Source organism: Lissotriton helveticus, chromosome 2_1, assembly GCF_964261635.1.
Source record: "Lissotriton helveticus chromosome 2_1, aLisHel1.1, whole genome shotgun sequence".
Lineage (NCBI taxonomy): Eukaryota > Metazoa > Chordata > Amphibia > Caudata > Salamandridae > Lissotriton > Lissotriton helveticus.
In genome coordinates, this window is record NC_136059.1 from 1,678,487,563 (window position 1) to 1,678,559,651 (window position 72,089).

Genomic DNA, 72,089 nt, shown 5'->3' on the forward strand with positions numbered 1-72,089 from the left:
CTTGCCTTATATGTCAAGATAGACTGTCCAGAGGGACCGAGAAAAAATACAGTTTCGGAAACTACACAATGCATCGCCATATGACTAGGTGGCATCCTAACAACTACAGTGCTGCACAGTTTCGGAACGACCTAGATAATCTCCCTATTATGGCCAGAAGATCTGTTGTACCGGAAGTAACGGGACCAGAGGGCAGGGAGATAGTGCCAAATATACAAATGAGATTTGGTGAAGTAAAACACGTCTGCGTACATTGCGATGGATTCATTTGCTACGGAGAAAGAAGCATCACTCTGATCAACAGAGCTATTGACTATCATATGCAAGTTTGTACGAAACGCCCAAAATAATAAATACTTTTTTTTTGTTTTGTTGCTCCTGTTGAGCCCTTTACAATGAATCGTTTTCATTGCCCCCTCCAAGAAAAACCCAAAAAAATATAAAACTGTTCAGAAAAATTCAAAAAAAGTAAAAAATGTTCAGAAAAATAATAAAAAAAATATAAAACAACAAAAACAATTAAAAAAAAAGTTCTTTTCAGAACTACCTCCCCGTTATTAAAAAATTGGTACAATATTTGGAACTGTGCCAACCTCTATTTCTCTTAGTTCGCTTCCCAGTTCGCTCCCCGGTACGCGAACCGGAAGCGAACCAAAAACAGTAAGTATAAGGGAAGGAAACAGACACTTATGTTAAAAGAAAGACAGCTATAGGGGAGTAAACTAGAGATACTATTACCCGTAATCCACTGCTGATGATGTCACATATTACATCATTCATGACATGCTCAGTGACATCATCAGCAGAGGATTGCGGGTTTTTTGGCAACGTGCCTTATCCACGGTTTAATAACGCTGCCTTTTGCTTTATATAAGTTTTCAAATTGTATGAAATATATACCAATAGGTCGTTATGAACCTTTAGGTAGTGCTTTTCTTCATGAGGTCTGGTCGCTTCCATACACATACAGATGTTTCAAAGATGATCAAGAAGTTTATCTGAATGGAGAGGAATGCACTGAGACGCCAGATCATTCACTAATGTGTAGGCACATACAGTTACACGGTTCATGCAACAAACACCGACCAAATATGGCTTGCGTGTTGCAAGGCACACCAGTTCCTGCTATCATCCCCACGTTCAAGTTGTTGGAAAATGGTAGTTATTTGATGCTCAATAATGAAGATTGTTCTGGGTTAATTAAAAGTATTCCTTTTATCGTAACAGTAAGTGAACGGGTTATTTGCTGCAGAAATGTTCTATTTCCTCCCACACATGAACATAGGGAGTTTTCAATCTCGCCACAAATACCAACCTTGGGAGCAGATTTCAACGGCATGGCAAGAATAAGAGCTCTTTTGTCTCAGAGAGAGGTGGCCTTGAGTTCGGCCCGTGAAACATTCGTGCTTCACATAGCGAACACCCGTACAGAGGTGCAGACCCTTTTAAATACTGATTCGCCTTTGCATTTCAGCGACATGGTTCGGACTATCTTTAACGCATCCTCCACAAAGGCCCTGGCGCACTTTTTTAAAGTTGTTACCAGTGGTCTCGTGACTTCATTTGAGAAAATCTTTGGAGTCATCCCTGCTTTCTTTCATTCTATTTTTTCCACTCTGCTTCGTGGATTGCCATTTTTACTTGCATTACCAGCGGACGCTCTTGTGCTTTTTTACATTTTTAAATATGGATGTCCCTCCTGTGCAACCTCCCGCCCTGCAGCTGCTGACACTGTTCCGCAATCGCATGCTAGAATATTATGGCACAATGCCGTTGGCGATATTAAGCACGGCATATGGATTATCTTTTCGATTCTCCTACTTCACCTGTGTCCAGCCTGTATTTCACTGCCTGACCTGTGATTTCGATTGGGCCATTGATTTGTGTCTCTGCGGACCGGTTTCTCCTGACGTCGACTTTAATCAGCTGATGACTCCTATCATTACTCACGAGTTAGTTTGTCCTGGCGAAAGGATTATGGCTGTGGCATTGATGCATGGACTAATTGGTCCCTGGAATTTACTGGCGGCAACACAGTCTTTCTTGGAACAGAGCTTTCTTGAAAACCCACCGAGCTGTCCTCTGATGGTGATAGAGGATCCGGTGCTGGGAGAGCACCTATGTTCTTTTCCGCTTTTAAATTGGATGGCTGAACTCTTTTCGGATGAAGACGGTGACTTCCTATTGGAGGCTGTTGCAGCTTATTTTGCATACACAGTTATGTCATAGACCTTTTTCATTTTTGATATGCTGAGTACTAGCATTTCATTGACAATTCATTGACTTATTTGTCAAGGTTTTATTATTTAGCTTGCCTATTGGCTTAAGACTCGATAAAGTACTTGGCTGTTTTATTTTTCTTTAGCATTAAATTTTCCTAGTTTTTAATATTTTACCTTGCGGACCGTCCACATATAAAGTTGCAATCTGCTCTCATGAGATGGCACTTCTATTATCTTATTCAGTTCGTTTCCGGATCATGGGGAGGTGTCATCTAGGTCCTGGATATCTTTACACCGTGTTAAGTTAGCATGGGCTCATTACCGGTTTAAACGCCATTTTTCCTTTTTTGCAACTTCTGCACATGACACTTAGTTGTTGCTTTAGCTTTCAACCTAATAGTTCATCGTGATTTACATGAGAATAATATGTTATTGCTCTACTATCTGCTTTACTTGTTAAACTATATCTGTACAGCGAGTGCTGAAGTTTCAAGAACAACACGATACAGAATTGTTATGAGGTCTGATCTCCACGACTTCATACTCATAACATAAGTGCAGCTTCTGCCAATTCTGGGCATGAGGCGGGTTTTATATTGCTTTGCCGAACACACATACACAACACTTGATGCGGTTCACATGAAGAGAGAGCTGGTGTATGCTGATGTGATTCCTTCAAATCTAAGACACTAAAGTATGGGCACGCCCTAAACCAACACAAAGAGACCTTCTTAGCAAATAATATAATATGTGTATTAGGGAGGGTGAGATATAAGCAGCCGCGGGCCGTGGAGGGAGTTACGATGGGGCAGGGAGGCGGGGAGGGGGAGGGGCAGGGTGGAGCCCTCTCCACCCTGCCCCTCCCCCTCCCCGCCTCCCTGCCCCACCGTAACTCCCTCCACGGCCCGTGGCTGCTTATAAGTGTTGATAACTCTTATTCATTTACAGCATGTTAACATACTGTCACCATTCGCTTTTTATGTACTAGTAACTATGCTGGTAATTTTGCTACTGATAATATGTGTACTTGTATTATCTAAGATACTACGCCTGAGAAGACGGCATTAGTAAATAAACATTTCAAATACACATGTGTTCTTCTTAACTCCATGTTCTGGTTTCTAAGAAATATATAACGACCAACTGTTCATGAGTTCCTCGTATCCTGAGGTACTATAAGTTCATATTCTGGATTGTCTAAACATTGAGAGTTTGTTATATCCAATGTGACACTGTACCTAGCTTGCTAAGGGGTTTTGATTACTAAGGTGAGTTTTGGGACACCCTAATTCGCCGAGGTTCCAATCCTCTGTCCACAGTTCTGTGTGAGAACAGAAACCCTGCGACAGAGGCACCCCCGACCCTTCCTGGAGCTTCATCACACTTGCGATACAACTCCAGCAATGCGCCACCTTTACGGCACAGTTACATCACGCATCTGTGCTGTTTTTGCCCCATGATGCGCCGCATTGTAAATGCAGCACACCATAGGTGACGGAACAGTGGCACAGAATGACTAACACATCCCTGGTGATGCGCCAGTCATCATAAATCTATCCCTATGCTTCTTATCTTGTTCGAGATGAACCGCCATATGTATCATCAAAGTTTTTTGCATTTCCTAAATAGCGAACTTTAAGGAATAAATAGCGATTCTTTACCATTCCTAGTTTGCGATTAGCTATTTGCTAATTACAAATTACCCATTCATTTCCTTCATTTCCATAGGGCGGTTGGACTCACTTTTAGCTCGAACGGCTGAATGGATTTCCACGAAACTTGGCAAAATTGTAGGGACTGGTAGCCCGATGTGCCTTTGCTATGTCTCAAGATATATGCTCCAGTGGTTTTTACGAAAATTAACTTTGAAAAATATATATTGGGCTACATTGGCCTATATATATGTTGGAGCCCAAATGTAGCCCAATGTAGCCCAATGAAGCCCAATGTAGCCCAATGTAGCCCAAAGATGGCCGCCAGAGACAAAAAAAACAAATGTAGACCAAATATCAGCCAGATGTAGCCCAACTATAGCCCAGTGACAGAATGACCAATCAGCTTCGCAAACCTCCGTTACACGAAGCGGAGCGCTGTTACAGATATATATCTTTTTTTGAACGTTAATTTCTCAAAATCCACTAGAGCACATATATTGAGACCTAGCAAAGGCACATCGGGCTACCAGTCCCTAATATTTTACCAAGTTTCGTGCAAATCCATTCAGCCGTTCGATTATTATTATTATTTTTTTTTTTTGCCCCGCGGGGCCCTTTTAAAACCTCCACATCAAACCTAGGGGGTCAGCGAGGATCTACTATTCCCCCTTATGGTCATTTGCCCCTTCGCTTTGGCCTCCTCTTGTCTCTCGATCCTACCGAGAGACAAGATGGCGGCCGCTACGGACTGTTTGGAATGTTGACAGACGCCGGAGAACCAATCAGCTTCGCTTCACAAAGCTCCGTTGCGCGAAAAGTACGCGTCCTGGAGCGCTGCCCGGTCCGCTGTTACAGATATATATCTTTTTTTAAACGTTAATTTCTCAAAATCCACTGTAGCACATATATTGAGACCTACAAAAGGCACATCGGGCTACCAGTCCCTACAATTTTGCCAAGTTTCGTGCAAATCCATTCAGCCGTTCGGGCTAAAAGTGAGGCCAACCGCCCTATGGAAAACTCAATGTTAAAAACACGTTTTGGGACCCCCCTTTTTTCTCGGCCCCCCCTTGACGAACCCCCCCCAAATTTTCAAGGGCTGCTCAGAAACAAAATGTGCCATTTTCCTGAAAATTTCAGCCAATTCCGTCCACAATCTCCAAAGTTATTAGACATAGAATTTTCAAAAATCCCATAGAGAAAAAATCCTAACTATATATACCTACTGGCGACCGCCAGTAGGTAATATATATATATATACATGCATACACACACACACACACGCGACCATGTGCTTTTTTAACCCAAATGTTGTGCTTTATTTTAAAGGAGAACCTTAATGTATGTCTTAATTATACAGGTAGTCCTTCATCCAAGTAAGATATTTAAAATCACAAATACATTAAGGAAGATCTAAAACAAAACAAAATCTAATACGACAGCAAATGTGTCTGATATTAGCATTTTTGGGATATTTCTTCCGAGTTGCTAAACTTGGCATGTTACTTCTCTGTAAAAATGTCACCAGGCTTTACTTGGCAAAAATTGTGTGTAAAAAAACCCACTAGAGTAAATTTGAGGCATGGCATAAAAAAACATATTTGCTTCTCATTCAACGTTATCAGTTCACTTCTAATGAACCGCCTCCCAAGAGTCCTCATTCCCACTTCACCACAAAGATTTCCAAACAGACAAGAGCACATGTTTCTCAGTGGACATCAGAAATAATTCAAATAATGAAGAATACAACATACATATAATGGCCCGGGTATTACTGGATCAAAGATTTCTGTGGCCCTAACTGTAGCAGTATATTTTCAGAACAAAACAGATACAAATATTTTTCCTGTTTTGTCTTTCCAATCACACAGTATGATTAAAAGTGTATTTCTGAAACAGAGGCTTTGAAATTCTAACGTGAAAGTCAGTAGACCACAGTACAAAACGTTCTAATTTTTTAACGAATCACAGCACAATCGCAGCAACACAAGGAGTGTGCCAATTAAGAAGACAAAACCGGGGCTCACTTTAGCAATGTTAAACATTTCAAAAATTGTTCACTAATTGACATGGCCCTAGAAAATGCTGAGCTCCCTGCGGTAGTCTCTTTCTGCGGCTGTACTCGCTAGGTAAGCAAACATCAGACATCTGCCATTTTGCCATAATATTTCCTAATACAGCACTGCCAAATGCATATTTTTTTGTGGTGGTGACATGGTTCCATAAAGTTGTCTGATTTAGGATCGGCCATATTAGACACGTGAGACCTTCGCCCCGGCTAACTAGAGTTGCAGCCTAAAAAACACAAGAATGTAGCTCAGTTTATGAAGGACTCCGAGCGATGTATCCTTTACAGAGTGCAAAATCACGATACAGTGCCAGCCAGGAAAGGATGAACAACTGCTTTATATAGGATATAAGGTATCCTCTAAACATAAATGCGTATTTGTGTATGATGATTGTAAGTTGACCATGCTTATGGTGCACCTGTAAAATCTCGCTGCAAGGGCATACAGCGCTTTTCTTTTGAAAGTCCCAGCCAATTCCTGCCTGCTATCCAGGCCTCCTCTGTGTCACACCTCAGGCTGCTTCTCTCTACTAAGGTGTGTACATAGGAATAGTGACCATACCCCAGCCAGGGACTAAGCAACTTCAAGGGCTTACAGAGCGCTGGTCTCCGGGAAGGCTAATGGCTCTTTTGTTTTGCGTGAATGCTCATTTGCACATATTTGACTGCCCATCCTGTACTGATGCCTTGAGGTTCTTTTCAATGCAGATAATATCAACATCACCAATCTGTAGATTCAAAGAAGACATTTTCTCCTTTACATGATGCAACAAAAACTTTAAAAAATAAAATACGATTTACACTGGGCGCATTCGGGAAGGATCCTTTTTTTCTTACGACATCATTTTTGCACTTTTCTTAAAGCGGACATTATTTCATAGGCATTTTCCACAAAGTAACTTAAACAGCAGCTGATTTGAGAGCAGTGAAATAATTTACCACAGCCTGGTCAATGAAATCAGATTAAAAAAACAATCCAACACGAGAATCTTCTATATTTAACGTCTAATATATTGATTTTTAGTCTATCAATAGTCACACCCATAGTATAAATTGAACAGCACTGTCCTGGAGGACTTTTTTATACACTATAGACATGCTTCCAGAGTCTCTGTAGGGCACACATGGTAAACCTGATGCTGAAAACAAGTGTTAAACCATAACTACGATGTGCAGAATACAAGCGGCACACCATTTACCACAAGCATGTACATTTATCTATTTATACCTTTGTTTTCTACTGAGTGCAACAAAACACTTGTTTTACATAACCTATTTTTTCTGGGTGGTAGAAAGGAGAACATTAATCAAATGGTATTCATGATATTTCATTCAAGAGAAAATAAATAACTTCTGTACTGCAATAATTGATTAAACTACAATCATTAATTGCTTTATGATGTGAAACAATAAATCTAAAGCATACTGCTAATGCAAGAAACAAATTAAATTGGTTACTAAAATACTTTAAAAACAGCTAAAATTAACATTATTAAATGCAGAAAATGTGAAGTCAGGACCTACCCTCTGTTAATAAACTGAGAAATGGTCACAAGGTCATTGTTTTGACCAAAATGTAACCTTTACAACGATTCTTCATTCTGCTGATAGAAAAAGTGTGTTTAATATGCTAAGTGTGTTTGAGGCTGCAGTACCACATCCTGTCTACAGGGGCAGAGCGAGCAAAAAAAATAAACACACATGATGAAACACAGGTCCCCACAAGGCAATTTTTAGGTCTCGTGACCTACAATGCGCGCAAGCGCATTGAGGGATCGAGAATTCAAGTGCTCGAAATCCTCGTCAAACTGCGGTTTTCTTAGAGTTCACGTGAATCATGTGAGCAAACAAGCACACGCATTCACGGCCAGCCCAGCACATCAAAGGGCTTACCTGGCGTGCGCAGTGTGCTGGCCTCCCTTCTCCTCCCCCCTAATTGCTTTTTTTTTTTCACGGGTGCCAGGCCGTGAACTACTTCAAAGGGTTCGGCTTCTCCGCTCCCCTGGTGTTTCTGGCTTTTCTTCTCGCTCGCTAATCACCACCCCCTCCCTCTCCATATGGTCGCTCGATGCCTCGGCTCCTTTCATGCCTCAGACTTGTCTTTTTAAACTGCGCAACCGGTTTGTTGAAACTTTAGTGAGACCTTTCATTACCCGAACTAACCTGGATTTTCACAAACAGAATTAAAAGCATCTGGAAGGCATACACATTACCAGGTGAGTCCACATCATTAGAGACACCATGTTCTGATAAAAAGTTTGTTTTTATTAACAGTGCATACTGGTAGTGGAGGTTACGTGCACCTCAACTGGATTAATTTGATTGACGTTTCAGATCACAACTGTGTTGTAAAAGGAAAAGTGGGTTGCAGGGAGTGCTCTGGTAATCCCACATAATTCATGTTTACAGAACTTGGCACTCGTGAGATTTTCAGGCCATATTACTCAAAACTCCTTATTTGAACCCTTTACGAATAATGAAAATTATAGTTCTTTTGCACCTGGTGACTTTCACTTTTGCAACCAAACCGAACGGCAGAATTCATATTGATTGGCAGCTGTGAACCTGCACAACTCACAGCATGCATGATTAATGTGGTAAAGTAATAATTGTGAAAAACAAAGCACACGGGATTCTGGACACAGCTCGTGTGACAAGGCTCCGACCTCGAGCACCAGCAGAGTTAGGAATATTAAATGATCACCCGCCAGCGGCCTCACTGTTCATGTGTAATGCTTCTCACTGCTCACCTCTCACTGCTCACCTCTCACTGCTCACCTCTCACTGCTCACTGCTCACCTCACTGCTCACGTGCAACACTGCTCACCTCACTGCTCACGTGCAACACCTCTCACTGCTCACCTCACTGCTCACGTGCAACACCTCTCACTGCTCACCTCACTGCTCACGTGCAACACCTCTCACTGCTCACCTCTCACTGCTCACCTCTCACTGCTCACCTCTCACTGCTCACTGCTCACCTCACTGCTCACGTGCAACACCTCTCACTGCTCACCTCACTGCTCACGTGCAACACCTCTCACTGCTCACCTCACTGCTCACGTGCAACACCTCTCACTGCTCACCTCACTGCTCACGGGTGACACCTCACGTAACACCGCTCACATGTAACACCGCTCACATGTAACACCGCTCACGTGTAACACCGCTCACGTGTAACACAGCTCACGTGTAACACCGCTCACGTGTAACACCGCTCACGTGTAACACCTCACACTGCTCTCGTGCAACACCTCACACTGCTCTCGTGCAACACCTCCCACTGCTCTCGTGCAACACCTCACACTGCTCTCGTGCAACACCTCACACTGCTCTCGTGCAACACCTCACACTGCTCACGTGCAACACCTCCCACTGCTCACGTGCAACACCGCTCACTGCTCACGTGCAACACCTCCCACTGCTCACGTGCAACACCTCCCACTGCTCACGTGCAACACCTCCCACTGCTCATGTGCAACACCTCCCACTGCTCACGTGCAACACCTCCCACTGCTCACGTGCAACACCTCCCACTGCTCACTTGCAACACCGCCCACTGCTCATGTGCAACACCTCCCACTGCTCACGTGCAACACCTCCCACTGCTCACGTGCAACACCTAACACCAACACCTCCCACTGCTCACGTGCAACACCTCCCACTGCTCACGTGCAACACCTCCCACTGCTCACGTGCAACACCTCCCACTGCTCACGTGCAACACCTCCCACTGCTCACGTGCAACACCTAACACCAACACCTCCCACTGCTCACGTGCAACACCTCCCACTGCTCACGTGCAACACCTCCCACTGCTCACGTGCAACACCTCCCACTGCTCACGTGCAACACCTCCCACTGCTCACATGCAACACCCATAATCACCCTTTTCAAACTCACTCACACTCACACTCTCTCACATTACACAAATGTCACAAAAAGACGTTAATATTTCACTTCTGTTCTTTTATTTTCCTCACAATAAAATACACTGAACATAATCTTCACAAAAGGTATTTACAACAGTTTAAGCTATTGCCATTATAAATTACAATAACTTTTATTTAAGTATTAATTATTTAAAAAACATTGTTATTTGTAATATCAATACTTCTAAGTCACGTAAATACAAAACATTTGCATTAGAAATACTATGAGTGTCACATTTGCAAAAGTTAAAAGTATTGGCATTGTAAATAACAAAACAATTAATTTCGCGATTTTCAAAACCAACACATAAATATAAAATGTGTCATTTACAAAACAAATGGCTCCAACTTTCCTACTGCGAGACCTATTGGCAACGCCAGTGCTTGTTTTAAATGTTGTAAAAATTGGCACAGATGTTTCTGAAGCCATTTCCAATAATTTAGAAGACATTACCTTGTGGGGACTTGGGTTCAGGTCCCCACAGTGCAATCAAGTCCCCACAGCGTGAGTGTGTTATCATACTCAAGTCCCCACAAGGATAGTAACACAAACCACGCGCACACACAAACACACACACGCACACGCACACGCACACACACACACACACACACACACACACACATAAATATATATCAAGGTATTTGGATCTGAAGTTAAGGATTTTAAATATATGTACTTACCTTACCTTTACAATATTTTTGTTCTCGTTATTTGCGTCATTTTTGAAGGACGATATTTTTGTCCTCGATATTCTGACATCTGACATTCAACCTGGAAGGACGACCATAAACAAAAAGCAGAGCTTAATATCGGCCACAGTACAACTCTGGAAATCACGAAGGAAGGATGGAACTTTTTGGAGATTCACGTTTTAGGTGGACAGCAAATTGCAAAAACCTAGCTCCACTCTTACATTCTTTTTCTTTACTTATTTATGTTACATCTCACCGAAGATGATTCTTTTGCCCATCAACGTCTATCTCGTTGAGGGTAAGGAGGCTCGAGGCAGACCTGCGCCATCCTTCAATTTTAACAAACTCTGAAAGCTGAGGAAGAGCTCAGCTCCCGCCAATTAGTCTCCACGGCCTCGACCCCGGCCCGACCTCGCATCAATTTAGCACAGCTGAAGACACCTTGCCTTCCACAGCGCGCATAATTTCTTTGGTGTTCGGGTGCGTCGTGTCCTTGGGGCCAACCTTGAAGCCTTTCTTTGTTTCAGTATTAAATATGAGGACAACATATTTGTCCTAAAGGATAAGTGCAATCACAGACCTCTGCTGTCTGAAGACGGTCATGAATGACCGTAACACTTATACAATAGTCTAAATAATTGCAAAATGACTTTTTTTTTTAAAATAAAAAAAGACAGGAACAGCTTTGTGCTATTATAAACTACAGAATACCCAATCAGTAATATGTCTTCTGTCCGTCCGGACAGGATTTAATAAATTCCAAATCAAAAAGATAAAATATTTTACGAAAAAAGAATGTCAAGTGGGCACAGCCGTGACCCTCAACATACAAGACAAAACAACAGAAAAGCAATGTAAACAAGGCAAGGGAATAAGTCTGCGTACTTGTACTTCAGTAAGGCAGGCATAAGTTACAGGAAAACACTCCATTGCATTTTGTAATTTTAGACACAGATAATATGCATATGTGGTTTAGAGGTCGACGACGTTTCGATGCCTATAAAAATAGAGGCATCATCATCAGGACAAGAATTGGCACTATTGTTGTCTTGAACACAAAGCAATATAAGGTGCCTTTCAATTACATTTATTGATACAAATGAAACCGCTCCCCGTTATATCAAATCAGACGATCTGGCGGAACTTAAGGGTTTGCTCGGCAGGTCTGATTACCCGGTCGGGCAATGCAGTATCCGTGGGAGTAAAATCAGACCAGATCACCACTCGTGCCATAGTGCCGCCGCACTCCTCAATTTTCAGATAGCTATCACGCTACGCCGCCATTGAAGCGCGAAAGTCCCGGTAATAATAATTTTACTCCCACGGATACTGCATTGCCCGACCGGGTAATCAGACCTGCCGAGCAAACCCTTAAGTTCCGCCAGATCGTCTGATTTGATATAACGGGGAGCGGTTTCATTTGTATCAATAAATGTAATTGAAAGGCACCTTATATTGCTTTGTGTTCAAGACAACAATAGTGCCAATTCTTGTCCTGATGATGATGCCTCTATTTTTATAGGCATCGAAACGTCGTCGACCTCTAAACCCCATATGCATATTATCTGTGTCTAAAATTACAAAATGCAATGGAGTGTTTTCCTGTAACTTATGCCTGCCTTACTGAAGTACAAGTACGCAGACTTATTCCCTTGCCTTGTTTACATTGCTTTTCTGTTGTTTTGTCTTGTATGTTGAGGGTCACGGCTGTGCCCACTTGACATTCTTTTTTCGTAAAATATTTTATCTTTTTGATTTGGAATTTATTAAATCCTGTCCGGACGGACAGAAGACATATTACTGATTGGGTATATGATTATTTTGGACTGTATATTTAATGCACATAGGGACCACTGTTCTTTGTAATATGTAATGCCCAAGGTCCCTACGCTATACCTTTAGGGTTCCCTTGTTTTTTGAAACATTATAAACTACAGGGCAGATTTACAAGCCCCTTGCGCCTCTTTTGCGTCACTTTTAACATGGGAAAAGTGACGCAAAAGTGGCGCAAGGGGCTTGTAAATCTGCCCCAACGTTTTAGAAATGTGTAACTTTCTTTGAAGAATTAGCGGCAGATTTGTCAAGAAATCATGCAGCGCAGCACAGTAAGCCTCCTTGCTGCGCTGTGCTGCGTGAGAGGGAAAGGGCAGAAATGTCACATATTCAATATTATATCGCTCATTCCTGTCTTTTGTTTGCGCTGGCGCACAATGTGCTGCAAAGTGTCACAGCAGGAACCCTTGCATCATGATACAGGGGTGTCTGTGCTGTAAGGAGGATTGTTTTTGTGCGGGAGCGAGCACCTTCCTGCACAAAAACAATCCTCTGAGGTATTTTCCTCGTTCTAGTGTGCTGCCTCTGCAGCTAACATTGAGAGAGGAAAAAGTGAGGCGAAATAAAGATATTTCTTCTTTTTACGCCTTCCCAGGTCTACAAGTAATGGAAAATCTGGAAATGCACCAAAATCCATGGGTGAATGCGTGGGCATACCCACGCTCCACCCACGGTTTGCCTTTCTGGGGTAGAGTAACGCAATGCAGCGAATTGCACTCTAGATCTAACGGGCCACACAGGGCCACGCAAGGTGGCCTTGCATGACTTGATTAATCTAAGTTAGTGGTTGTGTTACACTTGTGCCCCATTTCGTGGCGCAAGGCGACACAACTCTTTGATAAATATGCTCCTAATTTGTTTTATTTAATGTAACAGTTATCTCAAGCCTATTTTGGAAGTGTTAGTATGTACACATCTTTTTTCCCCAACAGGTTTGTGTATTGTCCTGCTGCTTTGTAAGCAAGGTAGCCCTCTGCTCAGAAATTCACTTTCGCAGGGCCTGTAAAAAAGTACTTTAAGGCAGATTCAGTACTTAGAGGCCTATTAGGATGGCGGACGGACCTGCGTCCGTCCGTCCGCCACCCCCGAGGTGGAGGGACCGTCCGCAGGGGCAGCAGCGGTCCCTCCGTTGCAATTAGGATGTGACCGCCACCCTGGCGGTCACATCCCGTATCTTTAACCTTGCGGCGGGTGCTGCATGAAACAGCACCCGCCGCAAGGTTAAAAAATGCATGCTTTGCATTTACATGCACAAAGCGGCAGGCACCGTGCGGTGCCTGCCGCTTTGTGCATGTAAATGCAGGGGGGTACCATAGGTACTCCCCATGTACACCCCCCAACACCCCTTCACCCTGGGGGCCCGCATGGGGCCCCCAGAAGCAAAGTTCGACATGCTTTTCCACAGCAGACACCACCACCAAATAGAGCTAAACACCCCGCAGATCAGCGGCGGACGGACCTGCCGTCCGCCGCTGTTCCCACCTCCATCCCACCGCCATCCTAATCTGGCGGTGGGTGTTTTCTGTGACCGTGGCGGTGAATCCGCATCCTCCGGGCCGGCGGTGGCTTCCACCGGCCCGGAGGATGCGGATTCACCGCCATCATAATCGACCCCTAAATGTGTAATAAAAACGAATAATGGCAGAGGCCAAATGTATTCTTGAGGGCACATCGCTGATGCTGTGGAAGGCCTATTTTGTTGAATACCAAGGATGTCTTGGCCTGTGCCACCTCATGCCTTTTTTCTCCACCCCTTTGCTTCTTTCCTCTGTGTACCGGTTTCCTTTGTAGCCGGGTCTGGTGGCTTAGTGGACTAATCCATCCACTGCCGAAGCCTGTGTTTGACCTCATGGTAACAGGTTAAAATACTGGCGGGTGCATTCAGCCTTTCATCCATCTTAGGTTGATAAAATGAGTACTATTGAGTTGGGTAATAATAAACATCTGGTATTCAGTGCCTTGAGACCTTTGGGTGAGAAGTGCACTTTACAAATACACGTGTTATGTGATCTCACAGTTGCACATGCTTTTTCGCTCCTTATTTCTTTCATTGCTATTGATTTCCAGGTTTTCTCTCCTTCCCTTTCCTCCATTATCTCCCTTCCTGCCTTTTTCTCTATTGGTCAGGATCAAAATCTCATGATGAAAATCTGGCCCCAAAAAACGAGTGTCAGCGCCCACCATAGGCAGCCACCTACCCAAATTAAGGACTGAACAGGTTCAGAAATGTACTGCTTGCTTGCAGGTATTTATTTTTATATAGTCATGTTCTTCCTCACCACATACTTTACTTTAGTGAGGGGCGTCTGCACTTTTCAGACTACTTGCTGGTTTTAAAAAAGAAACCCTCTGTCTTTTATGATTCCAGAAGTTCTAGGTAGAGGTGAGGTGTGCTCAATTCTTCTAATTTCTTTTGTTTAAGCACCTTTCCCCCTAGGACTCTGGTATACTGAATAGAGAGGGATGGATGACTGGACCTTGGACTCAGAGTAATAAAGATTTCAGGTAAGTAGTCAGACTATTATTTGTTCACCCCTCTTCCTGGTCACACTGCCTTCTTAAATGAGTTGATGCCAAAGCATTCACGAGGCACATAAATGCAGATCACTCTCAATCTTTTGTGGTTCAAATTCTCTGAACATTTTTCCACCTTGACCCTTCTCACTGCCTATCTCTTCCCCAAAATAATCAACGATTCAAAGTCACAATGTGTATAGCCGACTCCCCAAGAATGTAAAAATTCCCTTTTTGAACATGGATTCGCCTGGACAGCAGACCCAATATAATATCTAAGGATTTGGATTTACATTCAAATTCAAAAAAAGATTTATGTCTCCATATTATCGCCTCAATCTTGAAGATTCTCTATAAGCAACTATACGTGTGGGACGAACTAGATTTGGCATGCCAGATACATTTAACACCATAAAAATAAATGTGATTCTCCTCCTGGCATTTGTCGCCCAAACACTAAAACTAAAACTCCCTAAAACAACAAAAATCCAGAAACCAAATAAAATGGTGGCATTTGTATGGAAGAATAAATTCTCTGAAGTACATAAAGCATTTTCTTTCAATAGACAAAAAAAAGGAGGCCTACATTTGCCCAACATTGACCAATATTGGCTAGCCTCACCCAGCCTTAGATTGGCATACCTTCTTGCTGCTGGAAGCATGGGCCACTATGTAATGTGGCCACACTCCTGTATCACTTCAGTATTCATGGTGGCTGCACACACAAATAGACCACTGGGAAATAGCTTTCCAAATGCCACGAATAACCAATAAGATAATAGGCAGCTAAGAAAGAGAAATAGTAAAGTCACAACATTTGTACCTACCATGACTCCGTTAGTACACGATACAGACTTTGAACCAGACACATGACAGAGTGTTCAATAGTTAGAATCAAAACAACCCACCTAGAATAAATGATTTTTTTGAGAATGGCGAGCCGCTAAGCAAAGAGCCATTCGTAGATAAATGTCACCTTGCAATAAGAGACTACAACAGAAGAACTCAACTGCCACACCAGTTAAATACAAGAGAATTACGAGTAGTCACAAGCACACTTTTGACCCTAATAGAACAAATATTTTATAATAAACACCCAAAAAGTAACAATACTGCTTTACTAATCATTTCATAATATTAGACCCAAATGTAAACATATGCATATGGCTGTTTCTAAACTGGGGTGGCATGGTGAGCAAAAGAACGATGGATTTAACCCAGATCTTTTGACTGGGGGAGAATGTTTGCACTGTCAGCATTCCGTCCATCATTTGTTTGCTGTAACACTTTTCACCCTAAGTGGGATGGGTATGCCCAGATGTGGGTCCCTTGCTCACTTTGCCACTGGATGATTCAAGTTAGCCTGGATGAAGAAGGCTAACATACCCTGAAACCGGTCCCAGGATGCTTGTTTCCGGTCCAGGGAGGACCTGGCTTGGTAGTTCGGTCTAGACTGTTCCCATGAGGCACAGGGTCAAGACTGATTTGCATATGGCTCGGTCTAACCTGGGGTGGCATAGTGAGAAAAAGAACTGTGGATTTAACCCAGATATTTTGACTGGGGAGAATGTTTGCAACGTCAGCATTCCGTCCATCATTTGTTTGCTGTAACACTTTTCACCCTAAGTGGGATGGGTATGCCCAGATGTGGGTCCCTTGCTCACTGTACCACTGGATTCAAGCTAGCCTGGCTGAAGAAGGGGGACATACCCTGAAACCAGCCATAGGATGCTTGTTTCCAGTCCAGGGAGGACCTGGCTTGGCAGTTCGGTCTGGACTGTTCCCAGGAGGCACAGGGTCAAGACTGATTTGCATATGGCTGGATCGAAACTAGGGTGTCATGGTGAGCAAAAGAACAATGGATCTAACCCAGTTTGTTGTAATAAATGTAAGAGGGAATTTGATAGTGAAATCTCGGAAGAAGATTCATATAGCATATGGGTGCAAATTCACTATTTGCCTTGAACCAAAGGAAAATGCTTGCAAAATTGTGACCATGAGTTACCTCACTCATGTGAGGCGAAAGATATGTTTGGTGGCTCAGGTCAGTGTTGGCGGTGATGATTTTGTAACTATAATAAATGGATGGTGAACATGTGATCACATTTAGACTTACTAGAGGGAAATAGTGGTTAGATTAAAAAAGATAATATAGATGGAATTGTCACTAAAACCAATCATTATTCTATTTGGGGCACTAGGCAAGGAACACCAGGACCCGATGATCACAATGTTGGGCAAATTAATAACCCATGTACTAGTGGCAGCTAAATTAAATATAGCCTTCGTTCGGAAAGGCCAAACAGCACCACCACTCACCGAATGGTGGGTGAACATTTGCCACATTTACGCTATGGAGAGGCTCAGAGCCTTAGTATGTGATGGATCACACACACATTTGAAAGAGTTTGACAGCCATTGAAGACTTCTATGAAACTAGAAGAAGGACATATTGATGGAGCCAATTATATGCCGAAACTAGTCCATCTATCCTGTCTGTGGACCACATCATCATCATCATCAGAAGTACAATCAACACAAGTTCAAATAAAAAAAAACGGGGCAGGATTACAGCAAATAAAACAATCCAAGAAAAGTGTCAAAATAGCATATCTTTCCTAATCCTAATAGAAAGAATATACAACTAATAACTACATGACATACAAAAACAGAGTGTAGATGCTGCAATGGTTTTAGACTCTCGTTAGCAGGTCGGCAGTCATTGGAAGTACGATGGGTCATAAACAGGTCCTCCTAGGAGCAGAATAAAAACTACATGGAAACATTAAATGCAGACAGGATGGCTGGCTAGTGCCATTATACGGACAGCAGGGAAGGGATGTAAACCAGCTGCCCATTAAAGGGTAAGCAACCAAAAAATGAACACGATGAAATCCAAAAAGTGTTGAGTAAAAACGATGCTTTGCATTGGGTATCCAGTCTAGGTATAACTCAGAGTGGGCCAAGGCGACAATCTCCATGGGACAGCTCACTGTAGCCATCACAGAACATTTGTTTGACCGGATAAAATTACTTTTACACAATGAACACAAAGAAGGTGGGATATAACATTAAAGAAAACTATATAGTTGGTGAAAAAGGTTGGATTCCCAAATTCATTCGATGATATAGCACCACTATTACTGTATAATATTAGTCTTAGACTTGCTCACCTCTGAGGCGGAAGCCGGAGGCTTGTGCCGTGTTTTTAATTGTGTGCATTTGGGAAACTTTGGTTAAATTCAGTTATTTGACATTGTTTTTAAAACTTTACCTGCCTCACTGCCGATCGCTTCTCTTCTCCCAGCGCAGCAGACTACTTGCTGACGCTGTAGGAGAGTGGGCGGATAGCCACCATACTGGAAGGAGGAAAGGGTTGCGGTCCAGTTGATGGCCGCATCCGGCCCTCCTTAGGCATATAAACGCAGCTTAGCGCGAATCGCGCTGTCTTAGACTTGCTCACCTCTGAGGCGGAAGCCGGAGGCTTGTGTCGTGTTTTTAATTGTGTGCATTTGGGAAACTTTGGTTAAAATTCAGTTATTTGACATTGTTTTTAAAACTCTACCTGCCTCACTGCTGATCGCTTCTCTTCTCCCAGCGCAGCAGTCTACTTGCTGACGCTGTAGGAGAGTGGGCGGATAGCCGCCATACTGGAAGGAGGAAAGGGTTGCGGTCCAGTTGATGGCCACATCCCGCCCTCCTTAACACCGGATATAAGGATGATGTCATCTTGTCCACGCAGCGGGCGCGCCGGCGGCGCGCCGATGGCACGCCAAAGGCAAGCCCGTCTGCGCCCGTCCGCGCCAAGGTAGCGCCTTGCGCCAGTTACGCTGCCTGTTTCGGCCCTACTGATTTTGGTCAGCTACCATCTGGCCCTCCCTATTCGAGAGAGACGCTTTTACAACTTGGTAAGCACCATGCAGATAAAGGAACTGTTACACTGTTGCACACGGCCCTCCCTCGAGCCGACTTTCTGAGTGATGATCTCTTAAAATGTGGGCTTCTGAATGTAAGGTCCCTGCCTAAGCATAGTACAGAGATCCAGCTTCTGATTGAAACTCATGAATTAGACATTCTCTTCATGACGGAAACGTGGACTCGTCCCGATTGTTTGGTTGACCCAGGCTTTGCGTGTCCTCCTGGGTTTAAATTTCTACACACTACTAGGTCTAGGGGAAGAGGCGGGGGGGGTTGGAGTGATTTTGAATGCATTGTTTAGCATTAAGGTGTTCGTTCTAGACCCGACTGAGGGCATTGAGCTTCTAGGCTTATCAATCCAGGCCCACTCCGGGACTATTGTCACCGGGGTAGTTTGCTATCGCCCGCCGGGGGCGTTTAGCCTGCAGCAACAACAAGCGCTACTAGCCACCCTGACGAATATTGCATTTTCCCATCACAAGCTGATTATTCTTGGTGACTTTAATCTCTGGCGCAATGGTGCCCTTGACTCGGGTCTTTGCAATCTACTCCAATCCTGCGAAAGTTTCGGCTTTTCCCAGATGGTTATGGGGGCAACCCATAGGGCGGGACACCTTTTAGATCTGGTTTTTGCGGCTCCTTATTTGGTGGTTATGGGGGAAACCTTACCTATGGAGTGGACAGACCACTCACTTGTTAAATGTTTTATACACATAAATGGTGGCCACCACAAGGCTCCTGGGACGTCTAGGGAATTTAGGTGCAGAGACTGGAGGGCTCTTGCACGTTTGCATTCCCTTGGTGAGGTGTTCCATGTGGAGCAGCTCTTTAATGGGGAAAAGCAAGTGGAGGAAAATTATGCCTCACTATGCACTGGAATTATAGCTGTCCTTGATGCTCACACTCCTCTAAAAACACGCAGCTGCAAGGGTAATGACTCTGCGCCCTGGTTTATTGACACTCTAAAAAACCTGAAGCAGGGATGTAAACAAGCTGAGAGAAGGTGGAGACGTGACTATAAGGAAATCTTTAAAGAGGTGTGGAAAAATAAGCTTCTAGAATATAAGAACCTGATTAAGAAATCCAAGGCAGAATATTATTCATCCCTGATTTGTAACTCTACCAATAGTTCCAGGAGTATTTTTAATATTCTGAATAGTGTCAGTAACCCTGAGTTTTCTAAGAACGCTATTGTCCCGTCCCAAGAACTTTGCGAGAACCTTGCTGTATTTTTTAAGGAAAAAATGGAACACACCATTAGGGATTTGGAAGTCTCCTCGGAATTGGTTCCTCCCTCTGATCTAAGACCTGGGTCTCTAGTGGACCTGACGGCTGAGTCAGCCTTGGGTCCGAAAGAATTCCTACTTGACTTCCCACTTCTTACGTACGAGGCCTTTAGGAAGCTAGCCAGAGGGATTTCCTCTGGGTCTCCTTTAGACCCTGTGCCTCATAAAATTTGGAAGGAATATGAGGAAGATCTTCCCTCAAGCCACCCAATATGTAACCAATCGCTAGTGACCGGTACTGTCCCAGCTCAATGGGAACGGGCGTTAGTATCTCCTCTGCTAAAAAAGCCCTCTTTAGATCCGGATTGCTCAAAAAACTATAGACCCATCTCCCTGCTGCCTTTTCCAGCCAAGATTGTTGAGCGTTTGGTCGGTAACATTCTTTCCAACCATCTGGAATGTCATCAATTACTAGACGTTGATCAATTCGGCTTCCGGCCTGCTCACGGAACCGAAACAGCCCTAATCACCGCTATGGACGAGCTTCAGAGGCGTGCAGACAGAAGGCAGGCAGCGTTTCTGATCCTGCTAGATATGTCTGCCGCCTTTGATACGGTGAATCATAAGATTCTGCTGAGGCGGCTGTTTGAGGCGGGAGTGAGAGGTACGGCGCTGCAATGGTTCCAATCATTCCTCTAGGATAGGCAGCAGGCGGTGTCCTTGCCACCTTTTCAGTCAGCTTTTACTCTGATATCGCAGGGGGTTCCTCAGGGCTCTGCAATTAGCCCAATTCTCTTTAATCTGTATCTCAGACCTCTGATTTCACTTATTAAAAGCTTTAACATCAGAATTGTCAACTATGCTGACGACACGCAGATGATCCTCTCCTTGGAAAGAGAGGATTCTACATCTGTGGAGGTTCTCCACAACTGTCTGCGTGATACGTCTCGGTGGCTAAAGGACAACTGCCTCCAGTTTAACGTAGGGAAGATGGAGGTGTTCTTTAGCGCCGGATCTAAGATTTCCCGGCCGTTCCCAGACAACTTTTGGCCCCCGGAAACAGGGACCAAAGTACGGCCGGTGGAATCAGTCCGCAATCTAGGGGTCATGTTGGATCAAAGGCTCAGTATGGAGACGCATGTACAAAAGACGACTGCCTGCTGTTTTGCCATTCTTCGCTCCTTGAGGAAAGTCCTGCCTCTTTTACCAACTCATGCGCGTGCCCAAGTTGTAAGGTGTACCATCCTCAGCAGGTTGGACTATTGTAATGCCCTTTTGTTAGGATCCCCTGGGTTCCTGCTGGATAGGCTCCAAAGGGTTCAATCAGCGGCGGCTAAGCTGGCCTTGGGTTCTCCGAGAAGATCACACGGGCCGTCCTCTCTGGCCAAATTGCATTGGTTGCCGGTGAGACAGAGGATACAATTCAAGGCCCTTTGCATAGTCTTTAGGGCTCTCCATGGAACTGGCCCGGCCTCCTTACATTCGAAATTTGCCTGGTACATTCCTACTAGGCAGCTTCGATCTTCTGAGGCCAAGCTGGTAGTGGTACCCAGATTTAGGAAAGTCAGAGCCGGAGGTAGATCCAAACTCTGGAATACGCTCCCGGCCGAGATTAGGCAAATTGCAGAACTTCTCCCGTTTAGGAGAAGGATTAAAACCTGGTTATTTCCCATGGCCACTGCCTGAAAGCTCACACTCTTCTTGGTCATTTCCGCCTCTCTATGAGTTAGTCAGCGCCAGGATGCCTGCAATGGTGACAGTGCGCTTAATAAGTGTCTTAAATAAATAAATAAATAAATAAATAAATAAATAAATAAAACAAAATAAATAAAGCTACTAAAAAAGAAACTAAGGGGCATATTATCAAGGACAGGCGATACATTATCGACGCTTTTATTGGCAGGAAACTGCCGATAAAGCGGCGATAATGGCCTTGATAATATGCTCTATGAATTCCAATCGAAGCCCATGTTAGATGTGAACACATCTAATATGGGCTTTGATTGGAATTCATAGAGCATATTATCAAGCCCATTATCGCCGCTTTATCGGCAGTTTCTTGCCGATAAAAGCGGCGATAATGTATCGCCTGTCCTTGATAATATGCCCCTAAGATACATATATGAAAATAGGTCTCCCTTTAATAGCTCCTCCTTCCTAAGCTGAGGAAGTCCACTTCAGCTTGCCACATGTCAAGACTGGGAAGCGAAACCGGCCCAGGCAAACAGATCGGCCGGCCCCAGTGTTGGGGGTGCAAGTTGGAAGCACCAGGGGGGGCAAGTTGGAAGCTCCACTCCCATCTTACCGCTGCCGATTTTGCTACAGGGGGGGGGAAATATTTGCCCCCAGGGGTCCAATACCAGCCACCACCCTGGCAGCCAACAGGAGAAATGCCGGGTGCCCTCTACGGCCAGTCCGGCCCTGGTTGGCCAGCCTGCCAGTCAGCCATGCTGGTTCCTACCTGCCCTGTGGTTCTCTGTTCAATAGCCCATTGTAGAGCGCCTGCAACTCAGGTTCCTGACTCCCCAGTGCTTGTGCTGTGAACATGACTTGTTCCACCCACACTCCATCCATTCTTTGGGCAACAGGCTCAATTTAGCCTCTGAAGTTGAAAAAAGCTGGATTTTTGGGTTCGCTGATTCTCTCACCCAAACGCTGGTGATACCTGAAAATTACAGGTGTGTTGACAGTTGATTGAACTGACTGCCTTGTTTTAAAGGTACCAAAAAAGAACATATGGAAAGATTTCAATCGTAAAATAAATCATATTAGTAAAAGTACCATCTTAACTTAAGAATTTGTTGTGAGTCATAAGTAACCCTGGGCGTAGTTCGCGTAGCCGCACTCCGCGAAGCTACGCGAAGACGCACTTGCACTCCGTGAGCTATGTGTAGCTCCGCGGACATGCGTAGTAGCTTGCTAGACCCGTTCGCGCGCCGTTTTTCGTCTTCGGGAGCGCGGTGCGCGTGTTCGGGGCGCTGCCTGCATGCTCGCAATAGCTAGCGCGCTAAGTTACTCAATGAGGTTTGTCCCGCCCGCTTGCGTTCCCTTATTTCCGGTTCCGGGTCACAAGTAACGTGTTCGCGTTGTGTTAGACATGTTCGGGAACTCATCTTCTCGTTCGCACTGCCAAAGTGCGTGATCGCGTCAAATATCGCGCGAACTTACCGCGGCGGTCGCGACGGGCAGAGCCATCTTCGATTTCACACTCTGGCTATGGTTTTGGGCCTACTTCAGCATCTCACTCCTATCTCTTCCATCCTGGTCTTTTCCCTCAGTTTTTCTAACTTTCTTTACTTCTTACCTATTTCTGTCTGTGCCTAGGTGTATATTTCTCATTTTATTTTTACTTTTACCACTTTTTTTGCAACTTTTCTCTTGTTTTATATTACTTCCTTCTTTTATCTTTCTTCTTTCTTCCCCTAACCTTTTTGTCTTCAACTTTCCTTCTCCCCTCCACCCAGAACCATGGTGAAGGGTGCCAGCAGAATCGGCGGCTCAAAGGGCAAGGCGGCTGTGCCTAAAAAAACCAGGCTGCCTTGCGGCAGAATGCGCCCGGCAGGAGTGACGCCCCGCCAACTTTTTGGGGAGGAGGAGTTGGCCGCCCTGGTCTTTTTTATCCAACGTCACCTCCCCTTGACTTTGGCAGCAGGCGGCAGGCCCGGCTCCGGATACCAGCACATTGAAGAGCGTCTCCGGCGGTGGGCGAAGGTGCGCCGTGCAGTCTTCCGCTGCTCCGGTATCCGGCGTACCCACCATCAGCTGTCCCACCGCTGGGCCGACATTTTGGACCGGGAGCAGGACCTGTTGGACCTGCTTGGTGTGGAGGTTGTGGGTCTTGGTGAGTGGCTACCCCAAAAATAAAGTGTGTATATATATATATATATATATATATATATATATATATATATATATATATATATATATATATATATATATATATATATATATTTATATACATATAGATTATATATATATATATATATATATATACATATATATATATATAGTTGTATAAATATTGTTATTGTATCTTTGTAAATATTGGCTGAATAAGTAACGCGATGACTGTTGCCCCTAGTTACATTTGCGATGTATTCCGGTATATCTACTGTCATTGTATGACAGTGTTCTTGTTCTTCACTGGCTCTTGCGTGTTGTTTCAACTTGGCGCTAGCTGTTGCTGTTTATTGATGTGAGATTTTCTTTATTGCTGAGAACTGAAGTTAGTTAATGCTATTAATAGAGTCTTGTCCTTCCTTTGTCCGTCAGTGAAATAACGGTGGATGGATAATTGTACGTTGTTTGCATATTGTAGCATTTTTTTCACGGCCTTCTCTTCTGCATGAATGGAATCCTTTTCTTGCAAAGAATGCTAACGTTACTTTGTTCTTCTTACCTCAGCCAGGGCCGGCTCTAGGGGGCATGTGCAAGCTGTGCAACTGCACAGGGGCACCAAACTTCAGGGGCCACCGCACCAATAGATATCCTTAATTTAATAATACTCTAAGGATGGATACATATTTGCGTTGCGGCCCCTGGCATGGATTTGTTGCCTCCGGCTCTGTTCCACTGTAGCAGTGTGATTTGCAATTATGTCTATGTTTCACATCACTCAATGTATTTATCTATGTTTATTATTTTAATTTTTACATGAACCACAGAACCCAGGGGCAAGCAGAATACAGGGACCGAGTCGGCGGGTGAACCACCAGTTACACAGAGCTCCTCTACTGAGGATCCTGCTGCTGTCCCCAGTAAGTCCAACAGTGCTTGTTTTTTCCTCTGTAATGTGTCTGCAGTGCTTTGTCAATTGACAGCAACCAAGTAGGCATCCAGAATGATGTTTGTCTAGTATTTTTGTAAACGTTAGTATACCACTACTAGTCTTGTGGGTATTCTTCTATCTCCTATGGAGTTATATACATATTACACAACTATGTAACTATGCACACGAAAATTGGATGTTGTTGGTACTTATAGGCAGGTTGGACCTTACTTACACCTCAGTCACAGAACTCTGAGGAACGCACAATTCACTGAACGTCAGCCTATATGGCCTGAGTCATTGGTCTATTGTTCAAATCACACTCCTGAACCCCAATACCAAGATGCCGAATGCTTTTAGGACACAAACCGTTACCTAAGAAACCCCCTTTTGCTCACTCACTCGTGTGAGTCTCTAAGACAACAGACACTGAAAATAAACTTCAGAGTCAAAGTGGTCATTCAAAAGCTTTATTTTGTTAGAAGTAAGTAAGTAACATCAATGTTTTTAAGTGCTTCCGTCCAATACGTTGAAGGGCCCACCAGAAAAAATCCAGAGTTAAAACAGGCATAATAAAGTAATCAACATTTGTACAGCTACTAGTGCACAATAGGGAAATGTGGCAACTATCGCAGACCTCTCACCAACGTATACTGGTCAGATATTCCTCTTTTTTTGTAAGCTATGGAAATGTCCGCTTCGTAGAAGGCAATCTTCTCACCTGCCGAAAAATAATGACAAAAGTGGTGCACGTTAGACAGTATTAAATACATTTATGCCAGTTTTATGCAGCCATGCTAAAAAGAAGTTGTAACCTGTAAGCAAACTCTATCCCACAATCCACATAGAAAACTTAAATACGGGCCCTTTTACTTTCCCACCTCTTCAGGTGTATGCATTGAACAATGATGTGTTGCCCCAGAGCGTCTTCTCGTACTGCGCAACAAGCTGCGAGTTAACACATGCGCAAAACTGGATACATTGATGTACAAAGGTTACATAGTTCACTTCCAATTTCCAAGGACTAGAGTAGCAGGACAGATGAGATGAGCTTGGGTACCATACCATAACAATGAATGCTAATAATATGTGTAGTGACTCTGCTGTACTATGCAATGTGGACTCATACTGATTACGTACGTTGGACTTAACTGTTTTGAAGAACTCCATTCTTGGTGAACAAGTACAAAGGGGGCTGTGCATCCATCTAAAAAGGCGTACTTATTTTTATAGGTGCAGAACCCTTACCATCGACCAGTGCCGACGGGGACAGCGGCGCTGCTTCAGCGCTCCCGGCGGGGACAGGAGGAACAGAGGCACCTACACCAGCAGCAGTGGGGGGGGAGCCAACAGCGGCGGGCGATGGTAAGTTACATTCAATAGTGATCTGCATTACTTGGTGGGAGGGGAAAACTTTCTCACTGTACTCTACTGGAAAATATATGATGTTACCTTTACTTGTCATTAGCATGCTAAGCATTACCACTACAGTAATGCAAGTGCCTGATAGCAGTCGGATGCATGGGTTGTTGTTAAAGCATGTAAAGGGGAAAACACAGCTGCCAGCGTGGTTGGGAGACACACCCAATACCGGTGGTTAGTGGATAGTCTCAGCAGCTGCGGTGTTTTGGGCAAACCCAAAGGCAAGGGAAGGAGGGGACGACTGGGTGCATGGGTCGTTGCTGGTGAAACACAAACCAAATAAGGTTTGTTGCGCGGTATAAAGTATTATAGTCTTTACTAGACATGTGCTACTAGCTGCCCCCTGTTAATTAATGTTACTTTGAGAGTGTTCCCGCCTTCCCGGAACAAAAGGAGATATGTAAAAGATAGGTGTTCGTTCTAATGTGTGTGACCGTTGAAGTACACCCATGCTAATAGGGCAGGCATAAAGCCGTGACAAAAAGTCCGAAAAATTAATAGAGGCTGTAGAATGTTCAAGATAGACGCAACACAATTTCTGGTACTCAGCTTGCTTGCTAGTGCTACTGTGCCGCCCACTATGTGTTGAATCAATGTTGTGTTCTTGATTTGCGGGGAGTTTGGATTAACAATTCTGTTTCTTTCTTTATAGTTACTCCTTCCCAAAAACCAACCAGGAAGGAGTTGGCAGTCCGGGCCCGGCAGCGGAAACTGCAGGCAATTGTAGAGGCCTACCGCCGGCTGGTGGATCAGGCCGAGGAGGAGGAGGAGGAGGCGGCGGCAGCAGCTGCTGCCTCTTCCAATGCCCCGGGCCCCAAGCCTGCAGGACTACGTCGCCGTGGTCAGGCAGCCGCCCGCCGCCGCATTGTTACATCTTCGGCGGCCCCCCCACAACAACAACAACAACAACATGCATGCAAGTGTAGGTGCCGTGATTTCAAAGCAAAGATTCTCCGCCGGGTAGCGAAGTTGGAGGAGGAGCGGAAGAAGCAGGAGGACGGTCTAGAGGAGCGTGTCAAGATACTGGTGGACAAACACCTGAAAGCCCGCCGGCTTTGAAATGGACCCTGTTTTTTGCCCCTTTTTTAATCCTTTTGTTGGTGGGTGGGATGTGGGAGTTGGGGTGTACATTTGGGTTGAAATTTGGTTGGGGTTAGGGGAGGGTAGGGACAGCTCTGGGTCAGGGGGTTACATTAGTTATATATTTTATTTTTCTATTATCATTATTAAAATATAAAAATAAAACAAAGATATTATTTTCACAAGAAAACATTTGAAGTTCATTTGTGTTTGTTGGGGGGGTGGAGGGGGGACTGTTTCACCAAATAATGTACGTTGTGCAACATGAACATGCACTACGAACGATAAATTAAGTACTGACTGCACCTGTAGTAGTAGGGTCACAAGTGCATAAATAATTTATATTATTAAATAACATGGGAAAATTGCCCATCACGTGAGTCTGAAGTTACTACTAGTATACTTTAATTCCATGCACATTTGCTCAGAGTCGGCTAAACAATCCTATGCAATGCATTGCATCATTCCTTTAACATACCTGTCCTAGTTGTCAGGGAAGAGGAGCTCGTCCTCAAACTCTGTGCGTTCAGACAGAAGTAGGTCATGTAACCCAGTAGTGAGGACGTCTTCTTCACACTCGCTTTCTTCATCCGGCGGTGATTCACGTACTTGATAGTCTGGTGGTATGAAGCGTTGATTCATTTTTATCATTGTCAGCCGCTCCACGCTTTTGGGGGAGAGACTAGTCCTTTTCGATGTGACAATGGCACCAGCAGCACTGAAAACCCGCTCAGAGGAGACACTGGCTACAGGACAAGCCAGATACTTTATCGCCAGCCTGCTCAGCACTGGCCACTGTCTCCTTCTTTCATACCAATAGACCAATGGGCTTTGCTCCATGAACACCTCTGTTGTGTCATCCAGATAGGCCTGAACCATCCGCTCAATGTTCATTGGTGCTCGGCTTTGCTGGTCCTCTTTTCCCTTTGCAACAGCAACGGACTTACCCATCCCTTTCTGTATAAAAAAAGCAGTTATGCTTTTGGTTGGGTCTGCTGAATCAGATCGTGTAGGTGCTGCTTTTGGTACTGTTGGTGCCTGCTGGAAAGCAGACGCACTGCTCTCACGCTGTGAAGAACTTGCGTCAGGAGTACTTGGACTGGCCTGGGCTGGCAGTGGCAGGCCTTTAAGTAACAGCCGTTCAGTTTCTAACTCATTAGCTTCCGCAGCTATGGAAGTTTTGTACTTGTCAACATCCTCATCTGAAAATGGAATTACTTCGTTACTGCTGACAAATAATTTGTACCGTGGATCCAAGATTGTTGCAGTTATGTAATGTTCACCTGACACAATATTGTTGAGCCTTACATTTTCACACAAGCGGTTGACTAAGCCCTTGGCTAAGGTATATGCATCAACTTTTTGTTCGTCACCTTCGTATGTTTCACAGACCTCCTTCACCTGTTGCTCAAGCATGTACAACAATGGGATGGCTTGGCCCATAGTACAGTCCTCCCTGCTAACTGCACGTGTGAAGACCTCAAAGGGTTGTAGCATCTCTGTGATGCATTTAATGAGGTCCCACTGCCACATCTCAATGGTCAGGGCTTTAAGATTAACAGTAGGATCCCCTAATCTTCTTGACATGACATAAGCATTCAGTGGGATGTACTGCTCAAAGAGACGCTCAAGCATGAAATAAGTTGAGTTCCAACGTGTTGGGACCTCCTGTATCAGTGCTTTGACTGGCAACCTATGCTCTTGCTGAATGACCCGTAGCAGCTTCCGTCCTTTGAAAGAATGGTTAAAGTGCGTGCATATTCTTCTGCAGATGGCCATTATGTTGCTGACTTTGGCTTCATTTTTCAGAAAGTCTTGCACGACTAAGTTTATGCAGTGTGCCAAACAGGGTACCCTGAAATAATGTCCTTCTCTCATTGCCTTCACTACATTACTGCCATTGTCGGTGGAAACAAAACCAATCTTAAGGCCTCTTGGTTTCAGCCATTCAAAGACCTTGTCATTAAAGTCAGACAAAATGTTTTCAGCAGTATGACTCTTGTCCATACCAAACATGGCTATAGTTGCATGTCTGCGCGTATCATTAAAAATTCCAGCAACGTCACGGAGGCCTGAAGTTAACTTGTCTTTAACACCTGCAAAAGAGATCCAGTGTGCGGTGATGCACATGAAATCTGTAGCATCGCAACTGCTCCACATGTCTGTTGTCAGGTGGATACAATGGACAACACTCTGTTGTAAGGCTTTCCCAATCAATTCCAGCACATCGTGGTGTAGTGCTGGAACAGCCACTCGGGCAAAATAGTAGCGACTGGGAACGTTCCATTTTGGGCAGAGGGTTGCCACTAATTCCAGAAATCCAACAGCCTCAACAAATGAAAATGGGAGAAGGTCCAGTGCTAACATTTTCGCAAGTTTGGCATTGTATAAACGTGCTACTGGGTGGTTCCGCTCGTACTTTCCCTCCTGCCTTAACATGCTAGGAATGGTAAGCTGCTTTGCATGTCTTTGAGTTGTGCTAGACGGACCACCTTGCATCGCAGACTTTGCACTCCTTGGTGTTTCCAGCTGACTCTGGTGCCACTGAGAAGTTGCAGATGCGGAGGATGTGGTCTTTACCACTCCAGTGCTGGCGACAGGGGTCGATTGTGTACCACTCCTAGATAGAAGGTCATCGTCTCCCTCTTCTTCTACCTCCTGATCAACCATGAGTGGACCTTGTACCACTGTATCCCCACCAACACGAGTGCTAACATTTTTTAAGCTTGCAAGGTGGTTCTCCCACCTGATCACGTGTGTTTTTTTCAAATGGGTCGTTTGGCCTCCAGTCCCATAGTTTGTACCAAGCTTACCACGACTAACATTGGCATGACAAATGGTGCATACAGCAATGTTCTCCTGAACTGGGTGAACCGTAAAGAAGTCCCACACTGGGGAGGTAAACTTTTGTCTCCTGCCATAGGAAGAGGAGGACCCACTGCCAATGCCGGATGGACTGGAGGATTGTGGAATTTCACTATGGGACAGCTCAGTCCTAGTACTGCCACTACCTCCTTCTGTTGAAGTGGCGCTTCTGCTGGATGTCGGATGCTGCCGGGCCTTCGCTGTTGAAAAAATTGGAGCTGGTGTTACTGTGGGTGTTGAGTGTGTAGGAGTTATGCGTGGTACCTGCTCATCAGTCATTGCAGCATTTCTGGATAGGGTGAAAATGTTTGTCTCTACATCCTCTGCACCAGGAATAACGCTTGTGATGATGACAGTGTCAGACCCGTCTTTATCACCAGCAGTATCCTGCTCACCTACATCGACCTCCATAAGTTCAAGCCTGCCTGGAAACTTCCTTTTTCCTAGCATGGTCTTCTTGGGATGTCTCTCCTTTGAATGCGCAGATAGTTGTGGCTGCCAATCCGTATCAAGGTCATCGGAAGGGATGCTTTGCGAAGAACTCGATGCACTAACCCTCCTTTCCCTTGGTGAATTCGAAGGAAATAGATCACCTACAGAAGTGGCTTCCTCTTCTTCTTGCTCGGAAGGAGGCTCTACTTCCTGAACTGCCCCGACTTCGGGAGGAACAACTACTACTATTTGGTGCGGAGATGGTGGTTGTTGTTCTTGAGGAAGTACTATTGCGGGCTGGGGTTTTTCAACAACAACTGTTGCGGGCGGTGGTTGTGGTTGTTCAACAACTGTTGCGGGAAGTGGTTGTGGTTGTGGGTGAACAACTCCTATTGCGGGCGGTGGTTGTGGTTGTTGAACATCTACTGCTGGCGGTGGTTGTTGAGCACTTCCATCTTGCGTGGATTGTGTACTACTTTGAGACAGCGATAAGTTTAGTTCTGGCTCAGTATCACTGCTCGCAAGCAGAAGGCTGGCTACCTCTTCGACCCTCATCATGTGCTTGGCCCTGGGATGCTGGCTTGCCCCCACTAATGCAGATGTGCTGGTCCCAGCTTGCACCCCAGACCCCGCTGCTGCAGGCGTACCTTTTGGGGTGCCAAAAAAGGTTTTGGGGTCCATACCAGACTTAAGTGACACTTCCTTCTGCTGTTCCTTCTTCGCAGCAACTTTCTTTGTGGTGGAGGACCTGGTAGCTTTCTTAGGGCCCATCTTCTTCTGATGTCAGTCAGCTCACAGCAGCACAAATTGCAGAGATGTCTGGTCAGATGAGTCACACACCACACGTGGCGTACAACTGAAGGAAGTCCGTCTGGCGGTAGAACGAGCGATGGATGAAAAAACAACCAGCACCTCCTCAGTCTTTTTTGTGCACCTACAAGTAAAGAAGGCAGAACAACATCAGTCAAACAAGCAGTAAGGCAACATGAACAATTGAAAGACACACAGGTCAATGTATAAAAGACAAAACAGAAGACTAATAATACCAGTCCAGCAGCACCACAGCTCAAAGGCCACATGAAGTCCAGAAAGAACCAATAAAGTGAAGCAGGCCTATAGATACCAATATGGACAGAAAAACGAGGATGCCTGCTGCACATGACAGGTTAATGTGCAAGGAATAAATAGCCCATGGCTAAGACAGAGGTTGTAAACATAACACCGCAAAAACACATACAAAGAAACCCCTGCCCAGGCTCCCAAAACAACAACCAAATGACAAATTCTGTTTTTTTGGGTGCACAAGAAAGACCTGCAACATTTTTGAGAAACTTTTATGCAACTCGGGACATATTGTCCGCGAGAATGCTAAATCGGCATGTTCGGCAGCGCGAACGGAATAAAAAGTCGTGTTCGCGTTCCCGAGCAAGTACATTGAGTGCGCGAACACGACAAAAAATGTAAGTTCACGTGCTCACATGGTGCGAAGTTACCAAAACTACCCAAGCTGTATTCCTAGGGTTACCTAATGGCAGAAATTGACAGAGTATTTAAAGTTTAAACACACCCAAAACCAGAAATACCCCACACATAAAAATAAGATTTTCTATATCAATCCAAGCCATCCATGATTTTCACATTAAGGGTACACCACAAAAACAGTTGATTAACTTTCATGACCCTATGAGTAGTACCTATGGCCTACTGCCAGAGTAGGCCACAAGGTTGGAGGCCTATGCCTATGGCAAAAGCACAAAGGAAGGACACACAAAATGGCCACCGACATAGGGCCTGGCCACCAACAACAACATGGCAAAATCACAAAGGATGTATACACAAAATGGCCTCCACCACATGGCCTGGCCACCAACAACAACATGGCAAAATATATCACAAAGGAAGCATACACAAAATGGCCGCCACCACATGGCCTGGCCACCAACAACAACATGGCAAAATCACAAAGGATGTATATACAAAATGGCCTCCACCACATGGCCTGGCCACCAACAACAACATGGCAAAATATATCACAAAGGAAGCATACACAAAATGGCCGCCACCACATGGCCTGGCCACCAACAACAACATGGCAAAATCACAAAGGATGTATATACAAAATGGCCTCCACCACATGGCCTGGCCACCAACAACAACATGGCAAAATAAATCACAAAGGAAGCATACACAAAAAGATCACCACCATAGGGCCTGGCCACCAACAACAACATGGACAACTTTACAAAATGGCCTCCACCACATGGCCTGGCCACCAACAACAACATGGCAAAATAAATCACAAAGGAAGCATACACAAAATGGCCGCCACCACATGGCCTGGCCACCAACAACAACATGACAAGAAAGAGAAGACAGACAATAATGCCTATGGCAAAGGGACAATGCTTTGCTTCAGAAAATGGACACACCACACCACCGCCCAAATTGGTCACCCCACCCCAAAAAAAAAAAAAAAATAACAGAGGAGAGAAAATGGAAGTGGTCCATGCTCCAAAAAGAGAAAAGTACTACCAAAATGAGAACATAACATAAATGAGGAATTTTTAGGTGCACAAGAAAGACCTGCAACATTTTTGAGAAACTTTTATGCAACTCGGGACATATTGTCCGCGAGAATGCTAAATCGGCATGTTCGGCAGCGCGAACGGAATAAAAAGTCGTGTTCGCGTTCCCGAGCAAGTACATTGAGTGCGCGAACAAGACAAAAAATGTAAGTTCACGTGCTCACATGGTGCGAAGTTACCAAAACTACCCAAGCTGTATTCCTAGGGTTACCTAATGGCAGAAATTGACAGAGTATTTAAAGTTTAAACACACCCAAAACCAGAAATACCCCACACATAAAAATAAGATTTTCTATATCAATCCAAGCCATCCATGTTTTTCACATTAAGGGTACACCACAAAAACAGTTGATTAACTTTCATGACCCTATGAGTAGTACCTATGGCCTACTGCCAGAGTAGGCCACAAGGTTGGAGGCCTATGGCAAGAGCAAAGTGGCTGGAAACATTAAATGGCCGCCAACACATGGCCAGGCCAACCACAGAAAGTTAATACAATGAACTCATGCATGCCTACACACTAACTACATGGGGTACTAGGGTCACATATTGGCTTAAAAATTAGAAACATTTTAAATTCCACAAAATGCAATGTTAGAAACAAATTACAATTTGGGACCTCATGAAAGTACAGGCCTCCATCAATAATTTCATTCCAGGATTGAATACTGTTGTTAAAAAAAAAATCAAATCAAACAAGCACAAGTCTACATCACTCATACATTACACAAACTTACTTGAAAAAGAGAATTCCAATTCAAAAAGTCCTCATTAAATCCAAGGTAAATCAGTAATGCAGCCAACACAGACAGAAAGTGATCCTTCCAGCTCAAAATCCAAAGGAAAGTGAGCACCACATGGACAAAGCACTGGGAGGAGCCTGGTGGACAGGAACAGGAAGTTGTAAACTCAAGAGCCCTTCCTCCTTACTCTGCAAAACAAGAGTAGAAACAAAAAGAGGGGTCCTTCCCCCCTAAAAATAAAGCCAAAGGTACAACTTTAAGGTTTTTTGCTTTTTTTTCCTAACCAAAATGGTAATTTATTATGGTTTTAACATGCTCGCGAGTTATTCTGTGCAAGAATGCAGTTTCTGCGTGTTCGGCAACTCGATCTTACCAAAAAGCATCCTCGCGCATCCTTATGACGCTATCTCGCATCAAAATGACGTTATCGCGTTCGCACAGTCGCACGGGACTGTGCGAGAGTGTTTCCAAACATGGTGGCACAAGCGACCAGGAAAAAACGAACGCAGAACGAAGGTAAGCCATTGCCGCGCACGCGATAATGTTATTCAGCGCGCGAGAACTACGCTACGCACCGGATCGCGGAGTTATCGACAGCTACGCGTTCTCCGCGGAACGCGGAGCTGCCGAAACTCCGCAAGCTCCGCGAACGGAGCGTAGTTCTTCGCCCAGGGTTAGTCCTAAGGTGATTTGACCTTGTAGAAATGTTCATACTCTACACGGATTTTAGTACGTGCCTTTGAGATATACCAATTTCTACCTTGATTTTCTCATGGAAACTATGGTTGTTATTCCAGAAAGCTAACATGAGCACACAATTTCAATACATTCAGAAATATCTTCCCTATCTCTGTGAGAATAAAGTCTGGATTGCCGAATGAAACATATACTTCCTACAGCAACAGCAGTTTGTCAGTGATCTCAGAAATTTCAGATTTAGACTTAACTATACAAAGTTACAAAGAATTCTAATGAGATACTCGAGTACTGTATTCATGAGAAAAGAAAGTGCTCTATGTATGATAAAAGCGAAGAACTCCTAAGGGACATGTTGCTTGAATAGGAGTTGCAGAATTAAAACCTTTGTGCTCTGCAAACTGAAGTAAGTGAGCATTAAGGGGTTTCTGCGGTTTAAAATAAATCAGCTGTTTAGAATAGTGTTATGGAAAGTATGGGCTATTAATCATGGATGAAATGAAATGAAAAGTAGATTTATTAAGCGCGTGCAAGTATCCGAGGGTGTCTAGGCGCTAGCTCACAGATCACCTGAACACGGAGACCTGACCTGCAAGATCAGAGATTGAAAAGCCAGGTTTTAGCGCTTTTCAGAGGGCTAGCAGTAGGGTTTCCCTCTTTAAAGCAAGGAGAAGAGAGTTCCAAAGTCTAGTGGTGCCGACCAGAAAACCTCTACCACCCCAGGTGGATTTCCTGAACCTGGGGATCACAAGATTGTGGGCAAGAGAGGATTTGAGTGGACGGGATGGAACGTGCCATTGAATATTTTGTTTTTAAAAAAATACGGTCGTGAACCATGTATTACTTTGAAGGTGATGCATAGCTCCTTAAACTCGATGCGTCTATTTACTGGAAGCCAGTGTAATTGTCTAAGCGCAGGGGCAGCGGATTTGTGCGTGGGAACATCCAGCAGTATACCAGCCGCAGTATTTTGCCCAATATGAATTTTGGTGAGTTTTTTTTTGTCTCAGATTGACAAAAAAACCATTGCAGTAGTCAGCACGAAATAAGACCAGAGCTGAGGTGAGCAGTTAGCGTAGCTCATGGGGAATAAAAGGAAATACTTTCCTGAGAAGCTTTAGGGGATAGAAGGATGCAGAAGTGACAGTATTCACATGGCCTTCGAACGTGAGCTTAGAGTCAAAGGTGACTCCCAGATTCTTTACTTTGTTTGTAGGCACAGGAAGAGAGCCTAGGGGCATATTACCAACAAGTAGCGATAATTATCGCTAAATAGGCTTAGCGACGATTTTTTTATCGCTGCCTATCGCTGGATATGTTATCGGAGAAAACATGCTATTAGCAACGTTTTTCTCCATTGTGCTAAAATATCCAGCGATAGCGGCGAAATGCGTGAATATCGCTGACAATACAGCGATATTCACGCATTAGCGATGAAATGCTCTTAGCCATATAACATGGCTAAGAACTGGTCTGAGCAGACGTTAGTTTTTGGCGATAGCGGGAATATTTCCATCGCTACGCCTGCCTTGCTAATAGGCGATAGCGACGTTAGCGACTGCTTTCAGTCGCTAACAGGTTGGGTACGCCCACTTTGCATGTCATTAGCGATAAATATCGCTGACATGCAAAGCGGACCCCAAACTGCTTGCTATCGCCTAAAAGCTGTCACTAACATAAGTCAGCGACAGCTTGCTAATAGAGCGATAGAATTATCGCCGCTTAGTGGCTGAAAACGGCCGCTAATCCGGCGATAATTGCCTATCGCCACACTTGGTAATATGCCCCTGAGTTTTAAGCAGCCATCCATTGACCGACATAGAGAAGGCAGCCATGAAACTGTGTAGCTGTGTCCAAGGGGCTACTAGTCACAGATTCAATAATTTGGGTATGGTCAGCATAAGAGATTGCTGAGAAACAAAAAGGTCGTATCAATTGTGCCAAAGTGCTGCAAAACCGGAAGGGTGATGGAGAAATGTTGGTAGTGCGGTGTGGGTTGTCCTCTCTTGCTCCTTGGATTTGATTAGGAAGTGCAAGGGCTCTGGATAACTCTGCTAGAGAGAAAGAAGCAATTTAGAAAGATTCACATGACTGTAAATTAGCACGAGCAGCCGGGATTCTTAGATCCAGAGGCCCCACCGCAGCTCCACCGTACCGGCACGTCCAGGTCTCAACAGGTGATTGAATCACATTGAGCAGATTTAAATGGATTTTGGACAAGCACATGTGTGCACAATATAGGAAGTTCTTCCTGGTTTGAGTGTCATTTTTGAACTATATCCGCAACATTGGACGACCATATCCCAAATTGGTTTTTGTTATTTGGATAATAACATTTTGGATCATTCAAATGAATTTTGTTGCCCTTTGTCCTGATGAGGCCTAAAACTGGTTGAAAGGCCGAAACGCGTCGACAGTTATCATTTATTTCGACACCTGTTTTGATTTGGAGACTGTGTGGATATATTCCCCAGGAGCATCATTTGGTTCTGAAGCCACAAAAATCTGTTTGGCTTCTTTTTGCTCCTTGTTATTTTGGTGTTCGAAAAGGAAATCAGGCTAAGAATAGACACTGCCATACTTTCCTTGTAAATAAATCATCGGGCTTCTTACACAACCCTTGGATTAAGGGTCCACAACAATAGGACATTTGGACCGTTTGGATTTAGAATAAAATATTTGGTTTTTGGATTTGAACATGTCATTCCTCACAAGATTGAATATTGTTTGGTTGACTGATTTATATTAAGAATGTATAAAATGAAAAAGGATCTTTAAAAAAAAAAATTACAAACCGAATTACTGTTTTGTTGTGCTCTTTTCCTTATTTATTTATATTTGTAATTGTTGGTAATAACCATCGGATGAACGTTATAATAGATGACAGATATATATCATACAACTGAGGTTGTGATGAGACAGATAATTAATATTTTTTGTCCTCAGAATTAATTTTCTTGAAGAAAAACACCTTGGCATCACCTTTTCGTAATTCTCTGTAAATTAGCACAAGCATGAGTTCACTTTTGATAAAAACAGATCGATTTTGGGCTTGTCATGTATTTAAATTGTATGTTTATTGAGTCTACTTTCTTCACTGTGTTTTTTAATGCAGAGAGAATGGCTATTTTTTTAATATCAAAAAGAGAATGGCTATTTTTTTAATATCAAAAACATAAACAAAAAAAACAATGCAGGGCTCTTGAACTGGCACTGCTCATCTGGTGAACGTTGCAAATAAAACATAATAAATACCATTTATTTGCAAGCTTTATTTCGGTCATTATAGACCATAAAAGCAAAGGATAAAATACATACATCACTGAATTTGGGCGGTAAAAACATCAATGAACATTTCCAAATATAACCAACTAGCAGCCCGTCCCGACGTTGTCCGGGTATGAAATAGAATGTGTGTAATGTGTGTATTTGGCAAGGGCAATTTATTTTAAAATCTCGCGGTAGACAACATTTTTTGTTTAATTAGAATAGGGACGGAGAAGGGCCAGCTGCAGCCCTGGTTGATGTTAGCAGGCGCGTGTAATTGGTGTGGTGATCCGCCGCCTGAGCCCGGCTACAGCCATGGTTGATGTTAGCAGGCGCGTGTAATGTCGTTGAATGAGAGAGTTATCAGCCGCGGGTAAATCCGTTTAATGAGAGAGTTCAGTGACAGCGAGTAGGAGAGGCTGCAGTAATTGTCCCTGCAGACACGCTCATTTGCGTGTTCCACCGCTTGAGGCCCAGATGCAGGCCTGTTTGATGTTAGCAGGCGCGTGTTCCCCCGCTTGAGGCCCAGCTGCAGCCCTGGTTGATGTTATCAGGCGCGTGTAATTAGTGTTCTGATTCGCCGCCTGAACCCGGCTAGACCCCTGGTTGATGGTAGCAGGCGCGTCTAATTTCATTGAATGAGAGAGTTCAGTAACAGCGCGCAGGAGATGCTGCTGTAATGTTACTTACCAGGCCTCCAGCTCAACGCGTTTGTCATGCCCCCAGCACACGGCCACAGCAGACGATCTTCTGATTAATGTACGACCCACATGGCATGAAGGGCGGAACGTAGCACACGCCCCCAGCGTTTCTCACGCCCCCAGCGTGCCCCTTGATGCGACGCAATTGCGTTCACATGGCATGAAGGCCAGACACACGCCCCCAGCGTTTCTCACGCCCCCAACGTGTCCCGCCCCCAGCGTGCCCCTTGATGCTGCGCAGCAACGTAATTGGCGCTTGTATGTACGACTCACATGGCATGAAGGGCGGAACGTAGCACACGCCCCCAGTGTTTCTCACGCCCCCAGCGTGCCCCTTGATGCGACGCAATTGCGTTCACATGGCATGAAGGCCAGACACACGCCCCCAGCGTTTCTCACGCCCCCAACGTGTCACTCCCCCAGCGTGCCCCTTGATGCTGCGCAGCAACGTAATTGGCGCTTGTATGTACGACTCACATGGCATGAAGGGCAGACACATGCCCCCAGTGTTTGTCACGCCCCCAGCATTTGTCACACCCCCAGCACAAGCCCACAGCCCACGATGTGATGGCCGTACCACTCGCCGCCCCCAGCGTTAGTCAAGCCCCCAGCCAACGCCCACAGCTCAACACAGACACGACCACAAGGGACCACTTTGCTGGCACGGTTCTTTTACCTTTTAAATGTATATGGTGTCCTACGGTACAATTGTATGTCTTGCACTGTATGATTGTGATGAACACCACTTTTTTTTTAAAAGTTAACAAAAACAATTAAAAATAAAATGTATATGGTGGCAGTCTGCATAGCCTATGTCCTTCTGCTGCAACTGCCCTTGTCAACGTTGTATTGGGTGTTGTGATTGGTGCTGTGGTTACTGAGATTACCCGCCTCAAAGGTTTGGGCTTTCTCTTTAGAATATTAGTATGGAATACAAATGAGTTGATCAAATTTCATGGCAGTTGAAAAAAGATATTAAAATTTAAAAAGGGTAAAAACTGTGATTTCATAAGTTGACAATGTTAAAACAGGGGGGAGTTTAAAAACTTGCGCCGCCTATGCCACATGGAGTTGAGAAAACAAAAATAATTGGAGGATGAGTGTCAGTTCTCAAAACTCTAAAGGCCTCCAGACACTGCCTGTACCCCAAGTTCCTGCATAATGGTATGGGCCAATACCTCCTGGGTGCGTTATAGCCAGGACAAAAGAAAAAAACATGAATGGCTGACTCTTCTTGACTGTTACAAGCAGAACATCCGATAGGAGAAGCTTTTGACCATCTGCTTGTAAAATGCGTGGACCGGCAGGCAGCACAATCTGAACTGAGTATAAAGTTTCCTAGCCACGAAAGGATGAACAACATCAAGGAAGGCCTCAAATAAATACTGATCTATAAAGTTGAGGAAATTAGAGGTTAGACGGCCTAATTTTGTACTCCCTTGGGTTTCGGCCAATCTAAACAGTCTTTAAGCTTTGACTAGTTCAAGCCGCGATATTGTCGGGGACACTTCCTCAGGATGGGTCCCTCGGTTTGGCCGACCTAGTCTAAAGCACAATTCTTTCATGTGTACCAACCAGGATAGTTTTCCTACCCCTGGGAGCCCCAAAATCGTCTTGAGTTCAGACTGGTAGGCTGCTAGTTCGGGGGTCGTCCATAGTCTACGCCAAAAAGTCAGGGGGCGCAGTCCAGTCCAGTCTCCTCCTCTATGGGTCTTATCCCAAGGTCCATACGTAAGGGGATGAGAGGGGTGCTTAGCGGTTGACCCAAGAGCTGCCTGATAAACTTGTTCTCTGATTTAAACAGTCCACCTGCAGGAAGATGACCCCAGAGTTCAGACCCATACATTAGCGCTCCTGATTTGGACTTTGTAAAGCTCAGTCAGCGGGCCCGGTTGCCTAGATGATGAATTCCTGTGTAGTTTTACTATTCGCCCGGCCATCTGTGCTAGCCTTAAACCTGCCTTTTCTTGCTGCGTGCCCCATCCAAAGGTTTCCGTCAGCGTGACACCCAAGTAGTCAAAGACAGCTACCCTCTCTAGCTGGATACCATTTAGGGAGGGGTTTGGGCGAGATGTTTTGCTGGGATTAAAAACAATATACTTCATTTTTAATGTTTTGATCTCCAGCCCATCTCCCATTTATCTTTGGCCAGGTGCTACTCTCAACACTCCTTTTCCAAGAATGCTGTATGCATAGCATTCCTGGACCTCAACGAAAAAATATATTCAAATTTCCCTCTGCCAATATAACTTAGATTGAATGAAAAAGAGTTCCAAACTGACTTGGGAGTTGATGAAGGATAAAAGGACTCCTGGCTAAGCAAATACTGAGAGAGACCCGGAATGGCTCACTGGTTGGGAACCCACAAAACCCTGCAGCAGGAGCAGGAAGGAGGTTAAGAGATAATAAGTATACAGAGCGGATGACAGATCAGCCTGAACTGTCCTTTTTGTGGTGGTAGCAAAACTGATTCACACAAGGTAGATCTCTGTTGAGAAACAGTCAGCATAAATAGTGAATGAAAACAACATCTGAATCAGCCAGTCAAGAATTAAATAAACCATTTGGGAGATGTATTTTTCATGCATATGACTACAAGACGGTCACCAGAATCCTATATCAATGGCACGTTTTAGTCAAAGGCACTTATAAGGTCCCAGAACTCAGGGGAATATTTACAAGGGCTCATTCCACAGTAACGTCACTTTTTGCCAAGTTCCTGTGGTAACAATCCCATCGCCTTATTTACAAGGCAGCGTTAAGCCACCTAATGAGGCTTAACGCCGTCTTGCAAGTAAGGCCCCCTTTCATGTAGCACTTACCATGAAGGGGGCAGCCAATGGGTGTTGCAGTGGGCGTTCTGCTGCAACACCCATTGCATTTCGATGCTGCCCCTATTTACAAGAGTGGTGTAAATAGGAGGCAGCTCTTAAAATAAGACAAGGGAAAACCTGGTCTTAAGCTGGCAAAACTAGGAGAAATAATTGATTTCTCCTCATTTTTTGCTGCTTCTATGTGTGCTGCATTCTGCAGCACACAGTAACAGCAAATCGCCACTAGCGATTGTTGATGTGCAGGAAGGTGTCTCATCCTGCACATAAACAATCATTAACAAATGACGAATTGCAACTACTATGTGTGCTGCATAAAGCAGCACACCTAAAAGTTACAAATTGCCATTACTGATTGTTTATGTGCAGGAAAGGACACCTTACTGCACATGAACAATCATTCCTCGTAACGCAGGCACCCTTGCACCATGGTGAAAGGGTGCCTGCATTGGTGTTAGGCAGCAACATTTTGCACCAGCACTAGGGGAAACGCAGGGGTGCTCCCCATTCTTGTAAATATGACGCATCCCTGCCTTTTCAGAATTACGGAGTGTAGCATTAGCAATTTTAGCTTAGCGCTATGCTCCGCCATTCTCTTGTAAATATGCCCCTCAAGGTTGTGGTTCACCATACTAAATGCCTGTCTTGAAACCAGTCTGCCACCAAGCCTACGTGTATTTTTCTTTCAATACATTTGAAAGTACAGGTTAACTAGGGGGATGATAGTGTAGTCTAGTGACAGTGGCGCTTCCCTTTGTTCTCGGTCTATTAGTGCTCCAGATCTAATATGTTATGGTGCTTAGGGAAGGGGTCATCATCCACAACCCCATCAGTCAGACCTCTGCAGGAGAGTCTATATAATTATTGCAATATCCTAGCACACATAAACCCATTTCATCATGTTCATAACATTATATACACAAGACAGCAGCAATTGTTCTCCTCAATCTTTTTTTCTTTCTTTATTCCAGTTGATCCCGCCAACACGTGTTTCGTCGCTAGTTGGGTTGGTCACCCGTGACTTCGTCAGGGCTGTGTCACTGGGGTGTAGGGCTTCTGGCCTTTCGGCCGGCTGTACTTCTGTCCCGGCCAATGTAGAGGCCTCGGTGGGGAAAAGTTTCTTTTGTCCTATTCTGTTTATTCAATAATCTTAAGTACGTAGCAACAAAGTCTCCAAATTTATAAATTAGAATTATGCGACCCGCACGATAACACGTCATCTTCCCCTCAGCAGTTGCCATGTTCAAATTTCTTATCTCAGTTCCGAAATAACGCCTCGGTCCCAAATTCGAACCTCGCAGCTGTGTGTGGAGACACAGCCCTGACGAAGTCGCGGGTGACCAACCCAACTAGCGACGAAACATGTGTTGGTGGGATCAACTGGAATAAAGAAAGAAAAAAAGATTGAGAAGAACAATTGCTGCTGTCTTGTGTATATAATGTTATGAACATGATGAAATGGGTTTATTTGTGCTAGGATATTGTAATAAACATTTGAAAGTACCTGGCCAAAATAATTCTTTGTTAGTGCAGATGACAAGGTGAAAGGTATGTAGTTAAATAAAATGGTCTGTTCAGTATTGCTCTTTTTGAGCAGGTTTAAGATAATCCACTTTTCCAGTTATCAAGGATGGTGACCCCTCCTGGATCAAAGGTAGAACTGATTAATCTAGCAATTATTGGAACTACTGCTGCTGAAGTTAAATGAATGTGGATGTGGGACAAAGGTCTTTGACTGAACCTGGCTTGATTTGGGTTAGCTTTAGAGCGACTTCCAGAAAGGAAATATGCAGAAAATAAGACATTTCAGACTAAAACATTGCTTAAGTAGTTATTAAACGGGATGGATGTGTAGTGTGATTTACCAGCATAGTTTGATAAATCAAGGCAAATTTGTAAACAAAAACAATCCCAATCTCTGACATAATTTGGAGGTTTTTTTCTTTGGATTCTCGATTTACCAGGTTCACAAAATCTCTAACTACTGAAGAAATGCTCATGGGCAAAGGTGGATACTTCAGATATTTTCACACTTGGCTTTATGCATTCTCAGTTTTCGTTTACATGCACCCCGGGTTCACCATTTTGGTTCAGCTGAGAACATCAAAAGGTTTTGAATGTTGGGGCCAGATGTACGACCAACACATTTTGCAACTCGCAGATTGCGATTTTTTGCATCTCGCCATTTGCGATGTACTAATGTGTCTCAGATACATTAGAGATTCCATAGGGGGCAATAACACAGGGATGATGGCCTTCTAGGGATAGCAGACCACCATGTCTGTGTTAGCTTTTAAATAAAGCAACGTTTTACAGGAAAATGGGATGTGTTTCACAAAGAAAAATTTCTCTTTCTTTTTTTAAGAGTAGGCAGGGGTCCATGGGACTACTGACTGCTCTTACAGACTGTTTTCACTGCCAGTCACAAAGTGGAAGGGGTCCACTGAGGACCCCTTCCTGTTTCCGAGTGGCTTATAACCTTTAAGAGTAGGCAGGGGTCCATGGGACTACTGACTGCTCTTACAGACTGTTTTCACTGCCAGTCACAAAGTGGAAGGGGTCCACTGAGGACCCCTTCCTGTTTCCGAGTGGCTTATAACCTACTTGAAGTTGGTGGTAAATTGCAATTGTTTTGCAACTACATTGCAGTTGCAAAATAATCGTATGTGCCCTTGCAACTCGCTATTAGGAAGGTACGCCCTTGGCAATACACTTTTGGTTAATACAGCCTCTTTTTCAACAGAAAGGATAATGTCAAGTTTTTTTTTTGTGGCAAGGCATTCAAAAAGCAAATTTTTGTCTTTTACCACTTCACTATTGAACTCAAGGCTTGTTGAGTGTCGCTATAAGGAAGCCATACCCGGTGTTAAACTGTTCTGTTTATTCTAAGGCTGGCACATGTCACTAAATAGTGATCTGTCCAAACTATTGGTTCAATGATAATATTTGTACTACTTTTCTATAGGAAAGACATGGCCTAGGATGTCTCCTGTAGAGTCTGTTCAAAAGCACCTTTTAGGTGAAAACTAAATCTTTCAAATGACCAACGTTTCAAAATGCAAATTATCTGGATTATCTGTATGCAGATTAAAATCCCCACCCAAAATCAGAGCATCCAGACTTAGCAAAACAATGCCCAATTGTTCTAATGAGCTTTCTATGAAAATTTCCCAATTGTCAGGAGGACGATTAAGCAAAGAACACCATTTGCACGTGGTAAAGACAATTGACACCCCACAGTAATGAAGTTGTGATAAATCATGGGCACCACACCTCTCCTATTAAGAGTGTCATAGTAAGTAATTGTGGTCTGTTGGTCTGGAAATGTTAATTTCAGTTGCTGAAACCTCCCTCAACTACATTCTGTTACAAAGAAATGTAAATCAGCAGTTTTTCAACAATGATCCTGCAGGTTTCTTACATTTAAAAGCCCACAATTCATGTAGGGGTTCTCATTTTTGGCAGTCTCGATTGACCTCCTTCCCAGCGACTCTTAGAAAGGTGACAATTTCCAATTAGGACCAAGAGCAGAGCACCAAAGAAAAAGAGAAAGGAGAATAGGCAGTTGGTGTATCAATTCACCTTGTCTGATGTTTGGGGAAAGGGTCAATGTTTGCCGGTAACTTTGCAGTCGCAGCAGAGACAGGCACTGACTCCCATTGCAAGGATATGTTTAGGGCCTATGGCATCCTCGGAACTTTAACGGTTGTGTTTGCCCTACCTGAGGAGGGCACTTGACTACATACCGAGGGCCACATTTATGAAAAGTGTTGCGTCACTGGTTGAAATAGCCTACCACAGATGTGCCATATTTACAGTACGGTGCTTCATGTAGGAAGGATTGACCAGCTACATCAGGAATCCTGAGGTATCCGGTGTTGCAGTAATGACGCATTGCTGGAGTGTGTAAAAAAACAGACACAACTCAGGCAACGTGTCATTACACATGGGGAGCCACGTGTAAAAGGGCCTGCGTCAGTCCTTATGCCTGCTGTGAAGGATTTAACACAGTGAACTTGTAGAAGCGGTGCAGAGATTTCACTGAGCTACTTCTATGAGCCTTTTTTACGGGGGAACGCGCACCCTGCATACATTATATCTGACGCAGGTATAATGTGGCACAGGGGTTTACAAGGCAATGCATCTGCCTAATTGCGGCACTTTGTAATTATGGAGCAGTGTGGCACATTTTTTACGCTACCGCAGCATCACAATAAGTGATGCAATAGCGGCTTAAGGCCCCGATAAATAAGACCCCGATTCTGCAACCTCTCCCTGCGCGGTAACTCCTGAATGTATGTCCAGCCAGTCTGGCCAAACTTGTCTCCACACACCCAATCTCTTCTCTTTCCTAACATTTAGAACAATCAGGATCGTGAACCTCTGAAGCTCTGCAAATTTATTTGTGTTCACAATGTAACCATGCGTGGGAGCCACTGTTTTGTTGTTGCCGTGTACAGCACTCCACAATCCCCTCTCGGGCCTAGGCTGTACTTTATAATTAACTAAAGAAAAGTACCTCAGCTTCTGAAACATTCACAAGATTGAACTATTGAACCCACAGCTAGGTATTCGGATATACCTTTGTAAGGAAAGGTGCAGTGGATGTTTTGTTACAAGACAGCTTGTTGGGTTTGTCAGACCCTCACCATAGGAAGTGCCAGTTGTATGGATGTACAGTTGAAGGGTAAACTTCCTAGCATTGATCAGTTAATTTTCTTAGTCCTGCTACAGAAGGACCTTACTTTTGGAGGTGAGATTTGAGGTCAGCGTGCTTGAACGTCAGTGTCTTAGCAATACCTTTAAGGGATAACTTAGGCTTTCATTATTGGGCCAGTAATTCAGTTTTGGACTCTAGCTTTAGTTTCCACTAGACAGGAATAATAAATATTATTTTTGCAAAATGTATTATTACATTTTTAGATAACAAGGAAAGCACTGAATATATGAACATATTACACATAGCTGTGGCCCAACGTGGTACAAACATTACAAGTACAGTGACTGATATTGATGATAAACGCATAGACGTATAGGTGGGAGACTGACCAAAGGTTGCCATAAGACATATATCGGGAAACATAACATAGAAACGTCATAACGCCATAAAATTACAAGTAGCTATTATACCACTGTGCCTAATATTGAGAAATGGAAAATAATCCTAATTGCTTAAATAATCCTAACATAAAATGGGTTAAATACAAGCAGAGAAGTCTTGACGAATCAAGGCGCAAAGGAGGTCCAATGGACCAACAGGGCGTAGTCTACGAAGCAGTAGGAAATAAGAGAGAGAATGAGGAAGAGTGAAGCGAGGGGGTGGTTTATGACGGGGGAGTATGCCATGAGGGGATATGTGTTATGCCAAGGATAAGTAAGCCAGCTTGCATGTAATGGGGTCTAACGATGAGAGAGAGAGAGAGAGAAGATGCTAAGTGTTGGAAGTGGATTTGTTGACCATTTCTATACTTTTTTCCTCCACCCAAATCTTGCCAGAGAACAGCGGCGTTTGAGCAGAGGAGCATTACCCTTACCTGCAGACCACTTGAAGACACATGCAGAGAATGAGCTGAAGGGACGACTGGCCAAAGCAGAGAGACCTTTCAGTGTCCAAAGATAGACCTCCTGTCAGAGAGCTGCATAGACCACCAGTAGCGGCTGCTACCGGACAGGGTGGTGAGGCTTGGGGGCTAAATATGGAGATAAAGAACGTACCGTGGAACAGCCGGCTGCTGCCTCCCCTGCGTCCTCTTCCTTCTTCCTTTCTCCAGTCCGACCGGCAGCAGGAAGCACCCGGCACACATGCTCCCCGGAGCCAATCACAATGCTGCAATGCAGCTTTGTGATTCATCTGAGCACTGTGGTTCAGCACTCAGACAGGAACAGGGAGCCTGTGCATGTTCCTCACCAGGCTGTGTAATTAAGCCTGGTGGGGAACATGCAAAGTGCGCGTGAACTGTTTGGTCGGCCCAAGAGTTCATGTGCACTTAGGGAGTGCAAACCACTCCTCCCCTGCTCTGGCCAGCCCTGCCCTGCCCAACATTGAACAAGGCCACTGAATGCATGCAATAGGAAAACAAACAATACGTTATTGTCATTTTATTTGTCCTTTTTGCAGAGAAGCCGCCACTGTAGACCAACCAGGTCTGACCCATACCGGCCGGGCTCCGGCCTATCACAGGTAGCGAGGTAAGTGTGTGGATCAGGCAAAAAAAATAATTCGAGACACTGGCAAAACTTATTTTAGGTCCTACTGGTACCTTTGCAAAGATAATACATATTTTGCAAAATAATAAAAATTGCTAATTTCCCTCACCCCTTCTCATAAATCATGATGGTTTTCAATGTGATTGAGACTTGTGAGAGGGTTTGAATACTTTTCAAGAACATGGCGGATGAATTTGGAAATAAAGACATTGTTAGGAAGTATGACTAGAACTACCTGTCTCCTGCCAAATGACTGCACCTATCCCAGGGTTCTTTCATTGCAGCGCTTCCCTTCCCAGTTCATGTCACACAAGTACCCATTACACTATATACTCACACGTGCCTTTTTCTGAACAATGTAAGAAAGAACATCTTTTGAGAAGAACAGATTAGGAAAATTCTCTGATCTAGTAAATATTGAAATATATCAAATAACTGTCTGCAGAAAAGACGTGTGTCAAACAGGAAATGCGATGTTGTGACATAAGTTAACGTTCACCTCCTACTAATCAAGACTGCGTTGTAGAAAATTCCTAATCCTATAAGAGAGCTGGCAATGTCTGTGTTATGCATGTCATTTACATTCAACAGGGCTCCTCTTTGTATTGTGCTTCATGCCAGAGCAGGCTACCTCCAGGCACTAGCAACCAGACAGTTCCATCCGGCACAATTTCAGCATAACGTCGGGGAACTGAATTTCTTAATCAAGGGTCATTCCAGATTGGGAGACCCCAGGCCCTAAATCAGGTCCGGACTGGCCATAGCGGGCACCGGGAAATCTCCCGGTGCGCCACACGGGTGGGGCCGGTTTTGGGGCCCTGGGGGCCGTTTTTGTTACAGGGCCGTTTTTGCAGCATAGCTGCAAAATCGTCCTTCTACCAAAATCGGCAAAGAGCTCGGCGGCACCTCCAACCCCCCGTGTGGGGAGGGAGGGGGGGGGGGCCGTGCACTTTGCCAGGGCCGGTTGTGGTTCCCAGCCCAGCCTTGCCCTAAATTAGAATTCTTTTTAGCGCTATATCATTATAGTCTCTGATGTAAGTAAAGCGCCTTGAAGTATCCTGGGCGAGAGTGCTTCAGAGCAACCAGTTCCGGCCGCGGCTGACACAGAGTTCCAGAGGGTTGGGCCAGTGAGTGAGGCTGCACTGGTGTGTTCGACACCCAAACATGAGCCTTGGCCCTCACAGTGAGGACATGCAAGCCAATAGAAAATGGGCACTATAATTTAAAACGTTCCTCCGAACTTTGTTTTTCTTCCTATTCTGGGAGTTGCGTGATTGGTCCTGGGTTCTCTCTCACACCCAACCCCAATCACCCAACTCCTTTTAGAAAGGTGGGCTGTGTCATGCAGGAACAATAGGGGCATGGCGAAGGGGACACATTCTTTATTTGGCATGGAGTACAATTTTGCCTAGAATCCTATGGGGATATTTCCTTTTCTGTTCAACACTGGAGAAAAAGTTTTTTTTATTCAGATTCACCTTTCCTGACCCCTGCAGCTCCATATCAGATCAGACTGTGACACAAAGTTTGACTAACAGAGTAGGTAAGAGAATGTGCTACTATTTGTTGTTAGTTTTTAAATCTGCACAGGCCCAGCAAGGCACATACTTTGTGTATGCTTCGTTTACATTGTTTTTATCATTATCATGGCCATGAATGCAAGACAACAATAAACATGTCCAGATAAATGGTGATTAATGATCCTGCTGGAGAGCAATCCTTTGCCTGTTGGTAGTTTTAAAATGTAGATAAGCTGTATTTTATGTGGATAGCCCAGTGGGTTACTACCTTTGTCACAGAGATTCTTGTGTTACTTGCAGTTCAAAAGTTACAATCCTAACATTTGACAGTGACCTATGAACTGTCATCAAAGAGCTGCATACAAACATGAATGGTATAGTTAGAACTTCCCTGTTTTGTGTTACTACATAGTTAGAACTTCCCCAGTCTTTCATTATTTTAATGTTGCTGAAAAGAGTTTGGGCCGATAAACATTATTATTATTAGTAAAGCCACTCCCCAACCACTGTGGTATGCTTTAAATCCTGAGTTTGTGCTTCCCCAGCCCAAACCCTCTTAAAATATACTGCCCACCAGTATGGATTACATGTGATTCCTACACCTTTTAATCCTCGTTGGCCTATGTGACATTCCCTGTAGACTGATTGACATACTTGCATGATTGATTGCCTCTGTATAATGTGTGCGTCATGTAAATTTGTGACACCCTACAATGATATGAGTAGCGCTATACAACAAATGAAATGCATAAGAGAGAGGGACTATGGAGAGATGTAGGGTGGTAATAATGGTATGTGCAGAGAAAAAGGTAATTGGTGTCGAGCCAAAAAAGACTTTCGCACTAGTGCTAAAGCCGGCCCTGTCATGGCCTTTCTGTTTTATTTAATTAGCAGTCAGGTCATTAGGGCAACTGTGGAACATATTAAAGTGTGTGGTAATTATATTTACTGCCATATTCAATGTTTTAAGTTTGAAGGTGATTTTACTAATGTTTTTAATGCTACTAATGAAAGTGGAGCTGGATGATGGCTGATATTGGGCTGGGGCTGGGGCCCAAGGTCAGCTGTGAGAAAAGGTGCAAAGGAGAGAGATGGTAGAAAAGTGGATAATCGGGCCTAGAAGTACTTTTTTTTAGGCCCAGCCTGTTGGAATTTGAGGGTTTGCACTTAGGTCTAGACATTGCTCTTACTTTCAAAACACTCTCCACATGCTCCATATACACACAGAATTGATCTGTTGTATCATGGTGACTGTTTGCAAGTAGGTATGATGTAATCGAGGGCTTGTAGGCTACCACAAGAAGCGACAAAGTAGGCCTGCAGTGGCCCACCCAAATTAACCCTTGGCCCACCCAAAAAAAAATCCTAGAGCCGGGCCTGGTTCGACAAAGAATGAGGGTGTGCACAGGATCAAACTGCTTATTCAAGTGAGAAGCCAGGATCTAGAACAGAGGTTTCCTGGCCACATACTGCTTACTGATTCCCCGGCCACTGCTTTGATTTGGCAGAACCAACTTTCAGTAATGCTTCGGGGCAGCAGGGAGCCGGGGAGGGGTCCGAAGGCAACCCAGTAACAGATGCCTCTGAGGGGCCTATATAATCTCATGTGAGAAGCATCGCTATCACTCACACAGCAATGACTGGTAACAGTAGCGGTCGGCAGTAGGTGTTTCTGTAGGGCGGTGACGTGGGCAGGAGGAGGGGAAGGGTGGGGGGAAATAATGTATGGATTACGGAGTTTTACAGGTAAGTAAACATTTAAATAAATAAAACGAATTTTGTTGCGCGCACTGCATCACCAAATGTGATTATTTCCCCCCCACCCTGCCCCTGCTCCTGCTCACGTCACCGCCCTACAGAAACACCTACTGCCGTCCGCTACTGACTGGTAACCCTATTACTCACAGGAATTACGTGATTCTTCTTATTACAAGTATACTATGACACTTGTTACAAAGCAGAAGGGACACCCATCATGTTTGTGACAGAGTAACCTGTCCGCCAAACACTAAATCAGGCCCCTATAAATAACTAAACAGCTTTATTGAGGCCACCAGACAACCGCGGGACAGTGTCTGGAACAGATTACAAATGGCGGCCACAGAGCGCCGCTCTCCATCAACCCGCCCCAGTTTCTCCTTTCATCCCCGGCTCCACCTCCTCACTGTGCCGTGTGCCGCGCTCATTACTCCCAGGGAAAGGAAATGCCACAGAATTGTGCATGGCATTTGGTTGAACCTTTAATTTGATGTCTTTGCTTCTTAATATTATTAAACCGATTTCTTACATCTGACAGATCCCATCTTGGGCCTGGATTGAGAATGCTTTGATAATGATCCCACTGCACTTGTTGTCAGGTTAATGAAAGCCTTGGCGTGACTGCAAGCGGAGGCCTAAGATGCTGCAGGAACTGCCTTGATGCTCTATATTCATTAAAAGAATAATTATGTGCGGATCAACACTCATTTGCCAGTTAGGGGCAGAGAGACGGAGATCATTATTTAAGGCTCTCACCGCGTCTGCACTGAGCTCCAGTCCCTGTTGATCATTCCGACATCCCTGTTCGAGTGAACCCTCTTAAATTCTTTATTAGATATTACTGTATGCAGCCAGGGCTCCAGCTGAGAGCAAATGCAAAGTACCAGACTGCATCTTCCATCGCAATCGAAATATTTCTTCGTCTTAAACAATAGGTTTTAAAAGTAACAGAATACTAATAAATTGAGAAGAAAGTCAAAGCATTAGAATTTGGCCGATTACTCCATCACAAACATTATGGATATCCCGTCCACATTCTTACAAGTGCATTACATGATAAGGCACTTATAAGAAGGCGGGCGGGATATCTGTCATATTTGTGATGGAATACTTGTCTGCCAAATTCAAAGACAGGCCTTAAGACCCTGATGTAGATTTTGGCAGGCAGGGTATTTCGTAGCAAATGCGACGGAGTAAGCTTCCTGCCAAATGCTCAGGGGCAAATTTACGATAAAGTGGTGAAGCGTGTCGGTAAGCCAAGAAGACTAACAACACGCTTCGTCACTTTAGAAACGCAGGACTGCACCTGATTTACTAGAATATGGTGCAACCCTGCATTTCCCCCTGCACTGGCGCTAACTTTAGCTGCCTAGTGCAAGGGTGCCTGTGTTGAGAGGAAGATTGTTTATGTGCAGGAAGGTCCCCTTTCCTGCACATAAACAATCTTTAAATGCCGTTTTGTAACTTCTATGTGTGCTGCTTAATGCAGCACCCATAGAAGTTGCAAAACGGCATTTTCTTCAAATGATTGCTTATGTCCAGGAATAAAGTAATATCTCCTCATTTCGCCTGCTTAGACTAGGTTTTCCCTGGCCTTAATTTTGGCGTTGCCTCCTATTTACGCTGCCCTTGTAAATAGGAGGCAGCGTCAAAATCAATGGGTGTTGTGGTGGAACACCCACCGCAACACCCATTGCCCTCCTCTTTCACGCTAAATACAGCGTGAAAGGGTGCCTTATTTACAAGGCAGCGAAACGCTTACTTGTAAAGAAGGTGAGGCCCCTATCGCCATCACAACGTCGTGGTGGATATAGGGGCTTGTAAATTTACCCCTGAGTCTGCCAGCATCAGAGACAGACAGATCTTAAGTATGCTGTCAATGGAGCCTCCGTTGGCTTCAGTGATGTCCTCTGCCCCCCTGATGACGGCATTCCGCCCGCAAAACTCTAAATCAGGTCTTAAGTCACGTAAGCGTTACTTGAATAGAGCCTTGAAATTATGCAAGATGTTCATGTCAATTACCTCATTAAGGTCTTGCACCGAAAGAACTAGTATGTACAATAACAATACTTACAGTGGGTTAGGCCACTGCTCACTATTAATTGTGTTTCTTGTTGATCTCATTTTCTCTCTTCTTATTTTATTGATTTCCTTCCTCTTTTTGTGGTTGTCCATCCCCCAGCGGAATTGAACACCAAGGACATATTGTTTGGGGTCAAGGACAACCAGTGTTCAAGTTTATTTTGTCCTTGGGCCAAGAGGGCCCAAACCCCAGCAGCAGAAACCCTTTGGCTGCCAGTTCACAGTACCACCTTATGAATCAGTGAAGAGAATTGTCTGGAGTTAAGGCAATATTTGTGTCCATAAATTAATGCTGTTCAAACTATTATTTAAGGGTCATTAATGCAAAGCCTGTATTATTAGGGAGACCGCTCTAAGCAAGCGTTGCAAGCTTTGGCTGTGCTACTGACAGTGGTTCCAGTATAAAAGTGTGTACACACATTTGCAAAGTTTAACAATATGAGGCTATGTATAATGGTCCCAGAATGCTCTCTGATTAGATGCAAATATTTGTAGAAGCCTGAGTGCAAGATTGATATTTCTTTACTTTCAAAATAAAATGTTAACAGAAAAGTGCATCTAGGAAAAAAGCGTTTTGCTAAACTACTGTGAAATTTTAGGTACCATTTCTTAGAAGCATCATTTAGAGAAATGTGTAAATGCATGCTAGTATTTCCAAAACTATTCATAATATTACATCAGTGTAACCAGTTTAAACAAGTTTGTGGGGGACATGAAAGTAAACAAGCATTGGCAAAGCCAAGAGTTCTGCCATTGTTGATCAGCGTTTTAGTTTTGTTAATGTGTTTGTTGTTTTGACATGGTTTTAATAAAAATGTGTTCTGGGGCCTCACCATTATAATAAACATTGGCAAAAAAATGTTTTGGTTTCAAAAAGCACACATTGTCACAGTAGCCCCTTGCACTGAACAAAACTACTTTGTGTGTTGATATGCTCCTGGTGAAAGGACACAATGCTGTCACTCACAGTGAAGTCAGCCATATATAGATAGAGATAAAATTTTAATAAAAACAAAAGGTCGTAGTTAACGCCAGACCTAATTAAAGGCCCAATTCTAAAAGATAATCACAAACGTACACCCAACTGTAAATGTAGTAGCATTAGTGTAGACGTATGGCTTTCATTAATTTATATGAATTTACAGAAGTAAGCTATGAAATGGTAGTCCTAAAAAATATTAGTCAACTCCATTTTAGCACGAGCAAATATGCCTGTGTAGATTGTCTCCTTCAAAAATCTGCTGAGTGTTTACAAATTCAGTTTTCTTCCAACCCCTTTTTTCTCAACCCTGGAAGAAGTTTTATTTCTGTCCTATTCAGGAGTGAATTTCCAACCTTTATTAGTATGGAAAAAGATTACAGAAGAGCTAGTGAAAAACCCTAAAATATGCAAATTAATAGGTTTGCACAGACTCAAAAGGGCGTTCCAAAAATGAAGTTATTGCTTTCCACTATATCCAACATCAATATGTAGGTCAGTGGAAAGGTGGCAAAATAAATGAATTGTTATGATTCAAACCCTACTATAGAATTAGCCCAGGCATAATCAGAGAGGCTATTATCCGAGCTGTTATATCATCAAATTGCTGCCATAATTTGTTGCGGCACTACATAGCACTAAAGGGACAAGTGCTTTTGTTTACAGGACAAGTAGATTTATGAAGCAGCCTATCCCTTGGACAAGTAGACATTTTATAGATTTCCACACCGCTGTACTGCTGACATTCGGGAAACTACTTTTTTTCTCCTAAATTTGGAACTCCATGGGAGTGCATTATTTGTTGCTTTCTCCCTCTCTCTTCACTAAGTGCTGCATCCCCCTTCAGGTCATCTGTTGCTTCTACCACCCTTTATCGTCTCACTTACCGTTTCATACCCCTGGGGCTCCGCATTTACTCTCCGCCCATTTGTTCTGGATGTTACTCCTCAGTGGCAATGACCTGCTACTCCAACTCCACTGTCATACGTGGCTCCCTCAACACTTACAGTCCCATTTGTTATTTACATTTTGTTAAGGTCCGACCAGCTGTAGTTTGCTACTAGCCTGATTTATTCTTCAACCGCGGTATGTGAACCTTTTTTTTCTTTAATTTACCAATTCAAGTTAGCCATCTGCAATATTCAAACAGAATAAAAAAAACTAAAACCATAAGGGCCCTTGTGTCATGATATATACTTATGCATGTGTGGTGAAACTTGCTTGTTCATCCGTCATCACACTGGTAGCAAAAGTTAACTTGGCCACTTCATCATGACAAATGCATGCACATGTGTGGTGATGAATGCACATACTTAAATCCTTAGGCTGGCCCTGGATTTCTGCTTTCTCTTTGTTGCCAATGCTGTTCAACACCAGCAACAAGCATATTTGTTATTTTTTTCATTATGCCTTTCAGCATTGGCAACAAGCAATGGCAAAACCAAAATGTCGACTAGTGCCTCTCAAAGGCGAGACAAATTGGCTTCGGAGATGCTTGTTTCTTGTATACGGACCGTGCTGTAAACCGGTAAACAAACCAGTGCTCTAAGTCCATGTAATTACAAGTGCTGCACAGCCAGGTGAGTCACACCTTTCTGAAACTGGCAATGTTCTATCTACTCCCTGTGCCAGGCTTGGCCACTAGGTCTCGGTGGAAGCAGAAGGTATTTCCGCCACCTTCTCTATGCCTGGTGCTGACTCTCTTCCATATCGGAATCCAATCCTCTCACATAACTGCTATTTTAGCTTTTAGCCCTGTGGCAGAGCTCGCACAGCAGGAAGTGATATTATGGGCATGGTGGATGCAGGGGTATATTCAATAAGAATTAATATGGGGTATCTCTACATATTGGATCCCAGTGGTAGGGGGAGGAAATGGTTAAAAAATTTTTTTTTTTTTTTAAATAAATGTACCTTTTCCTTCACTGTCACGCCGCTGCCACCTCTCATCTGTCCTCTTCAGGTCCGCTACAGCTCTGGAAGCACTCAGGCTACCGGGCTCTCCCAGCCAATCACAATGCTGCAGAAGCAGCGTGCTGATTGGTCTGAGTGTCCTGTTTGGGTGTTCAGGCAGTGCCTGGGGTTGCTGGGCATGTTCTCCATGGGGCTGTGCAACAATGTCTAATGGAGAACATGCCCAGTGCACATGCCAAAGGGCCGTCAAAACTGTCATGTGCACTTAGAGGAGTTCAAACCACTCATCACTCTGCTTAACGTCATGGGGCCCAGCCCCGACTCACCTGGCTGAGAGTGCCGCATAGAAAAATAAAATGATAATAACATCCGGTTATTATCATTTTATATTTATTTTGTGCACTGCTTAAAAAGCAGTGAGTCGACGCTCCTCAGCCTTAGCGGAGGAGCCACCACTGGATCACAGTGGAGACAAAAGTGTGTGAAACAGGGTTAGGTCTGTGTGCTCTCCTTTAAGAGCATTGCTCAGTGCAACACAACCATTGTTTCATGGGTGAAGTTCATTGGTAATATTCATGATTTATTTCCATATAAGAAGATTAGTAGAACCACCACTGGCAATACGTGTTGTAGCAATTGTCCTTGGTTCACAAAAACTTTAACAATGGAAAGAATGTCTTTGAATAAAAAAACTAAGGGAGTTAAATCGTCAACACACACGTGATAGCTCTCCAAGAGACAACAACTTAAAAAAAAATCTTATAAAAATATACTTTATAATTCAAGGAGAAAACATAATAGTAAACAATTATTAATTCTGTGTGACATATGTAAACGAGTTTACACTCATTTTATTTTGTAGTTTGGATGATGACCATTCTCAGGGCAGGTGAAATATGGGGACTCCAACCCCCGGGGGAAGAATCTTGCTAGATGTTAATATTGCAAGAATAGTTATCCCAATGGTAATAGTTTTGATATGGCCACAAATGGGCAGTTACCTTTTGATGTGAAATGATGGTATTTATTTAATGTCCATATTTGGATTTAACCCCATGTAAGAAGCCAAACAAATGGTGCCCTTGTTCAAATTGTTTGCCTATTTCCCTGTTAAAATCAAATATGAACTTTTGGTTGGCTCAGTTAACTTTTTGTATACCAATTGTACTCTTTCAAACCAGGTACCAGATAGTTGATGACAGAGCACAGGACCTTTAAACGAAATCTCTTAGTTAAGTTGTCAACTGGTCATATGGACCTTTGCTATCTGACATGAAGCATTGAAAAGGAATTTTCATCAACAATACATTCATTTACCAATTTAACAATTACCAAGAGATTCAGAACATTCTCATCTCTCTCTCACCCCAACAGGGACCAATCAGGTCAATGCTTGAATGCATCTGCAACATCAGTTCTAGTTCACACTGTATCGAACTACAGCTTCAGCTCTCAACTTTGAACATCTTGCCATCCTCGTACATGAGGAACAGAACTCTTCTTTCGACCAATGTTTCTCCACGTTCATTGCCAAGTTTCCACTCAGGCCTCCCTATCAGTCTTCTAATATAGACATTCACCAAATGGGGTCGCACACTGCTTATACACCAGCGGGATCGCCCCTAAAGACCATGGTAATTGTAGTAATTAACCTGGCAATATTTGGCAGCCACCGGCAACCCCAGAACACGGCCTAATCCCTGCTGATGAGGGGTAAATACCCCGAAACACGTGTCCAGGGTTGGCGAAGATAGCGAAGATAGCAGAGAATCGAAAGAAGATGCATCGCGGACCACGAACTACACTTACCACAGTCCTTAGGGGCGATCCCGCTGGTGTGTGAGTAGTGTGCGACCCCACCCCCAATTGTAATGTTAAAGGTCCCTCGAGCAGTTGGCTGACGAGCCTGGGACCCCGCACCTGCGCGCCTGAGTGGTACTAAACCTGGCAATATTTGGCAGCCACCGGCAACCCCAGAACACGGCCTAATCCCTGCTGATGAGGGGTAAATACCCCGAAACACGTGTCCAGGGATGGCAAAGATAGCGAAGATAGCAGAGAATCGAAAGAAGATGCATCGCGGAACACGAACTACACTTACCACAGTCCTTAGGGGCGATCCCGCTGGTGTGTGAGTAGTGTGCGACCCCACCCCCAATTGTAATGTTCTAATATAGACAATAAGACTTTCTCTAGCCAACAAATATCAAGATGATAAACCTGAAAGGGTGAAAACCTGTTGACAAAGAAAAATACATTACAACTAGGGTCTGTAGTTAGGTTAACTTTAGTTAAGCATTATAATGTGCACTTTGAATACATGATTATACATGCACGTGTGACTTTAGGAATAAATGTAAAACGTGAGTAAATTAATACATGTCTACATATAAAAATGCCACTTTCTACATAATTGCAATATAGCTGAAACATCAGTAGAAATGTAAATGAGAATTCAATTTCTTCAGGTTTAAACTGAACATTAATGCACACATATACAAATTTCTAATTTCTACAGTGAATACATTTCAGTAATACGTTTAAGGGTTTCACACACATTAATAAAGTTAAGGCACACAGTGAGTATAATGTCATGTGCACATATATAGGGGGTCATTATGATGGCGGATTTTCTGCATACTCCGGGCCGGCGGAAGCCACCGCCGGCCCGGAGTATGCGGGAAATCCGCCGAGGAGGCCTGAAAGACCCACCGCCAAATCAGGATGGCTGGTGGGTCTCACAATGTGTCCGCCGCTTTTCCGCCGCGGTCGGAAGGCGACCACGGCGGAAAAGCACTAACATGGCTGGTGGTGTCTATCAGACACCGCCAGCCATATTAGGATGTAGGGAAAGTAATGCTTTTCCGCGGCGGCTTTTCCGCCGTGGAAAAGCATACGGACAATCACTTTGGGGGCCCGTTGCGGGCCCCCTGGGTGAAGGTTGCGTGGGGGGTGCACATGGGGGGTACCTATGGTACCCCCCTGCCTTTGCGTGCACGAAGCGGCAGGCACCGTGCGGTGCCTGCAGCTTTGTGCATGCAAATGCACAGCTTTCGTTTTTTACATTGCGGCGGGTGCTGCTTCAAGCAGCACTCGCCGCAATGTAAAACATACAGGATGTGACCGCCAGGGTGGCGGTCACATCCTAATTGCCATGGAGGGACCGCCGCTGCCCATGCGGACGGTCCCTCCTACTCAGGGGTGGCGGACGGACGCAAGTCCGTCCGCCATCCTAATCGGCCCCATAGTCTGTACCTCTGTGACATATGAGGGTGGAGTGTAAATAAGGCTGCTCCATTGTTGACGGTCCACCTTACATCCCCACTACACAAGGTGGCGACCCAGCAAAACCAGAGAATATCGAATGCTTCCATTATTAAGTGTGAAAGCCAAGTTTTACATGTACACTTTATTGAATGTGCTCCAATCATGCCCCACTGAAAAAAACAGATTCTCTTATTTTCCATCCGGATTACGCCCAACTTGTGGGACAATTAAAGTAAGTATACTCTGTGCCCAGTGATTAATCAGAATATAAAATTTACGAAAATGCCTCTTTTTGGTGTTCTAAGGATTACCAACAGCTGTTGACCAAGTTGACAAGAATCTTGTAGGAAAAACGTAAGAGTTGGAGGATAAACGATGACTTCTGAGGTTGATTCAAATATTATATCATGATTTTAGGAGGCTGGCTTAGTATATGGCGCACACTTATTGAAGTGAAGTACCGGGCACTAATCCAGACAACCCTTAAGGTGGTTTTAGTGGTCTAAGACAACCTTAGAAGGCTCTCTAAGTGGTAGTTGTGGAGAGCAGCCTTCGGGCTTAGTCCAGAAAGAGTGTTAAGCAGCTTGATTTACCAGATCCAATCCTATAATGTAGGTTAAATGAAAAAGAACCACACAGTCTAGCTATAAAAATATGTCTATTTATTACAAAACACTCCCTAACAAATTGGGATGCTCCTATCCTATCACAAAGACACAAACATTTCAAGAGGTAAGTAAGCACAATACACAGTGGGTTTCAGGGGAGACCACACCATATACTAAGAAAGTGGATTTCGAACTGTGACCAAAGTCGGGACTTGAAACAGAAGATTTAAAAGAGCTATGGACATAGGGAACCACCCAACGTAAGTACCCAGGAACTCCTTGAAGGCTGTGTGCAGAGTGGGAACACAGCTGCGTACTCAATAGAAGTGAACAGGAAAATCACAGTTACAGTTTTGAAGAATAAAGGGGCATATTACCAAGGGCATTATCGCCGCATTAGCGGGACTTTTTCCCGCTAATGCGGCGATAATTTTATCGCCCTATTACCAAGCTGTCGCTAACACCAGTTAGCGACAGCTTGTAGGCGATAGCGGGCATTTAGGGGCCCACTTTGCATGTCAGCGATAATTATCGCTAATGACATGCAAAGTGGGCGTGCCAAGATGTTAGCGACTGAAAACAGTCGCTAACATCTCTAACTCCTATTAACAACTTTTAGAAATATTCGCGCTAAGCGCGAATATCTCCAAAAGCTAACGCCTGCTAAAAGCAGTTCTTAGCCATGTTATCCAATGGAAGGTGGATAACATGGCTAAGAGCATTGTCAGGATAATGCATGAATATCGCTGACTTTTCAGCGATATTCATGCATTTCGTAGGATTTTTACCGCTTTTGAGATAAACCTTGATAATATCAAGGTATCTCAGCGGTAAAAATCCTCGGTGCTCGGCGATATTTTTTTCCCGCTAACCAAGCAATAGCAAAAATTATCGCTATTGCTTGGTAATATGCCCCAAAGACCCTTGCAAGTGGACAGTGAAGAAACCCCGTGGAAGACAGAAGGTTGGAGAGTCACCCCACCCATGGATACCCCAGGAACCAGGATGCCTACACCAGGGAAGCCGGGTGCTTAGGTGCGAAGTGATATCGGAAACCGCCGTAGACCACAATGGAGAACTGCAGAAAAGATGCCGCAGGAGAAGAAGATGCAAGATTCTAGTAGAATCCAAGGGTGGATTCTGGAAATGAAGAACCTTATTTATCAATCCTAGCTCCTTCCTGGGATGTGCCCAGGCCCCTTCTTGCAGGAATTCAGGAACAAATTGGTCTGCGGGATCTCTCTACCTCCTCTCCATGTTTCACCATGCAGGCCTTGGTCTCCCAAAATGGAATCCAGGTATTGTACTGTTTACAGGCAAACATGCATACAGCACTTGCAATTAACATGCATGCACTGCCCAGCACTGTATCCTATATGTACTGTAACACTCACAGGCACATATATATCAAGCATATCCATTTATCATGCACGCACTGAACCCTAGTGTATTGTACCACTCACAGGCACACATACGCCCAGCACATGCATTTATCTTGCACGCACTGCACAGCACTACTTCCTTCGGGTACACTATTACTCATAGGCACATGTACATCCAGCACATATATAAACCATGCACACACTGCTCAGAACGGCACTATTCCTGTATTGCACCCTTCCCAGGGACACAAACACCAGGCACAGATTCAGTACTTATGCCCTGCACAGCACTTGACACCAATATGTTTTGGCCAAGGGTGAGTTTACGACACAACAGCGGGATTTTAAAAGTGAGTGAGCCTGCAGGCCTCACACTAGTGATACAGGTTAAAATGGAACTGGTCACTCATACTGACCACAACATGGTATGCTACCTCCACACTCGTGCTGCTTAACTTCTGGTAAAGGCAGTACCCTTCCACCACTTTGAGGATAGTGCTTTGGATGCCCCTCCTTGTCCAACAAGACCCCAAACCGTGAGACAGACTGATGTCATGGTCCACACGCAGGATTGTATTTGCCTATAACAACAATCGGCATTAGAGATTCAGACATCTGTATAGTTGGACACTCAGGGAAGGTGTTCACATCCATTACCATGCAGTGGACTTTTCTGTCCCAACAGTACCATGTATAAATATTTGTATGTATATGTTGATGTTTAGATCACTATGGGCCATATGTAGGTAATGTGTGTTTTGTGAATCTCAAATTGCAATCTTTAGGGAATCACAATTAGAGAATCGCAAAACGCAATGTAGGTAGGATTACCAAAATTTTTTGCAAATCCCGCTTATTCCTTTTTTGCGAATCGCAAATTGAGATTCGCAAAAAAGGAATACCTTCTCATTCATTCCTATGGGCTAGAAGGCCCATAGGAATGAATGGGAAGACATTCTCAATTAGAGAATCACAAATTGAGAATGCAATTTCAGGGTTGTAACGGTGTCAATAGGACACCCTTTTGCACCCCTGAAATTAACATGTGTGCACATGTGGCCCACATAAATGCCCTAAGGGCATGTATGTGACTCCAATGGCACTTTGAAAAATGCCAACAAGTTCATTTTTCAAAGAAATCGCAAAATACTACCAACTTCAGGTTGGTAGTATTTTGCGATTCCTTAAGCCAAAATTTGCACAACTTGGGTGCTTCCTACATTGCATTTAAAGAATCGCAATTTGCGATTCCTTAAATGGAATAGCAAAATAAGGAATCGCAAAATTTGCGATTTCTTATTTTGCATGTGGGTTTTTGTGTGCTACATAGCACACTGCCCTAATTGCGTTCGCAAATGCTGAAATTCTGCGAATTTCAGCATTTGCGAGCGCAATTAGGCTTCCTACATATGGCCCTATGTTATTGTGGTTGAACCACACTAAGGACCATATTTAGGACCTGGCTTGCGTTGGTCTAGCAGCACACATTGTGGTACAAGAACAGCGCAAACCTTAAGTCATATTTTTGAAGCAACGCAAAGCCACTTTGCGTGGCTTTGAGCGGCTTCAAAAATATGGAGTAACGCAATGCAGCGCAAATCTCTACGTTGTGTTACTCTGCCCTGGGTAGGTATTCCATGAGCAATGCTTCGATGTTCCCACGCCGCTCCCATGGTTTTTGACCCATTCCTAGATTAACAAGACCTCTTTCTATTACCACGGCAAACTCACTCACATCCTTTCAGAAGATCTTAAAGACCTGGCTTTTCGCCTTGTAGTTGGTGAATGCTTGCTTCCCATTCGTCCCGCCTAGCGCCTTGACACCTTCCTGGTTTAGCGCGCTCTACAAATTCCTATCCTATCCTTGTAAACCTGGGAATGCGCCAAAAAGATATGCCTCCCCAGGAGAGGATTCACGTGGAGAAATATGTTTATTTCTCCTCGTTTTTTCCTCGTTCAATGTGTGCTGCAATCTGCAGCACACATAGAAAGAGGAAAAATCTATCAGGAAGGAGCATCTTGCTGCTCAAAAATAATCCTGCCTCGCACACAGGCACTCTAGCATCATGGTTTAAGGGTTCCTGTATTGGCGCTAGGACGCCAAAACGGCACTGGCGCAATGGAACATGACAGGAATGGGAAGTGTTGCATAAATTCCCATACTGTGCATTCCTGCCCTTTCCCTGTGACGCAGAGCAGCACAGCGAGGTGACTTGCTGCTCTACCCTGCCCCACCAACCTCAAAAATATGCCCCCTAAGTACCTGTGGGCACCCATTACCTCTAATCAGGGTAGCATTTCAAGTAATGATGCCATGTCTCATTGGGCTCAAGTGGCAAAAACGACAGAAGTTCTGGTTAAGGTTGTAGTGTATTCCTGTATGCATATCTTTAAGTCATAATATTAGGTAAAGGACAATAATGCATTCCCTTAGAATTGTCATAAATAGGATATTTTAAATTCCAGCCAAGAGTAACGCCCATTGTGGTTATTCTATAGTTCTCTTTGCAAAATCATTTGTAAAATATGTATTGCCCACAATTAGAGACCCTTCTTGTGCTGCCAGATTGCCCTATGGGTAGACTGCCCCAGGGTGCTTTCTTGGCATGTGCTTATAATCAATGTGTCATTTGATAGGAATAAAAAGAGCCTCCGCTTAATAGAATAACGTTAATGCGCAGTGGTCTGGCTCGGCTCCATCACAGGGCTGTCTCAAGAAAGGTAACACATGCAGAAAATGGGCCAAGTCGCAGCAGAGCACTGCAGAGGAAAAGAGCTCATAAATCTGCTTCCTGGCTCCAAGCGTGACGGCTCCAGAGACTGCAAGTCACGCGGACTCTACAAACATGAGAAACGTCGCTTTGGACGCATTATTTGAACGTTATTTCCAGCTGGCTCCTTATCATCGAGTCCTTCAAAGTTGAAAGGGAATTCTTGTCAGGGACCCTTTATTTGTAGCTATAGGAACGAGTAGGGTACGCTGAGTGGTGGCTGTGGAGCTGACATTTGGGGCCGTATCATTTACAATGTGCACTAGGAGCACCAAATTAAGATACAAGGCCAGATCACAAAACATTTTTGACTGTCTCTATTTCATGTCATTGGTGGTTAGGTGAGGCAGTACTTGTTCCACAATATTTGTGCTTATTTGTTGTGTGGCATTTTATTGTGGGGGTGATGTTCTGTGGTTTTTTTCTGTGCTGCTGTATATTTGTGCTGCATTATTGCAAAGTGATTTTTGTTTGTTCTATATTTTTGACCTATGTTCCTTTTTAACTCGAGCCTAGCGGCAGCGCACATGTGCCGCGTGCTCTGCAAGACGGCTGTAGTAGAGTATGGGAGAGAAGCCGCACCCACTCAGTGCCCATATTTTTCAATGACTTGTGCCATTGTCTTTCATAAATGCTGCTTTCGGATTCATTAATAGGCGTGTTAGTCCCTCCTTAGTACGGCCTTGTCTTAATTTGTAACATCACATTACTACTGGCCCTTTTACTTCGGTTGTTACTCGGACCTGTTATTAAGTCTGTAAGCAATATTTACTTTATTGAATTTCTCTTACTGCAGCCCGGACATGCGCTGCTTCAGCTGAAACTTGTGTTTTTTTAAGCAGCACCGCCTCCCCCATAACAGGGATGCCTGCTTTCAGTCACTTTAACATGGCCTTATCTTGTTTCTGTTTCAACCCCCCAAGTAAAATGGATTCAGAAATGATTAGGGAATTAAGTCATGTGAATTCCAGGTAGCACATAATCGTATTCTAAGGGCTGAAGATGACAACAGCACATCTGTGTTACATGTCATCAGCACTAAAGCCACCTAACAGATTGTTTTCAAAAGCCAGTTTTATTAACAACACCAGCACCAATACCACCACCAGTACCACCACCACCACCAGTACCACCACCACCACCAATACCACCACTACCACCACCACCACCAATGCCGCCACCAACATCAATACCACCTCCACCAATACACATACCACCACCACCAAAACCACTACCAATACCACCACGAATACCACTACCACCAATACCACCACCACCGATACCACCACCAACAATACCAATGCTACCAATACCATCACCACCACCAATACCACCACCAATACCACCACCACCAATACCATCGCCAATACCAATACCACCACCAATACCACCATCACCAATACCACCACCACCAATACCACCACCACTAACACCACTATCACCACCACCTATACCAATGCCACCAATACCACCACCACACATACCATTACCACCACCAATACCACCACCACCAATACCACCACTAATACCACCAATACCACCACCACCACCAATATCCCCACCACCTATACCAGCACCACCGTCAATACCACCAGCATCACCAATACCAACACCACCAATACCACCACCACCAATACCATCCCCAATACCACCACCAATACCACAGCCACCACAAATACCACTGCCACTAATATGACCAACACCAATACACCAACCACCAATACCACCACCACCAATGCAACCACTGCCAATACCAATACCACCACTAATACCACCAATACCACTACCACCAATATCACTGCCACCAATCCCACCACCAATGCCACCACCACCAGTACCACCACAACCAATACCAATACCACCATGACCAATACCACCAATAGCACCACCAATACCACCACCAATACCAATACCACCACCAATACCACCATTGCCAATATCAGTACCACCACCAACAATACCAATACCACCAATACCACCACCACTATTACCACCATGACCAATACCAATACCAATATCACCATGACCAATACTAACAATAGCACTGCCAATATCAGTACCACCACCAGAAATACCAATACCACCAATACCACCACCACTATTACCAACATGACCAATACCAATATCACCATGACCAATACTAACAATAGCACCACCAATACCATCACCACCACCAATACCACCACCGCCACTAATACCACCACCACCAATACCGCCACCACCACCAATACCTATACCACCACCAATACCTATACCACCACCACCAATACCACCACATCCAGTACCACCACAAATACCAATACCACCATCACCACCAACACCACCAATTCCAATACCACCACCACCAATACCACTACCAATACCACCACAACGAATATCACCAATACCCCCAATAGCACCACCACCACCAATACCACCAACACCCCAATAGCACCACCAAAACCAATACAACCACCATAACCAATACCACAACCACCACCAACACCAATACCACCACCACCACCACGAATAACACCACCAATACCACCAACAAATCCACCACCATCACCAATATCACCACCAATAGCACCACCACCAATACAACCACCACCAATACCAATGCCACTATTACAAATACCACTACCAATACCGCTACCACTTATACCATCACCACCACCAATACCACCACCACCAATACCACCAAAACCATCAATACCATCACCAATACCACCACCAATACCACCACCACCAATACAAAGCCACCAAAAAATACCAATACCATCACCACCACTAATACCAATACCACAACCACCAATACCACCACCACCAATACCAATACTACCACCACCAATACCACCACCTCTAATACCACCACCACCAATAATACCACCATCAATACCACCACCACCACCTCCAATACCATTACCATCACCACCAATACCACCACAACCAATACCACAAATACCATCACCACCACCAATACCACCACCAATACCATCACAAATACCACCAATACCACCACCACCACCACCAATACCAATACCACCACCACCAAATTCCACTACCACCACCAATACCAATACCACCAAATATACCACCACCAATACCACCAATACCACCACCATCAATACCATCACAAATATAACCTCCACCAATACCACCACCAACAATACCACCGCCAACACCACCGCCACCAATAACACCACCACTAATACCAGCACTACCACCAATGCCACTAATATCAATACCACCGCCACAAATACCAATACCACCACCACCAATACCACCACAACCAATACCACCAATACCACAAATACCATCACCACCACCAATACCAGCACAACCACCAATACCATCACAAATACCACAATACCACCACCAATACCACAAATACCATCACCACCACCAATGCCACCACCAATACCATCACAAATACCACCAATACCACCACCCACACCAACACCATCACCACCAATACCACCACCACCAATGCCAATACCACCAACACCAAATACCACTGCTATCACCAATACCAATACCACCACCAATATCACCACCAATATCACCAATACCACCACCAATACTAACGCAAGTACCACCACCACAACCAATACCACCACTACCAATACCAATGCCACCACCACCAACACGACCATCAATACCACCCCCAATCCCACCACCAATACTAACAATACCATCACAAATACCACATCCACCAATACCACCAATACCAATACTATCATCAGCACCAACACCACCACCACCAATACCATCACCAATACCACCATTAATACCACCACCACCAATAACAATACCACCACCACCAATACTACAGCCACAGCCAATACCAATACAAATACCACCACCACCAATACTACAACCACCAATACCAATACTACCACCACCCATACCACCACCACCAATGCCAATACCACAACCACTAAATACCACTATTACCACCAATACCAATATCACCACCAATATCACCACCAATACCACCACCAATATCACCACCACCACCAATACCACTACCACCAATACTATCACCAGCACCAATACCACCACCAATACCATCACCAATACCACCACAAATACCACCACCACCAATACCACATCCACAGCCAATACCAATACCAATACCAATACCACCACCAATACTACAACCACCAATGCCACCACCACCAATACCATCACAACCAATACCACAAATACCATCACCACCACCAATACCACCAATACTATCACATATAACACCACCACCAATACCACTACCAATACCACCACCAAGACCACCACCACCAATGCCAATACCACCACCACCAATACCCCCACCACCAATACCACCACCACCAATACCACCACCAATACAACCACCACCACCACCAATACCAACACCGATACCACCACTACCACCAATAACACCACCATTACCAATACCAACACCAATACCACCAATAACACCACCACCAATACCACCACCAATGCCACCAGCACCAATACCACCACAACCAATACCACAAATACCATCACCACCACCAATGCCACCACCAATACCATCACAAATACCACCAATACCACCACCCACACCAACACCACCACCACCAATACCACCACCACCAATGCCAATGCCACCACCACCAAATACCACTACCACCACCAATACCAATACCACTACCAATATCACCACCAATATCACCAATACCACCACCAATACCAACACAAATACCACCACCGCAACTAATACCACCACTACCAATACCAATGCCACCACCACCAACATGACCATCAATACCACCACCAATCCCACCACCAATACCATCAATACCATCACAAATACCACATCCACCAATACCACCACAACCAATACCACTACCATCAATACTATCACCAGCACCACCACCACCAAAACCATCACCAATATCACCATCAATACCACCACCACCACTACCAATACCACCACCACCAATGCCACAGCCACAGCCAATACCAATACCAATATCACCACCACCAATACTACAACCACCAAGACCACCACCACCAATACCAATACTACCACCACAAATACCATTACCACCATTACCAATACCACCACCAATAATAACACCACCACCACCAATGCTACCACCAATACCATCACCACCACCAATACCATCACAACCAATACCACAAATACCATCACCAATACCACCAATACTATCACATATAACACCACCACCAATACCACTACCAATACCACCACCAAGACCACCACCACCAAAGTCAATACCACCACCACCACATACCACCACCACCAATACTACCACCACCAATACTACCACCACCACCACCAATACCAACACCAATACCACCACTACCACCAATAACACCACCACCAATACCACCACCAATACCACCAATAATACTACCACCAATACCACAACCAAATACCACCAATACCACCACAACCAATAACACTAATACCATCACCACCACCAATGCCACCACCAATGCCATGACAAATACCACCAATACCACCACCCACACCAACACCACCACCACCAATACCACCACCACCAATGCCAATACCACCACCACCAAATACCACTACTACCACCAATACCAATACCACCACCAATATCACCACCAATATCACCAATACCACCACCAATACCACCACCACAACCAATACCACCACCACCAATACCAATACCACCACCACCAACACGACCGTCAATACCACCACCAATCCCACCAATACCACCACCAATACCACCATTGCCAATATCAGTACCAGCACCAACAATACCAATACCACCAATACCACCACCACTATTACCACCATGACCAATACCAATACCAATATCACCATGACCAATACTAACAATAGCACTGCCAATATCAGTACCACCACCAGCAATACCAATACCACCAATACCACCACCACTATCACCAACATGACCAATACCAATATCACCATGACCAATACTAACAATAGCACCACCAATACCATCACCACCACCAATACCACCACCGCCACTAATACCACCACCACCAATACCGCCACCACCACCAATACCTATACCACCACCAATACCTATACCACCACCACCAATACCACCACATCCAGTACCACCACAAATACCAATACCACCACCACCACCAACACCACCAATTCCAATACCACCACCGCCAATACCACTACCAATACCACCACAACGAATATCACCAATACCCCCAATAGCACCACCACCACCAATACCACCAACACCCCCAATAGCACCACCAATACCAATACCACCACCATAACCAATACCACAACCACCACCAACACCAATACCACCACCACCACCACGAATAACACCACCAATACCACCAACAAATCCACCACCATCACCAATATCACCACCAATAGCACCACCACCAATACAACCACCACCAATACTAATGCCACTATTACAAATACCACTACCAATACCGCTACCACTTATACCATCACCACCACCAATACCACCACCACCAATACCACCAAAACCATCAATACCATCACCAATACCACCACCAATACCACCACCACCAATACAAAGCCACCAAAAAATACCAATACCATCACCACCACTAATACCCATACCACAGCCACCAATACCACCACCACCAATACCAATACTACCACCACCAATACCACCACCTCTAATACCACCACCACCAATAATACCACCATCAATACCACCACCACCACCTCCAATACCACTACCATCACCACCAATAACACCACAACCAATACCACAAATACCATCACCACCACCAATACCACCACCAATACCATCACAAATACCACCAATACCACCACCACCACCACCACCACCAATACCAATACCACCACCACCAAATTCCACTACCACCACCAATACCAATACCACCAAATATACCACCACCAATACCACCACCATCAATACCATCACAAATATAACCTCCACCAATACCGCCACCAACAATACCACCGCCAACACCACCGCCACCAATAACACCACCACCAATACCAGCACTACCACCAATGCCACTAATATCAATACCACCGCCACAAATACCAATACCACCACCACCAATACCACCACAACCAATACCACCAATACCACAAATACCATCACCACCACCAACACCAACACCAATACCAGCACAACCACCAATACCATCACAAATACCACAATACCACCACCAATACCACAAATACCATCACCACCACCAATGCCACCACCAATACCACTACTATCACCAATGCCAATACCACCAACACCAAATACCACTACTATCACCAATACCAATACCACCATCAATATCACCACCAATATCACCAATACCACCACCAATACTAACGCAAGTACCACCACCACAACCAATACCACCACTACCAATACCAATACCAATGCCACCACCACCAACACGACCATCAATACCACCCCCAATCCCACCACCAATACTATCAATACCATCACAAATACCACATCCACCAATACCACCAATACAAATACTATCATCAGCACCAACACCACCACCACCAATACCATCACCAATACCACCATCAATACCACCACCACCAATACCAATACCACCACCACCAATACTACAGCCACAGCCAATACCAATACAAATACCACCACCACCAATACTACAACCACCAATACCAATACTACCACCACCCATACCACCACCACCAATGCCAATACCACAACCACTAAATACCACTATTACCACCAATACCAATATCACCACCAATATCACCACCAATACCACCACCAATATCACCACCACCACCAATACCACTACCACCAATACTATCACCAGCACCAATACCACCACCAATACCATCACCAATACCACCACCAATACCACCACCACCAATACCACAGCCACAGCCAATACCAATACCAATACCACCACCAATACTACCACCACCAATACCATCACAACCAATACCACAAATACCATCACCACCACCAATACCACCAATACTATCACATATAACACCAATACCACTACCAATACCACCACCAAGACCACCACCACCAATGCCAATACCACCACCACCACCACCACCAATACCCCCACCACCAATACCACCACCACCAATACCACCACCAATACAACCACCACCACCACCAATACCAACACCGATACCACCACTACCACCAATAACA

At 44.3% G+C, this 72,089-nt stretch overlaps 1 protein-coding gene across 1 annotated transcript; it reads right to left on the bottom strand.

The window, feature by feature from the left end:
* Positions 1-25,290: 25,290 nt before the first annotated feature.
* On the bottom strand, positions 25,291-29,347 carry LOC144820304 (zinc finger BED domain-containing protein 6-like). Its single transcript, XM_078677884.1, has 2 exons — positions 27,810-29,347; positions 25,291-25,550 (listed from the first exon to the last, which is right to left on the bottom strand). Exon 1 carries the CDS (start codon positions 29,345-29,347, stop codon positions 27,815-27,817), a length of 1,533 nt encoding a protein of 510 aa, XP_078534010.1. The 3' UTR covers positions 25,291-25,550; positions 27,810-27,814.
* Positions 29,348-72,089: the final 42,742 nt, after the last annotated feature.

Coding starts and splice junctions, on each gene's coding strand:
- LOC144820304 (XM_078677884.1), bottom strand. CDS start 29,347: ATGTTTGGTATGGACAAGAGTCATACTGCTGAAAACATTTTGTCTGAC.